The sequence below is a fragment of the Triticum urartu genome, chromosome 5 (assembly GCF_003073215.2).
Source record: "Triticum urartu cultivar G1812 chromosome 5, Tu2.1, whole genome shotgun sequence".
Classification (NCBI taxonomy): Eukaryota; Viridiplantae; Streptophyta; class Magnoliopsida; order Poales; family Poaceae; genus Triticum; species Triticum urartu.
In genome coordinates, this window is record NC_053026.1 from 41,675,262 (window position 1) to 41,747,350 (window position 72,089).

A 72,089-nucleotide genomic window follows, 5' to 3' on the forward strand; every position below is an offset into this window, starting at 1 on the left:
CCGGCAATGGTCGGCAGTGCCTTTTAATTCTACGGCCATCTTCTCTTGGCTCTCGCAATGTGCGGCCTTCTCGGCTTTCAACTCTTCGGCCGCCTTCAAAGCAGCCGCATTACTAATCCTCGCTTGTTCCTTGGCTCGGGCGAGCTCCGCCCGAAGGGTCTCCACGGTGGCAGCTCCGTCTGGAGTCACAACATATTAAAGATACTGGCATCATGCTGCTCTTATTGTGTGACATTCACCAGAAAACATTACTTACCCTGTGATTCGTCAAGCCGCTTGTTAACAAGCTCGATGTCGGCATCTGCCGCATCCAGTTGCCGTTTTAATTCGGCAAACTCACTAGTCCGGCTAGCCACCGGAGCTTCCACCACCTGCACATAAAGGCAGTCTGGTTATTGCCTGGGACTATGATCCTCTGTTCGTCGTTGTTCTCGACGACAACCAGAGTCTCAGGGGCTACTATCTACATAGGGCACACCTAACATGTGCGGTACTATCACATATTATCTCACGTACCTCAAAGCCTGTCAGTAGACTCATAAAGGCTTCATGTAATCCGCTTTCGGCGGACGAAATTATTTCCATCACCGTACCCATCACCGTACGGTGTTCTTCTGAGATGTCCGCTCGCCCCAACAGCTCCCTCAGAACGTCTGACCGCATACCAGACGGTGCCGGACTCTTTTGTTCGCTCTCTTCGAGAGCCGGACGCTGGGGACTTCGGGGGTCTATGGGATTATCTTCTGGCCTCACCGGATCCGGAGAGGCCCTCCGTGACGACACTTCGGGGTCGCCCGCTTCTTGAGCGGAGGAGTCCGGGGGAGGCGTTTCGCTCTCCATCATCTCCGGAAGAATATCCCCCGAAGACGAGCTCAACTGAGAAGGGCTAAGACCCGAACTGCAAGATATATGCGGCGGTTATTTTCTCAGAAGAAAGATAGTATACCTTCACTATTAAAGTATTTTTTGGATCACTTATGACTCGTTGGAGGGCTGATCCCCCCGCGGACTTTGTGCGACAAGAGCACCCCCCGAGGCAGGACCCTCTGTTGGAGACTTCTTCTCCCGTTTGGAGGCCTCGGCTTTCGGATCCTCGGAAGCAGTCCTCTTCCTCCCCCGGTTACCCTCCTTCATGGTGGCGCTCATTCCCTCGGTTGGAACTGGCAGCGATGGGGGCCCGCTTCCACCCATATTATTCCCCCCAGTATCTTCCTTTGAGGGCTCCGGGCAAGGTGCGAGCTCGAGCATCTTTTCCAATACCGGGTTTTCCAAACCCTCGGGGAGGGGGGCCAAACACCGAATCATCTTCGCCTTTGTTAGCCAGTCCTGGTCAAAGAGCGATCTCTCAGAAATAACTTCATGATGAATAAAAGACGGTGTGTTCGGCTAGAGGATTTCTTACTTGTTTGGCGGCGCGGTTACTGCTCAGGCCCACGTCCTCGGCAGTATCCGGACACTCTATTTGAGGTTCGAAGAATGACTTGTACATCTCCTCGTGCGTCAGGCCGAGGAAACTTTGAATGGCACGCGGTCCTTCTGGGTTGAACTCCCACAAGCGAAGGGGCCGGCGTTTTCAAGGCTGGACTCGACGAACCAGCATAACTTGCATTACCACAACCAAATTAAAATCTCCCTCGAAGAGATCTTGAATGCGGCTTTGTAGTATAGGCACGTCCTTGGCTGGACCCCAGCTCAGACCTCTGCTAATCCATGACATCAGTTGTGGTGGGGGGCCCGAGCGAAAAGCGGGGGCAGCCGCCCACTTGGCACTTCTGGGAGCCGTGACGTAAAACCACTCCCGTTGCCATAATTCGGACACCTCTGGAAAGGAACCTTTCGGCCACGGAGCTCCTGCCATCTTGCCTATTGACGCACCTCCGCACGTTGCATGTTGCCCCTCGATCATCTTCGGCTTCACTTCAAAGGCCTTGAGCCACAGGCCGAAGTGAGGGGTAATGCGGAGGAAGGCCTCACACACGACAATAAATGTCAAGATGTGGAGAAAGGAGTCCGGAGCTAGATCGTGGAAATCTAGCCCGTAATAGAACATCAAACCCCTAACGAAGGGATCCAGAGTGAGGCCTAGGCCTCGGAGGAAGTGGGAGACGAACACGACATTCTCGTTGGGTTCGGGAGTAGGGACGACCTGCCCTCGAGCAGGCAGCCGATGCGAAACCTCGGCGGTCAGGTATCTGGCCTCCCTCAACTTCTTGATATCCTCTTCCGTGACGGAGGAGGGCATCCATCGGCCTTGAAGGCTGGATCCGGACATGATTGAAGATCCGGAGCACCTGACCTGGGCTTCGGGTGTTAGAACTCGAGGCGAGGGAGGGGTTCGATTGAGCACGAGAGGGAAAAAGGGAAAACCTTGTCCCTTTATAAAGAGGGTGAATATCAAGCGTCCTCTCCGTAGCCGTTTGGGACTTGCCTATAATCTAGGAGTCCTAGACATGGTTGGGTTACCCACGACCACATTAATGAGAATCCCGTAATTGGGGGAACACGATCTCTGCTTTGACAAGACGTGCCAAGAAACCGCCTCGCGTTATGTCTGGAGCTGGTTGAAGAAAAACGGTTCGAATAATCATCGGGCCATGACATAACGTCATGCTACCAAAACAAGTCAGCAAATTGGATTTGCAAAAATATTATTCTCTCTACGGTGGTATGTGGAACTTATTTTGCAGGGTCGGACACTATCCTCGTATTCAAATTCTTCTGTGATGTATTCGGAGAAGGAACCCGCCTTGCAATGCCGAAGACAATACTGCACACCGGACTCATCGTCATTGAAGCCTGGTTCAGGGGCTACTGAGGGAGTCCTGGATTAGGGGGTCTCCGGACAGCCGGACTATATCCTTTGGCCGAACTGTTAGACTATGAAGATACAAGATTGAAGACTTCGTCTCGTGTCTGGATAGGACTCTACTTGGTGTGGAAGGAAAGCTAGGCAATACGGATATGGATATCTCCTCCTTTGTAACCGACCTTGTGTAACCCTAACCCTCTCCGGTGTCTATATAATCCGGAGGGTTTTAGTCCGTAGGGGACAACAACCACAACATACAATCATACCATAGGCTAGCTTCTAGGGTTTAGCCTCTCCAATCTCGTGGTAGATCTACTCTTGTACTACCCATATCATCAATATTAATCAAGCAGGACGTAGGGTTTTACCTCCATCAAGAGGGCCCGAACCTGGGTAAAACATTGTGTCCCCTGCCTCCTGTTACCATCCGGCCTAGACGCGCAGTTCGGGACCCCCTACCCGAGATCCGCCGGTTTTGACACCGACAGGGGGGAAGAAACATCATAGGATCCAAATATAATAGCAAAGCTCGCGATACATCAAGATCGTATCACCTCAAGAACACAAGAGAGAGAGAGATCAAACACATAGCTACTGGTACATACCCTCAGACCCGAGGGAGAACTACTCCCTCCTCGTCATGGAGAGCATCGGGATGATGAAGATGGCCACCGGGGAAGGATTGCCCCCTCCGGCAGGGTGCCGGAACGGGTCTAGATTGGTTTTTGGTGGCTACGGAGGCTTCTGGCGGCGGAACTCCCGATCTAATCTCTGTTCTAGAAGTTTTAGGTTATGTAGGTATATATGGGTGCTGGAGGTACGTCGGTGGACCGAAGGGGGGGCCACGAGGCAGGGGGCGCGCCCCCTACCCTCGTGAGCTCCTCCTTCATCTTCTGACATAGGGTCCAAGTCTATCCGGTAGGTTTCCTTCCAAAAATAACTTCTCCAGTTGATTTCGTTCTGTTTCGACTCCGTTTGATATTCCTTTTCTTCAAAACACTGAAATAGGCATAAAACAGCAAATCTGGGCTGGGCCTCCGGTTAATAGGTTAGTCCCAAAAATTATATAAAAGTGGATAATAAAGCCCAATATTGCACAAAACAGTAGATAATATAGCATGGAGCAATCAAAAATTATAGATATGTTGGAGACGTATCATAGGGTGATACAGAACTAGCTCCAGTTCATCAATGCAATGTAGGCATGTATTCTGAATATAGTCATGCGTGCTTATGAAAAAGAACTTGCATGATATCTTTTGTCCTACCCTCCTGTGGCAGCGGGGTCCTATTGGAAACTAAGGGATATTAAGGCCTCCTTTTAATAGAGTACCGGACCAAATCATAAACACTTAGTGAATACATGAACTCCTCAAACTACAGTCATCACCGGTAAGTATCCCGATTATTGTCACTTCGGGGTTAACAGATCATAACACATAATAGGTGACTATAGACTTGCAAGATAGGATCAAGAACTCACATATATTCATGAAAACATAATAGGTTTAGATATGAAATCATGGCACTCGGGCCCTAGTGACAAGCATTAAGCATAGCAAAGTCATAGCAACATCAATCTCAGAACATAATGGATACTAGGGATCAAACCCTAACAAAACTAACTCGATTACATGATAAATCTCATCCAACCCATCACCGTCCAGCAAGCATACGATGGAATTACTCACGCACGGCGGTGAGCATCATGAAATTGGTGATGGAGGAAGGTTGATCATGACGATGGCGACGAATTCCCCTCTCCGGAGCCCCGAACAAACTCCAGACCAGCCCTCCCGAGAGAGTTTAGGGCTTGGCGGCGGCTCCGTATCGTAAAACACGATGAATCCTTCTCTCTTATTTTTTTCTCCCCGAAAGTAAATATATGGAGTTGGAGTTGAGGTCGGTGGAGCGTCAGGGGGCCCGCGAGGCAGGGGTGCACCCCGGCCCCACCCTCGTGGACAGGGTGTGGGCCCCCTGACGTGGATTCTTTCGCTAGTATTTTTTATATATTCCAAAAATATTCTCCGTTGATTTTCAGGTCATTCTGAGAACTTCTATTTCTACACAAAAATAACACCATGGCAATTCTGCTGAAAACAGCGTCAGTCCGGGTTAGTTCCATTCGAATCATGCAAGTTAGAGTCCAAAACAAGGGCAAAAGTGTTTGGAAAAATAGATACATTGGAAACATATCAGGAAACAGGCAATCCAAACTTCAAATGATATAAGTGAAGCACATGAAGGATTCTATAAAGCCATATTCAAAAGATATAAGTGAAGTGCAATGACCATTCTATAAATCAACAAAGGACTATCTCATACCCGCATGGTGCATAAAAGAAAAGTGAAAACTAAATGCAAAAGACGCTCCAAGATTTGCACCTATCGCATGAACGAAACGAATCAGAAAACATACCGATATTTGTTGAAGAAAGATGGGATGCCTTCCGGGGCATCCCCAAGCTTAGACGCTTGAGTCTCCTTGAATATTTAGTTGCGGTGCCTTGGGCATCCCCAAGCTTGAGATCTTGCCTCTCCTCCTTCTCCTCACATAGAGACCTCCTCGATCTTTGAACACTTCATCCACACAAAACTCAACAGAAAACTCGGTATGATCCATTAGTATAATAAAGCAAATCACTACTCTAAGTACTGTTGCAAACCAGTTCATATTTTGTTTTTGCATTGTAGCTACTGTAATATAACTTTTCCATGGCTTAATCCACTGATCGATAGTTTCATCAAAACAAGCAAACTACGCATCAAAAACAGAATCTGTCTTAAACAGGACAGTCTGTAGTAATGTGAATATTCACCATACTTATGTTACTCCAAAAATTCTGAAAAAATTAGGAAAAATAAAAAATTTGTATAGAAAGACAGTGCAAAAAGTTTCAGAACCGTTTGACGTTCCAGTAAAACATGTAAAATTGTGCACTACAGCCAAAGTTTATGTCTTGCACCGCACAAACCAACAAGCAATGTAAACATCCTAAAGGCAAACCTTGGCACATTATTTTTATTTTTAAACTTTATAAAAAGCACACAACATAAATGAATGACTCTCTAAAACTTCCGGGTTGTCTCCCTGGCAGCACTTTCTTTAAAGCCATTAAGCTAGGCATAAGGTGCTCAAATAATGGATCCACCCGCATCCCAAGGTATATCAAAGCCAATTTTAATTAGCAATGATTTGGCATTTAGTAATGAGCACAAAGCAACATATATCATGCAAAAACGAAGTCTAACTCTCTTCCTATGCATCGGTATGTCATAAAAGAACAATTCATGCACACATAGTAAAGGCCAATGCATAGTATAAACAGTTTCTTGCAATTTTATCATATTGGAAACATGGAGAGGAGGAGATGTAGTTCCTCTATCATAATAGTTGCAAATAGGAGCATAAAGCACATGCATATTATATCTATCAAAATCATCATGTGTAGTAGTAAAACACAATCCATCAATATAATCCTTAATAAGGGCAAACTTCTCCGATATAGTGTAGTCGGGAGAATTCAAAAAGATAATAGGACTATCATGCGTGGGCGCAATAGCAACAATTTAATGTTTAATATAAGGAACTATAGCAAGTTCATCTTCATAAACATAATTCATATTGGCATCTTGGCCACAAGCATAGCAAGCATCATCAAAAAGGGATATTTCAAAAAAATCAACGGGATCATAACAATCATCATAGCAATCATCCTTCGGTAAGCACGAAGGGAAATTAAACAATGTATGAGTTGAAGAGTTACTCTCATTAGAAGGTGGGCACGGGTAGCTAATCCGCTCTTCCGCCTTTTGTTCTTTGTTCTCCTCGTCATCTTTTTCATCCAATGAGCTCATAGTGTCATTAATTTCTTCTTCCATAGACTCCTGCAAAATATTAGTCTCTTCTTGGACAGCGGAGGAGTCCTCAATATATGGTTTAATATAAGGATTAGAAGCATAATTATCATAGCAATTTTTAAGTATGTCCAATTTTCAGATTTGTAGAGAGTAGTATCACACTCTTCAATAAAAGAAGCAATTTCACAAGTACCCCCAAAAGCAACAAATTCTTCAATTTGTTGAACATCATAGTAATTATAAACACCCTTAGTATACGAAGATACGATTCCATTATCACTAAATTCACATTGGTAAGGAAGGTGTTTCTTAGGGTCTTTAGAACAACAAGTACAATCATATATTTCACATAAATTTCAAGCATAGCACTGCAAACGATGAATTTGATCCAGTAAAATTCCCTTTTTCAGATAAGCGGTGTCGCACATAACAAGCATGCTCATCTAAAGATTTGCCCCCAACTAAGCTAGTTGGGGTTTCAGCACGAGCACATGGGGATCGAAGATGATCCAAGTAAAAAGCTTCAGTAGTGTGATAGATTTTGAGTGGTTCTTCAACCATTGGTGTAGTAGGTACAACTATTTTTTGGTATTTTGCGTTTCCTACCCATAACTAAAGATAGAAAACAAGAGCACAAAATAAAAACTACTTAGTGATAAAGCAAACAAGCACACACGAGAATATTCACCCCACGCTATAACTCCCCAGCAACGGCGCCAGAAAAAAGTCTTGATAACCCACAAGTATAGGGGATCAATTGTAGGCTCTTTTGATAAGTAAGAGTGTCGAACCCAATGAGGAGCTAACGGTAGAACAAATATTCCCTCAAGTTCTATCGACCACCGATACAACTCTACGCACGCTTAACGCTTGCTTTACCTAGAACAAGTATAAAACTAGAAGTACTTTGTAGGTGTTGTTGGAAAGGTTTGCAAGATAATAAAGAGCGTGTAAATAAAAAGTAGGGGTTGTTTAGATGAAGACACAACTAAGTTAGTTTTAGTAGAGAGCTTGTTGTCACACAAGAAAGTTATTTGTCCCTAGGCAATCGATAACTAGACCGGTAAACATTATTACAATTTTATTTGAGGGAGATGCATAAGCTAACACACTTTCTCTTCTTGGATCATATGCACTTATGATTGAAACTCTAGCAAGCATCCGCAACTATTAAAGATCATTAAGGTAAAACCCAACCATAGCATTAAAGTATCAAGTCCTCTTTATTCCCATACGCAAACAACCTACTTACTCGAGTCTGTGCCTCTGTCACTCACGTCATCCACCATAAGCAAATCATGAACATATTGCAAACCTTACAGCGGGGATCCCTCACGCTTGTGCGACACGGAGAGCAGTATAGGACAACACCAATAATAAAACATGCAACTCAAACCAATCACGATCATCAATTAACCCATAGGACAAAACGGATCTACTCAAACATCATAGGACAGCCATACATCATTGAGAAATAATATATAACATTGAGCACCATGTTTAAGTAGAGATTATAGCGGGTAAAAGAGGGGTTACACCGCTGCATATAGGGGGGAAGAGTTGGTGATGACGGCGGTGAAGTTGTTGGTGTAGATCGTTGTCGCGATGATGGCCCCGGCGGCGTTCCAACGCCACCGGGAGAGAAGGGGAGAGAGCCCCCCTTCTTCTTCTTCCTTGACCTTCTCCCTAGATGGGAGAAGGATTTTTCCTCTGGTCCTTAGTCTCCATGGCATGGGAGGGGCGAGAGCCCCTCCGAGATTGGATATGTCTCTCTGTCTCTCTCTGTTTATGCGTTCCAGATTCTGGCCTTTCACCGTTTCTTATATTTCCGGAGATCCGTAACTCCGATTGGATTGAAATTTGAACACGATTTTTATCTGGATATTAGCTTTCTTGCGGCGAAAGAAGGGCACCAACCGCAGTACGGGGTGTCCACGAGGGTCAGGGGCGCGCCTGCCCCCCTGCCTCATGGCCCCCTCGAGCATCGTCTCGCGGTTATTCCACTTCTCAAAATTCACATATATTCCAAAAAAATCTCCATCAGTTTTTATCCCGTTTGGACTCCGTTTGATATGGATTTTCTACGAAACAAAAAACATGCAACAAACAGGAACTGGCACTGGGCACTGAATCAATATGTTAGTCCCAAAAATAGTATAAAAAGTTACCAAAAGTATATGAAAATTGTATAATATTGGCATGAAACAATAAAAAATTATAGATACGACGGAGACATATCAGCTATAAGACCTCCGAGGAGCCCCCTTGAGGAGGGGGTCAGCTCATTCATCACCCACACCCACACACATGCAAGGAGAAGAGGAGAGCTAGCTCCTACTTTCTTCTCCATCCATAGAGCTAAAGGAGCAACATTAACATTGTAGTTCTTGTGATTCCTATAGTCAATTCGGCAGGACTAGGGGTGTTACCTCCCTCGGAGAGGCCCCGAACCTGGGTGCCATGTCACCATTTTTTTGACCTAAAATACGTTCAGGGTTCATTTTAGACTGGGATTAAAGAGTTGAGTGTGCTGATTCTCGGAATTTGGAGTTCGGGGGTCCGATATAGCCATTGGCTCTGTTTGGATACTCTAACTTAGCTAAATGCTAGAGTTAGTTTTTAGCTCATGACTAACCTTGAACTAACTCTATCGGAAGTGGTGTTTGGATGACAGGGTTAGATGGCAATAAGTGCACTAGGAGAACTAGCTCCAATTAGCACCTCTTGGGTGGGATAGTTTTTTGATGGGTTATAGATGCAACTAGCTCAAACTAGCCCTCATGTTTGGATACTTTAGGGCTATTTGAGCCCAAATTAGCTCAAACCAACTCTAACTCATGGATCCAAACAGGGCCATCGTCTATCGGTTTAGAGCAACTCCAACGGGTCGACCCAAACGGACAGCGATTTCGTCCGTATTTTGTCCGTTTGGGTCGGCCGCCCGCCCGGCGTCCGCCCTCTTTTTAAATTTGGGTCGGCAGCGCGCCCAACGCGGCGACCCATATGTGCCGGCGTGGCCGGCTGGCCGCCCAATATTACATTGATTTGCATTCAAATATATTGTCAAATAACATAGGGGATGGCCGGTGAGGGGAGTCGCGGCGCGCAAAGACCCAGCTAGCGTCCGACGAGCGCGCCGGTGAGGATCTGGCCGAGGCGGCGAGGCGGCTTCTTGGCCGCGGGGCGGCGGTGGGAAGTAGCTTGCTCCCCGGCGGCAAGACGACGGTGGCGGGCGACGGGGGAGTGGGCGGCGTTGCTGGGCGGATGTGGAGGCGACGGCGGCTGGCAGAGTCGTCGACAAAAATAGATGGCGGCGTCGGCGACGAAGGAGGCAGGCGAGGGTTGCTGTTGGCTGGGGGTGAGGGGGGCCAATGAGCCACCGACCAGCGGGCCCGGGGAGAGGAGAAGGCGAGTATGCACGCGTCCGTAGCGTGTCCGCGCCGATGCAAATCCGGCTCAAAAATGGATCGGAAATGGGTCGCCCGCGGATCAAAAGCGGACGCGACTCCATTTGGGTCGGCCCGTTGAGCCGCCTTTTATGTCTGCGCCGACCTAAACAGACGACGGCGAACGAAATGAATCGCCCCATTAAAGTTGCTCTTAAGGTTTATTTTAGAAAAAAAAATTCAGAGACAGAAAGGGCGCGAATAATAACTACGCAAACCAGGCCTCCGCATGCAGCTGCACGAGCGGTCATCTCGTCAGCAGCACGTACGCTGCACCGCGCAGCGCGCAGGTAGGCGAAACGTGTAGCAGGACCGACCAGCAGGAGCCGTCCCGTCGGCCGGCCGGGGCCCCGCTCGCCGTCAGGTCTCGTCGTGTCGGCCCCCCTCCCCCGCCCGCCTTTCCACGCAGCGGCACCGCAGCTGAGAAAAGCAGGAGGAAAACGGCGGGGCCTCCGTGTCGGCAGCGCCGGCCGTCGGCCATGCATGCATGCATGGAGCGTCGTGCGCGTGGGTGGTGAGAAGAGAACGCGAGGCCGCCGCGGCCGGTTCGCGTGCACGGCAAAGCGGTACCAGTAGTCCCGCACATACGTGCCCACATTAGCCGTGCCCGTGCCCGTGGAGAGCACATGATTGAGTGCGTCGTTGGTCCGGCCCGGTAAGTACAATTCCCTGAAGCGATATACATGACCTGTTGCCTGTACGTACTGTTCCTACGAGACCAAATAAAACTGTGACACCACGTACATATACAAAATGCAAGAAGAACCCTACTCCATTTTTTTTCTGGAAAAAACATCCGATCTATTTTTTTCAATCATGCCAGTACAATGAACACTAGAAATAATAAAAATTACATTCAGATCCGTAGACTACCTAGCGATGATTACAAGCACTGAAGCGAGCTGAAGGCGCGTCGCCGTCATCGCCCCTCCCTAATTGGTGTCAGGCAAAACTTGTTGTAATAGTCAGTTAGGAAGTCGTCGTGCGAAGGCCCCGTAGGACCAGCACACCAGAATAGCAACCGTCGTCGATGAAGTGTAGCGTAGATCGAAAGGATCCAATCTAAAGACACACAAATATAGACGAACGACAACTGGATCCGAGCAAAATCCATCAAAAACAGATTCGTCAAAGACCCACCTCCGGACATCCATCAACGTTGTTAGACGCACCATCGAAACATGAGTTAGGCGAAAAGAATCTTATTCCATCTTCATAGAGCCGCCGCCGTTTCGCCTTCCGAGCAAGACGTAAACCCTAACAAAAAGCGAAGAAACGTCTAAAAATGAAGCCCACCTACCGGCAAGAGACGACATCCACTGCACCCCATGACCTTAAGGCCACCAAACACTAGGCGGACCGATGACGACGTCCACGATAGGTAGAGGAACCCTATTTTTTTTGTGAGAGGAGGCGGTTGTGTGGTACTCCGTCTGTTCCATAATGTAGTGCATATAGATTTTTCTTAAAGTCAAACTTTATCAAAAAATATGCGAGAAAAACTTTGCAAACTTTGACCAAATTTAAAAAAGAACTTTTTATATCTACAACACAAAAATGTATACAATATGAAAGTACATCTTGTGATGTATGTATCTAATGAAGTGTATTGGGTAGTCTAGTTGTCTATGTTTTTCTCTACAAACTTGACCAGAGTTAGTTAAATTTCACTTCTTAAAAAATTTATACGTGGAACGGAGGGTGTACTACTAACACTTGGGAACTGGCGGCACGTTCTCCGAAAGTTAACATGGGTTATCATGGTGAGGTACTATGGAATGGATCAACATAAAAATCAAACATGCAACCCCATCACCACAGGAGGATCACCAGCACCAGCAGTGCACGTCTACTACACCCGTACACCGCAGCCCAGCCCGGTGCAGTGAGCCCAGTGACCCACCGCCGAGAGAAGCACTGCACGGAGTACGAGCGCGCACCCGTTCCACTCCGCGCCACCCGCTGCCCCCTCGTGCAACCGGTCGCCCCGACCGAGGTACCCTGGCCCGTCCATCGCGCATCGGACGGCGCGGGTACGCCCGGCGTCATCAGTCATGGTCCGCGCGCGGGCCCGCCAGCCCCCGTGAGGAAAGGGACGAATCCTCGTACGACGAGAGGGGGCCCGGGGCCGGGAGGTGGAGACAATGACGGGAGTGCCCCTGCACGTGCTCGCGCCAGCCTCAGTCGCTCCGCGGCGGGGCCCGGCGGGGGCGGGACGGTAATTTTCCCCGGCGCCGGTGATTGGTCTGGTGATTTCCAGCGGTCTCGTGTCACACGTACCGACGTACGCATACGAGGAGGGCTGGGGTGGACTTTTGTGTTGGCACCTCGATTGCTCTCTTATTTGCGTCTTCAGCCCTAGGTTCATGTTCTTTTCTTTTTCCATGGATGCTTTTTTTCTGAAACATGTTTGGCTCGTAGGCATGGAAAATAACACTTCCTTCGTTTCAAAGTAAGTGTTCAAATTTTAGTTTAAATAAATTTAAATTTAAACAGGTGAAAAACATGTTGGGGGTGACTCACACATAGTGTGAATGCTCAATGCATCTTGACTCACCTGTTGACTCGACTTTCGAGGTGGAAAAGAAATTTAAAGTAAAAATAACAACCATCCACTATCAAGGAGACACTGGAACCTAAATTTATTTAGACAATCCTACCTTTTCTCGTAGAAGACTAGCAAGACTTGACCGAGCTAGCAGTTTTTCTTGTGTTTTATGCACACCTTGTTAGGTGTGTTTATTGTACTCCACCATGGATTCTTACTTTGCAACACTTTTGACCCCTAAATAAGATAAGGCCGACTTTTTTTTTTGCGGGCAAGATAAGGCCATCTTAATATGTTTTTTTTGACTATGTGGCAAGTGTAAGACTAGGGTAGCTAAGCTAGTAACAAGTGGCAGTGACTCGTAAGCAATTGACAAAGTTAGTTCAAATTCAATGCATATTGACCCATCACTTCCGTGCTCAAGGTGAAACGGAAAGTTGAAATCACGCCACATCTTGTCTTATGTAGGCGAAACATTGATTATGCCCATGTTTGATAGCCTGGTTCTCAGTAAAAAGCATCTCTACTCATTTATTTGTGTATCATAAAGTATGCTGGATGTGAAAAGCTCAACTCATACGAGTGACTGTAGTACAAAGCCGAAGTTTGAATGTTTTTGTTGAATACAATTAAAGCTCTTGCAAAGGGGCAAACTAGAAACAAAATGGCAAGTAAAAAAACTAAACTTAAATATTCTTTTACGCAGACACACCCAATCGCAAATTGTGTGTGTGTGTGTGGAGAAAAAGGAGCAAAAATTCCCAGAGCAACCAAAAACGTAATTCAAGCTATTGCAAGGGGGCAAAGCAGAAAAAGAAATTCATCCGATCGTTTTTTTACACCCCCTACGAGAAGAGAGAACCTCTTCCCTCCTCCGCTGCACACTAAACCCGAAACGGAAAAAAAGAAAAGAAATTCCCACCACTTCTCGGCCTCCGCTCCCTCGATCCAGCCATGGCCGCCTAGCCCGCCCCGCCCCGCCCCGCCCCGCTAGGGTTCCGCCCGCACCGACGCGCCCTCCGCCTCCGCGGCCGCCCTCCCCTTCTCCGCCGCGCGCCCAGCTCCCGCCCCGTGGCCGCGGCGTCCGATTCGGCCGCCGGGTGGGGTCTGGTCCGGCCGCCGTGGTGTCTGGTCTGGTCTGCCGTGGTCTGGTCCTGAGCGAGCGCGCGCGAGCAATGGCGATTCGAGGGGGCGAGTGGTCGCGGTTCTCGGTCAGCGGCGAGCTGTGCCTCCGCGAGCCGCGCTACTTCTGCTTCCTCCTGAGCTGAATGAGCTCGGGCCGGCTGCCTTCCTCGGTTTCTCCGTGCTCGGTGGAATCGGGTCTGGGGCGGTGAGCCGTGCCGCCGGGTTGGTTGGCGCTTCTCTCCTGTTCACCGGGGAGGATTTGGATCGGTGAGCGGGCTTGGAGGTTCGTTGGAGTGGCTGGGATTTGGGCGCGCCGAGGTGAGTCGGCAATGGCGAGGGTTTGCCTGGGCGGCTCGGGCTTCGGTTAGGGCCTGCTTCAAGCTGAGGCGGCTGCTGCTTCGTGGCGAAGGGGCAATAACAGGTTGGACGAAGCAGCGGCGGAGGATGGAGGAGCTTCTCTGGGCGCAGAGGGAGAGGTCGGGCGTTGCTGCTGGGAGCGCGGCGCAGCTCTGAGCAGCCAGCTGCTTCGTGTCCCCGCCGCATCACGGCGGAGTTGGGTGTTCTTGGCGTCGGTCGCATCCCTGGATGGAGAGAAAGCTCTCCATGTCCGAGATGCCGCAGTCCCTCCCGGAAAACGATGGTACATCTCGTCTCACGGCCCCCTCATTAATTCAGCTGTTCAATTCTCAACTTGTACTCCTGTCTGCATCTCCAGTGGATTACGGATTGTGGAATGTGCTGATCGTGCGTGCACTTGAACCACCGAAGATGCTAAACAAATGTGCAAATTCAGCCTGCTTGTGTTTGCGCATGATTGATCGCATACATGTAGCCTCCATTGCTGGCCTGCACAAACAAATGCTTGCATCGGTTGCTTTTATTATTTATTCATCGTTCTCATGTTATGGCATTATTGTCACTCACTGTGCCTCCTCCCCGTTGTGACTTCTTGTCTGTGTCCCAAGTACGAATAGTAGCTTCACATGAGCTTTGCTTTCTGGTGGTTTCTGTTCGCTCATGTGTGCTTGGCACTTTTCAGGGGAACAAAGGTGTCTGAACTCGGAGCTATGGCATGCATGCGCTGGGCCCCTTGTGTCTCTGCCCGCGGTTGGAAGCCGGGTCATCTATTTCCCACAGGGCCATAGCGAGCAGGTCCGTAGGTTTTTTCAGTTTGTACCACCAATATATACTATGTTTTCCAAAAAGATAAAGATAAAGATAAAGTATAGTTTGTGGCTGTGCCATGAGTGCTCAGGAGGTTCTTATTCTTTGCATAATGCAGCATGTAAACATCATACGGTTTGCGATTCTACTGAGACATAGCTTTAGTGAAATATTGAAGGTGTCATTATATGAAGAATCAATTTTGTTGCATGGATGTTGTCCAATTACAGTTTTCTAAAGTCATTTTTAGTGCAGTTCTCTAAAGTGATTTTACTTTTGTGTAGGTTGCCGCATCAACTAATAAGGAGGTTGATGCTCAAATTCCTAATTATCCAAATCTCCCCCCTCAGTTGATCTGCCAGCTTCATAATGTCACCATGCATGTAAGTTTACACTTCACACATAGAAGGGACCATCATGTAGTTTTTTAAGAGGTGCCCTGAGATCATTTCTTGATGCTAACGCAGGCCGATGCAGAGACTGATGAAGTTTATGCCCAAATGACACTGCAGCCGCTGAGCCCGGTATTAATCACATCTCTCTGTTCTTGTAGCCTGGATTCTGATAATAGGTTATATAGGTTAAATAATTGAAATAATTATGTATTCATCACGAGGTTCCAATGACAGGAAGAGCAAAAGGAGCCTTTTCTTCCAATCGAGTTGGGTGCTGCTAGCAAGCAGCCGACTAATTACTTCTGCAAGACTTTGACTGCAAGTGATACAAGTACACATGGCGGATTTTCTGTTCCTCGCCGGTCTGCTGAGAAAGTCTTCCCTCCATTGGTAACGTCCAGTGAAATTTAGTTTGTTTTTCTCAATGCATTTATAAGAAATGGTCATTATTTTGTACTTTTTAAATTGGGTTAATTAGATAAATGACACGTTCAATTTTCTACAGGATTTTTCTCTGCAGCCTCCATGCCAGGAGCTCATTGCAAAAGATCTGCATGATAATGAATGGAAATTTCGCCACATATTCCGTGGTATGTACTCAAGTTGTCTCAGATTTTGTGCAGCATGTGCATATAGATGATAATGATTAGTATTGATCAAGTAAAGGCTAGTAGTTTATAAGAATCCTAGAAAGACTTAACAAAAAGTACATTTTGCAACTTTTAGATGAGAAGGTTCTAGCACCTTCTTGTTAGTCCCTAGAATTGTTCATTTCCTTCTGCCAGCTGGAATTAGTGGGGTTTTGTTGGTTGGGGAATTTCTCTGGAAAATGTTGTATTCATCTTTTATAGTTCCCATGTTGCAGAGTTTTTGATGTATTTTAATTTTGTTCTAATATTGGACTCTTAGTTGGCCAGTGCTCTTAGCCCTTTGCACTTGTTATGCAGGTCAGCCAAAAAGGCATCTCCTGACTACAGGTTGGAGTGTCTTTGTAAGTGCAAAGCGACTAGTAGCAGGGGATTCTGTTATTTTCATCTGGTACCGACTACTTTATTTCCTAACCAATTTTATGCTGTTACCATAGTTGTTCATGTTACACCTTGATCACACATAACACTTTTCCATGTTTCCAGGAATGATAATAACCAACTTCTCTTGGGGATTCGTCATGCAAATCGTCCTCAGACAATTATGCCGTCTTCTGTGCTGTCAAGCGACAGCATGCATATAGGCCTTCTTGCAGCAGCAGCTCATGCTGCGGCCACAAACAGTCGTTTCACTATTTTCTATAACCCCCGGTATATTCATCAAAATCCCAATTCAACTAATAGATAACTCTATTTCTATACCTAATTAATATCTTTGTCTTTTATCAGGGCTAGCCCTTCTGAGTTCATCATTCCATTGGCTAAGTATGTCAAATCTGTTTACCACACACGTGTGTCTGTTGGAATGCGGTTTAGAATGCTTTTTGAGACAGAGGAGTCAAGTGTCAGACGGTAAGTCAAACATTGAACTGAGTAACAGCATGAAAACTGTGAGCTGACAGTTTGTTCTTCTTTCAGATACATGGGTACAATCACAACCATAAGTGATCTTGACTCTGTGCGTTGGCCAAATTCACATTGGCGTTCTGTGAAGGTAACTAGTCATGATTCCAGAGTTCCTGCTGTTATCTTCTTTAGTTATTCACCTCAACCTATTCCGCATGCTTCACAGTTTGCTTCGTGAGAACATGTTCAACCTTAAATGGTAATGGCTGAAATTTTATTTGTTTTAGGTTGGTTGGGACGAGTCCACCGCTGGTGAGAAACAACCTAGAGTGTCACTCTGGGAGATTGAGCCATTAACAACCTTTCCGATGTATCCAACTGCTTTTCCTTTAAGACTGAAGCGTCCATGGGCTTCAGGGCTGCCCTCTATGCATGGCATGTTCAATGGTAGGCTGATCAATGTGACAAGAATAGCAGTATACGTGGTTCTGCTTTTATACAATTCAACCAAGTGTCCTTTTAATCAAGTTCTGTTCTGTATCATATGCGCAGGTGTCAAGAATGATGATTTTGCTCGTTATTCTTCTCTCATGTGGCTCGGAGATGGGGATAGAGGGGCTCAGTCGTTGAACTTCCAGGGAGTTGGAGCGTCACCTTGGCTTCAGCCAAGAATGGATTCTCCATTGCTGGGTCTTAAGCCAGACACATACCAGCAAATGGCTGCAGCAGCACTGGAGGAAATTAGAACTGGGGATCCTTCGAAACAGTCCTCGGCTCTCTTGCAATTCCAACAGACTCAGAATCCGAACGGTGGGTTGAATTCTGTGTATGCCAATCATGTTCTGCAGCAGATGCAGTATCAGGCTCAGCAGTCGTCTCTGCAAACTGTTCAGCACGGCCATAGTCAGTACAGTGGTAATCCTGGGTTTCTTCAAAGTCAGTTTCAGCAGCTGCATTTGCATAATCCTCCGGCACCACCACAGCAAGGGCATCAGGTTATACAGCAATCTCACCAGGAGATGCAACAGCAGCTTTCATCTGGTTGTCATCGTATTTCCGATGTAGATTCTAGCATGCCTGGTTCTGAGTCTGCTTCGCAGTCACAATCTTCATTCTACCAGCAGAACCTCTTAGAAGGAAACAATGACCCATCGTTGCATCTTCACAATGGTTTTCGTAACTTCTCTAGCCAAGATTCCTCAAACCTTGTTAGTTTGCCTCGAACTGACCAATTAATGGCGCCGGAGGGATGGCCTTCAAAGAGGTTGGCTGTGGAACCCCTTGGTCATATTGAATCTCGGTCTGTGCAACCCAAACATGAGAACGTAAATCACCAGAGTAATATGTCCCACTTTGCTGGAACCTTGGCGCCGCAGTCAGCAAGAGACTCATCCAGTGTCCAGGCTTATGGTGCAAATGTTGACAACCAATTTCTGTCATCGTCATTTGCATTCCAGGACGGAATGGCAGGTGCAAGGGGTGGCAGCAGCAGCGGAACTGTTTCTATGGCCATACCTTTGTTGAGGTATAGTGGCGAAGATTTGCCACCCGCAGACACCTTAGCAACTTCCAGTTGTTTAGGCGAATCGGGAACCTTCAACTCTCTTGATAATATGTGTGGTGTAAACCCATCACAAGATGGAACCTTTGTGAAGGTATGCATTTTCTACTTATGTATTATGTTCTTTAAATTCTTCAATGCACATTCTTCAAAGTGGATCTGATGAATTAAGAGGTAATGTGGATTTGATGACTTTAAGAGGTAAAGAGTTCATATTAGGTGGACTTAAGAGGCAAAGAGTTCATATCAATTACTGTACTTCTTAAAGTTTTGTGTGAAGTCTTACAATATCTTGAGCACAATTGTTGGGTCACTAATGACACCATTTTGATGAGTGCCAACACACAGTTACCAGCTAATCCATCTTATTATGCATATTTCTTCTGCATGAACTGAAGGCTGAATACTTTTGATATTGGTTTTATTAGGTTTACAAATCAGGGTCCCCTGGAAGATCGCTCGACATCACCAGATTCAGCAGCTACTATGAGTTACGTAGTGAGCTGGAGCATCTATTTGGCCTCGAAGGCCAACTGGAGGACCCCGTAAGATCAGGCTGGCAGCTTGTATTCGTCGACCGAGAAAATGATATTCTTCTCGTCGGCGACGACCCATGGCAGTAAGTGACCTAGAAAAACCATCTCCGGTCGTTTGCACATACAATAAATTCGATCTCCTCATCGTGCATAACATCTTCGAATGCCGTTCTTTCCCAGGGAGTTTGTGAATAGCGTAGGGTGCATCAAGATACTCTCGCAGCAGGAGGTGCAGCAGATGGTCCGCGGCGGCGAGGGCCTTCTGTCCTCTGCACCTGGAGCGAGGATGGCGCAGGGCAATGTCTGCGACGGTTATTCTGGGGGCCACGACCTGCAGAATCTCACCGGCAACATGGCCTCCGTACCGCCACTGGACTACTGAAACAGAGAAGACCGGAGTCCAGAACTAAACCCAGCACTCCAAGGACCGCAGCATCACGGTATCGCGACGTGTTCGGTTCACCAACCCTAGCTAGTCCTCTCCTCGCCATGAACTCTAGTCAATAATATAGTTAGACGATCTACCGACATCATTCCGATCATGGATATGTTGTATGATCGCTGCTTCGGCTCTATGATAGCCTAGTCTCGGAATGGCAGACAAGAACCGCTCTTATGAATGGAGGCAGTATGGTACCGTGGAAGTGACCACCTTATATTATGTAGCAATATGTATGACCTGAAACCGAGTATTCCGACTGGAGACCTAAAACTGATCATTCCGGCTGGAGCCTCGACTTTTCGCCGTGAACTAAGTGCGGTTGATCCGCTGTATTGGGAGTCAAAGATTATGTTCTGTTTGTGAGCTTTGACCTGTAAAGTTGCATAGGGTGGTTGTTTGATATGCTGGAGTGCTGGACCGGATCATGATAACATGCGTGCCAAAGTGCAGACCATAGGGATACCGACTTTTTGAGAGGCCATTCGTTTCCCTGTCTGCTTGGCACGTCAAAAGTTATGTTCACGAAGAAGTAACCCTCGAACATATAGTGTTAAAAGTTTGTGGTTGGTAATCTGAGATTCTGAGGTGTTTCTCTTATATTCCCTCTCTCTTAGTTTACAGGGCGTGCGCGTATCCCTAAATTGTCAATTTGACTAACATAATACAAGTCATATATTACAAAAAATATATCAATATAAATTTCAGATGTTCTATTTTCAAAAGGTATAATTTTGTGTTATATAGTTTATATTAGGGTGATAAAATTGATAACCTAGGTATACGCGTAGAACTTGTAAACTGTGACGGAGGGAGTATTAAAAAAATGACAATAAAAATAGGCTTTAATTCTGGATGAGAATTTGTGGCTCTTGGGTGCCACACACGCTTGTATCTCGGGAGCCGTGATATGCCCGGTGGCGGCGGCGTGGATCGAACTCCCTAAGGTGCCACCGCCGCTAAGTTCCTCCTCTCCGATCGGGGATGCGCCGCTGCCACGGCCGCAGCTCTGGCTCCACCACCTACCACTGCCGTGGTCGGCTGGTCGCTGGCATCGGCCGGAGTACATCATATGGGTGCGGGATCTCTATCTCTCTCACTTTGTATACGGTAAGGGGGAGAGAGGAGGATGGGTTGAAGTGGGTGAGGCGTTCGGGCCCAACCCTTACAGCCCGAGCGATTCTACTGGAGTGACATGGCAACAACCCAATGCCAAGATCCAAGCAGTGCGATCGAACGGTAGCTGGAGCGTTCGGGCCGAGATCCGAGCAGTGCGATTAAACGGTAGCTGGAGCGTCAGGCACCTGTCATTTGGAAAAGTTTATTCAGTACGCGAGCAAAATATAAGGTATCTTGACCTGGTAAGGTATATTATTTTTAAGACAATTGAGTCTTATTGGAAGTTGGAACCAGAAGATTATTTCTTTGAGTATGCGGTTGCAATAGAGAATTCAAAGAAACTCAAAAGAAGAATGGTCTTTGTCTCGTACAAGTACTTGTTAAAATGATGCTAGACAAAGGTATGCTTTTGATTGGGTATCATAAATTTGATTGGCGACAGTGAGGCAAAGCAAGCTGGTGAATTGAATGCATTCTAGAATAAGTATGTGGATTTTCTTCTTTAGCATCTGTTTGATCCTTAGCATAAATTTTTGTGCTTACTTCTTGCAGGGTAATAAGCACTTACCTGATTACTTGCTAATAGTCCGAATGTTGTTTGCATACTCAAATTGAGTGTTATACGCACACAGACTTAGTTAGTTTGGTCTCTTTACATATGTCACTATTCACAACCTCACTTTAGAACGCAGTCAGGTCTGCGTTGATCTATGTCTCTTTGCTATGCTAACGGCTCTCAAAAAAATCATCATTGTTACGCCAGTCGCACAGTGAGGTACAAAATGACGTCTGCCACATCACTACGCCGTGGCTCCCTGAGCAATCATCTCTGCGTCATTGCCTCTCTCCAATCGTCCAGGTAAGTCGGCTAATTCCCTGCTCTATTTTCCATTTGTCGAAATCTAACAAACCTTGAATTTCAACCCCCGTTCATTTAATAGAACATACTGCTTTGACTGGCAAAAAAATATGAATCTTTTTGCCTCACTAAACCGGTTAGCTCTGTATTCAATTTGAGCATGAATCAGTGGTTTAGAACAATATAAGGGAGCTGAAGACAAAAAAACAAGGAGTAATGTTTCTGAACAAAAATAAAATGTAACATGATCTTTTAAAACTGAATCCATCTGGGAAAGCACAATAAAGCCCTGGGAAGATGTTTTAACTACACCCAAACTGGATATGTAGTCTTTGCATGCAAAATATGAGTGAACTATGTAGTGCTAACAAGAGAGGTTATTTTTACTTTTCTGTTTATATATGCAACCATGTATGAGTTTCTGCAGTTTTCTGAAAAAAAAACTTTCAACAACACATGTCAAAGCATCTTGAAACTTCACAATATCATTTTGGCACTATTCAAAATATAGGCTCACTAGAGCCCGTCCACCAAAGTGACCTTTTAAGTTTAAGGGTCACTTTTATGGATTTTTTAGTTCTTATTGTATAAAGGTTGCGTCAATTAATTTTGTTCGAAGGGTGTTCTAAAACTGGTATTAACTCTTGTGCAAATGCCTCTGTCAATCATACGGACCCGCAAACCTCTTATAACCGTCCGGACCGCGGGAGCCATCGAATGTGGGCCTGTATCGGTCTGCGGGGTGGTCCGGATGCGATTTCTACCGCAAAACGGAGACAAAAATGGGGGAGCTTTGCGGGAGTCCGGACACGTGAAACATCAGAATTCGACACTCCTGCCCACCCAAAACCCTTCCCGGACCCCGGGACTCCATCCTCCCCGTTTTCTCTCCTTCCTTCTTTCTCTCTTGCCTTCACCGCCGCTCCACCATCCAGGCACCACGGCATACCCCTATCGGAACTCTGCGTCTCCGTCACCTCCGGCGCTCCAGCATGGCTCTACCCCGCTTCTCCTCCATCTCTGTTCAACCCTTGTCTTCCGACCGCCCTGGCAGGTACCATCCATTGTTGTAATTTTCACCATGCCCAACAACTGTTCGATGAATTATCGAAGCTAAAAACGGTTGTCCCTTCTTCTTTTTAGCAATGGATTTCTATTTGGAGTACATATATGAGCAGTATGTTGAGTCGTCCGATGACACATCGGACGAGGAGTACTTCGATGAGACGGTGATGCTGCACACGGTCCTTGAAGACGCGGAGCATGTACCCTTTCCGTGCGGCTATTTGAACTTTTATAAATTTAAACTAGTGTTGTATGCACCTATTTGAACATCTGTACCCTTTGCATGCGGCTATTTGATCCTGCGAACTTGGAAAAAAAATGAGGAAGAGCGGATGTATACGGCTAATGTTGGATGGCGGCCTCCCGCATCTGTATCCGCGGATTGGTCCGTCTGTCCAAGGACGGATGTGAGAGGAAATTTGCGGGTTGACGTTGCAGATGCCCTAACTGTGTGCCCGATCGATAATGCACACCACCACCATGCCGACTACTAGATTCATAATTCAGGCAGGCATTTGTACTCGATCGGTGTAATAAAGCTGTAGGGCACATAGGATGTCAGGAGTATCCCCAAACTGTACGTGCGTGCATCAGCGACAAAATTAATTTTTCCGAAGATGTGTTTCAGGTCCGAATTCAAAGCAAACCACGCGGAATGGGTAAACACGGTGAAGCCTTACCTAGGACCCGACAGACATCCGAGATCACGTCGGAGGATGAATCGGCCATGGAGGACCTTCATGCCGTCAGGACTGAATTCAAGTCATCACTTGCTGCTCTCCTCAAGCTAAATTAACAAATTAATAATTGTTCAAAGAATCTCAATCCAATTGCTAGCTGCTTGCATTTCCTGAACCTGTAGGCGGTAGAGGGGAGGGGTTGATTAGTGTCATCTCCTCCTAAATCCACGAGGCGCTCTGTGAGGAGGCCGCTGCAGCCTGGGGCTCATCAGATTAGCCTAGTTCTGCCGTATCTTGCTGAATGCTCCAGTACAGGAGGTTATACGATTCTGTCTGAAGATATGCAATACTCTCTCTGTAAAGAAATACTGTATAAGAGTGTTTACAGTGATCTAAACGCTCTTATATTTCTTTACGGAGGGAGTATATAGCAAGAGCAGAGCCGACAGAGTATGTGTAGTAAACAGATTCTGACAATGATTCAAACAGATTCAGACTTGCAAGCCATACACAAACCATGATTGTGTCTGAAGGTAAAGCACATTTTTTTTTGACCCGGGCTAATTCCGTTTCCATTAAAATATAACGGAAATACAGCCATTTCTAAATTCAAATAAGGGAAAGGGAAAAAGCGAGGTCAAGCACTTCAGGGAAACCCGCTGTGGGCGCTCGCAATCGAAACGCCCACTACAAGGCGAAAACCGTGAAGCACCATCAACACACAACGAACCAAACTAAGTTCAGACCACATTACAACCCACACAAAGGCAGCACAGTTATGTAGAACATGGGGAGAACAGACTCCACAAAATGCTTCCAAATGCCTTGATATCTCGGCCCGATCACTCCAAAAGGGTTCCAAATGACTTTGGCATCTCGGCCTGATCACTCCACGGCGTCAACCGCGTGTGCAGTCGCGCAGAGTCTCATCATCTCTTTAGCATTCTCCTTCAGAATCATCGCACCACGCTCCAGCTCCATTCGCCTTTCGCCCTTCAGAAGACCCGCCCAATAAGACAGGTGCATACAAGCATTGAAAACAATCTCGAAAGAAGATGATAATTTTTTGAATTCAAAAGTAGCCTGGTTTCTACGATTCCAAATAGCCCAGCATATAGCCGCCAGCCCCGCAGTGAAATATCGTTCCCCTTGAGGAAGAAATGCATAGCATCAAGAGTAAAACTGGCACAAATTGTTGGGACATAAGTCGGTCCTAAGCATCACCCCCACAGTACGCCAGGCTACCCTTGCCACTGCACAGAGAAAGAATAAATGCAGATATGTTTCTCTGCAATCGCAGAAAGAACAACTGGGGTTGCCAACCCAGTTTCGACGCTTCATAACATCTCTAGTTAGGACAGCATCCTGGAAAAGCTGCCAAAGGAAAAACTGGATTTTGGTAGGTAATCCGGCCCTCCAAATCCATTTATAGTCACAGCCAGCAAGATCTCTCTCCAGATAAGAATACATGGATTTAGTGGTGTATTTGCCTTTGGGTCCAACAGCCCACACAATCTTATCTGGACCAGCCGAAGTGTCAATGCTGTCAACAATTTTTTTGACCTCATCGAATTGATAACATAGGTCTGTATTCAGCCTGTCAATGCTGTCAACAATTTTTTTGTCCTCATCGAATTGATAACATAGGTCTGTATTCAGCCTGCGTCTGAACATATCTCCACTAGCACGGTTCATAAACTGAGCAACAGTATTGTCCTGGTGGTTAGCAATACTGAACAAGACCGGATAGGTGATCCCCAGAGGTGGGTGGGTGCCAATGGGGTCATGCCACAACCTGGCAACATTGCCATTATTGACAATCACTTTCCTCCTGGCCATATACATCTCCTTTACTTTAAGCAAGGCTTTCCAGATAGGGGAGTCATGAAATTTTGTTTTCACAGTAGCTAACGAGCTGTTCTTAAGATATTTTGCTCTCACCACATCTTGCCACAACCCCTCCCCTGTATCCAACTTCCACCACCACTTTGCTAAAAGTGATATGTTTTGTTTGTGGAGATCTTTCACCCCCAGCCCTCCTTTATTCTGTCTGGGTCTCTCACCAGCACTTGATCCACATAAAAAGTGAAGTCATAGAAGCGATCACCCAGGACTGACTCAGCCACTGGGATAATTTCATCCACATTGCGACACCCAAGCTTAACTCTAACAGAATCAGGACGATGCAGGGTAGCCATGTCTATCTCAAGAGAGACTCCTGCCAGAGATGAAACAAACGCTACATTCCTCTCATATCTTTTGTCCATCGGGATCCCGCCCACCTTGAACCAAGCTTTTTCAAGAATACCCTTGGCACCATCATCATGATTCCATCTAGTAACCCTCACCACTGTCCCGCATGGTTTCATTGTCATGCGATCACTATAACAAGCTTTTTCCACCTCTCTAGTGTTCGGAAATCGCATTATAAACACACCAGGCTCCACTAACTTAGCAGAGCACCTCCAGGTTTTACCCAAATAAAGGAAGAACGCATCGTTCATCTGCTTCACAATAGGGTTCCATTTCAGCACAGTGATAATAACATTGCATGATCTCTCTCTAGCCTGCTCTGCTGAACAATAGTCATGCACATAAAAAAACCCTGTCTCCTAGCTTGAAATGCACACATAGGAGCGATACACTCCCATGGCAAGAATTCCACACATATAGAAGCTAGATGACCCAACTTACTGGATCTCTCACAGAAAGCTAACAGGCAACGGATCGGAGCACGACCAACAGATTTGCACATGGGACAGAGATCACCAGAATTGGAAGGGGGCACCTGATTTTTGGCCATGGCCGTCGAGGTCGAAGGAGTAGTAGTTGCTGGAGCCGGCTCAGTGGCTTGGTGCGAGCTCCCTCCACCCGAAGCCGCGGAGCCCTTGTTCTTCTCCACCCACACGCCCCCCGGAGCTAGAACTCTGTCGCTCCGTCGCCGCTGCCGCCGCCTCCCAACGCGAGGCCTCGGACGTGTCAGAGATGCCAGTCTTGTCGATGTTGTTGTTGTTGGAGTCCCTCCGCCATGAGAAACGGCCACCACCGCGGTCGAATCTGCCCGCACCACGGTCGAACCGACCACCGTGATCGAAGCGCCCACCGCCGCGGTCAAATCGACCCGCGCCGCGGCCTGCGCGTCCAGCACCGAATCCCTCCCCACGGTCGCCACAGAATCCTTGCCCCGCCTTGTCAGCCATTGCATCTGGCGGGCGCGAAGGAGATGCGACGATCTCGGTGAACGATCTGCAATCACCGCCAATTTTTCCCCGCCACCAGGAGAAGGAGGAAGGGGGATCAGATCTAGGGTTCTGCCACGCCGCCCACAAATGCGAGAGGGCAACGTCTAGGTCAAGAGGTAGGTGAGATTTGGCTTGTGTACTCCCCCTCGGCGCATCGCGTGGTGGTAGGCGTCCAGGATCGCCGTCCACGTGGTCGGCATCCGCCATTGGTGACGCCTCCCCCTCGGCCCCATGCGTGATGGGTCGGGTGCGGTGGCGCGACGCCCTGTGCCGTGTACCGTAGGGTCTGTCACATTGCTCTGGTCTGATCCTCCACCGACCCGCGGTGGATCCACTCCGGCGGTCGTCGGAATCCTGTCCATAATCCTCGCAAAAAAACATGGGAACGAGGCGACGAAACCAATATCCACTGACTCGTGCTCACGAAGTGCCCGCGCGTCGATCACCCTGTCCTCATCATCGAATAGGACGAGGCGCAGGGCATCTCCTCGGAGGAGGAGCTCGCCGTCGTGTAGATGAACGATGCGCGCCGTCGCCAGATCCGCCGCGTATCGCACGTCATTAACAGAGGAAACAGATGAAGACATATAGTTCCAATGCTTAAATAAGACATGATCCGAATTAAGCAACTAGCCAGCCCCGTGCCAGCAGGCTCACAAGACACAGGCATATAATATATCAAGCACATCACCATCTGATAGAGGCTATTTAAGCAAATACAGTAGAAAGCTTTTCTCTGCTCTCAAGTCTGAACTTCTAACGCCTTCTCTTCAACCCTCTCCTAGTTTCAGTGATCGGCTTCGAAACACGAAAACTAGCCCACCCATGTGCTGAGTTCCAGTCCATTTCATAGTCCGTCAGCTCTGGGTGTTGAATGAAATAATCGATTGCCTCTCTTCTTATCCCCTCTTCTATTTGGTGTAAGCTACTCTCGTCCGGGAGGTTGGGCGAGATATGAGGTGCAAAGCCAACAGACAGCTTTAGAGGTGGCCAGGCTCTTATGGTGTTGATATAGGCTTCATTACTTGAGCTCCTCGAGCAGTGATCAGAAGCTGAAAAACAACACTTGAATAAAACGAACATCACTTCTTGTGGGAACCTGCCTGTCAACTCGGATGAGATGGTATTGTTAGCACATGGCTTGTTGATCCCATTTGCTATGCAACACATTGGGTCTGGACTCCATTTTGTAGTCATTCGGACTATCTCATCCCAGCATAGCGAATCGACTGAATCACAGTACATGACATCTTGTGTAGGTAATCGAGTGAGTTCCCCAGCTCCAACTTTGGCCATAGGCTTGAACTGAGCTCCAATTGACTGCAAACACTGCGCGGCAACTCCAACTATGTTTGTGCTCTCGTACAGTCTCAGAGCCAACATTAGCCTAAAACTTTTATGCGGCGCCATGCGGTCTTCATAAAGAAAAGCTAGCCTTGCAACCCTGCCATACTCTTCCACAAAGACCGGCCATATGCCAAGAGAACACGACTGGCTTCTTTGCACCTTGTGGTAGAGGATATTTTTACCTTCAAGAAGCTGCCCGATGAGAGGGTTCAGGAACCTGTAGTGAGAAAGCGACGATCCGGACTCCACGTCCCTGACAAACTTGTCGGCTTCCTCGGCAAGCCACTCAAATCTTCCAACAACAGAGCTGCTCAGCACATCTTGTTTCGGGACAACGAAAGAGGGCAGGACGGCTTGCATAATCTTTGTGGGAAAAGAGGGCACCACCTGCCGGAGATCCCTCGCCTTGTCGAGCAGACCATCGCACTCCTCAAACGCATCCTTGAGCTTCTTCTTTAGGCAAAACAACGGTATGATGGTCATGGGCATCCTCCTGGTCCTCTCGAGCCCCAGAGACAGCCTTGTGTGCGCCATTTCCATCCTCTCCATGAGGCGCTCCGGCGACGCCTTCTCCCCGCGGCCGGTGAACAGGAAGGACACGGCTGCGCTCACGGCCTCAGCCACAAGTGCTGACTGTACCATCTCCATTGTTTTACCCCTGCGGAGGAATCAAACCAGGAAATCTGAGTGGGACTCGCCGATTCATGAACCCACCATAAATTAGAATATATATATATACCACCTTCTGCTTATCAATTTCCCTTCAGTTGTTGTGTAGCAGAATTGAGCTAGCGGACCAAGAGCCAACTGAAGAGAGAGAGAGTGGGTGTAGATGGATCTTCAAATGCAACAACAGGTGAAGGAGGAGTGATGCGAAACCGAGACGTGTCGTGATATTAATAGGAGAGGATGCGCGAAAGTGTGCAGCAATTTCTAGGAAGCAGCGGGAAAGTGTTTAGCTCTAAGACACGAAGAACCCCTGCAAAAAACAAAAACAAAAAAGAAAAGACACGAGGAATCGGCGAGGAACTAGCAACTACAGTACCCAGTTGCAAATTAACAACTACGTACGTACCCAGTTGCTAAAAAAGTTGCCAAATAGGCAACGCGTCTAACCTTGCATGTGGTAACCACCATGCATGCTGCCCGGCGTGCTGTCTGTACTGTTGCAGTGCCGCCTGCCGCGTCGCCTTTTCTCTGCTTGACTAGAAGATCTGCGTTCACATGCTGCTTGCGGGGATCATTGCGTGTGATCTGCGGAGCCCTTCGGCACACCCCTCACAACCCGTATTAAAAAAGCAGTATGATTATTTGATCATATAAGGTATTTTTCTTATTTAAAGATTAAAGAATATTCCCTCTGTAAACTACTCCCTACGTTTCAAAATAGATGACCCAACTTTGTATAGATGACAATACAAAGTTAGGTCATCTATTTTGGAACGGTGGGAGTATTATTAGAGTGTTTAGATTACTAACTCCCAACCTCGTTGTTTACTTCCACCCACTGCAACCAATTATTCATAACTATTCAAAACAAGAGTAAATTACTACAAGATTTAATCCGAATAAACAGAAGATAAATCATGATAGTACTAACAGATATTAAACTAATCATATGAGCTAGCATAGTAGATGAACATATCACATCTAGGGCACATATTAGAAACATGAATTCTACCACGATCTCGAACAATGATAGAATCACATACGATGCAACAGGAGCAGCACCGCCTGCGTTGACGTTGTCGCCCATGTCGTCGAGGATGAGGTTGCCGAGGTCGGAGAAGAAGTCGTCGTTCGCGAAGTCGTCGCTGCCAGCAGTCGCGCGAGTGCGCTCCCAAAAACCTGATCACCCCTCTACCGTACAGGATCACAAGAGGCGGGGTTCCGGAGGCCTGCTGTCCCTTCTTGCGGTGCACGCCGGAAGGAGGGATGGAGAAGACTTGCGTGGCGGCGCAATGATCTGGAACGGTGGTGCGAAACCATACGATACGGTGACGACTAGGGTAAACCCCACGTCCGAGTCGTGATCCAAAAGAATCGGAAACGGTTCCGACTCATTAATTTTTTCCGAGCAGCAAAAATATAGACAACGTGCATAGCTTTGTCCTCGGCTCGGCTCAATCCCGCGGCGCGTCATGTCGCGGCGTGACGAGGCGTGGCGAGGCGAGCGAGGAGGAGGAGGAACGCGCGTGTAGGTCTCCTCTTCTCATGCTCATACAAGTGATAGAAGAGTTCACCTTATAAAGATGTGCAACTCTCACTCAACTTCCGTGGTGGGACTAAACTTTAGTCTCACTCACTTCACTCACATGTGTGCATGAATGAGCCAAGAGAATTTCAAAATTTTAGTTGGGCTTTGGGCCAAAGGCCTACTAGCAAAATTCCAATAATCCCCCACAAAATCTCATTGGCACATCTCATCATTTAGTTCCAAAACATTGTTTATATACCGGTGCTCAGTGAAGACTGTAAAGTTGAACTTTCACTCAGAAATTTATACTACACTAGATCACAACTTGAATAGTGGACTATGCCTTGAACTATAAGTTTTCTGCGAGACTAGGTTCACACAAATTCTTGATCGATACTGGGCTGCCGCAAGGCTTCCCCGCGGGTGGAGCGTATACGTCATACTTCAGGGCCTTTCATGAATTTATTAGAGAACACCCAATTCTCACAGACCGCGACATTTAACAGTCAAATTCATATAGGTGTGTTCCTCAGGAGATGCTCAGCAGGACAACATCTCTGCTTACCCGAATAAGCCACTTGGAACACATTAAGACAAGTATCAACCTGCCATGCAGATCAGGAGAGTATTGCATCTCCAGCAGCGCGCGCGACTCGCCGGTGCATTGCATATGGCATTTTCAACACAAAATGATAAACATTTTCAACACAATAGAAATTTCACACAAACAAGTTGATGAAGTTCATGCCCACAAGTTTAAAATCATGCCCACAAGTTCATCCAACCAAGTTCAAAATGCAAATCAAGTTCAATACACAAATGAAAGACACATCATTCCTCGTCCTCGTCCTCGTCCTCATCTTCGGAAGACGATTCTTCCGCCTCCGAAGATGAATCTTCCTCCCTCTCCTCATCGCGCACCGCATCACGTGAAGCTCCGACGGTGTTGGCAAGATCTTCAACGGCATCTTCATGGGAATGTGTGCGAGGAGGCACATCGAAAGACATTCCGCCCATGGCAGCCGGAGGTGCACCCATGCCTCCCATGAGAGAAGCAAAACTCATGCCTCCCATGGTGGCCATACCGTCGGGGGGTGCTCCAAAGCCAGGCATGCCTCCCATTGCACCTAAACCGCCCACGGTACCTCCGAAGCCACCCATGCCACCCATGGCGCCAAGGCCACCGCCACCCATGGCCCCGAGGCCACCGCCACCCATTGCATGAACCATGGCTCTTTTTTGGATCAAGACTTCTTCTTGGACAAGATTGACATACTCCTTTTGCGCCGCATTGAAGTTAGTTGTGTCCAAAAAGAACAAGTGCTTCTCCCATTCCAACAATCTAGTTCGCTCCTTATTGCTCACCTTCCTCTCCTCCAAAGCCACCTTCCTCTCCTCGGCCACCACCCTCCTCTCCTCGGCCGCCAACCTCCTCTCCTCGGCCGCGGCATCTTGGGTCCTTGCCATTTTCCTCACCTCGTTGGCTTCTTTTCTTGCCTTCACAATAGCTTCCATAGCATTTTTGAGCTCATCATCTCCTTTCCTCTTCTTCTTTTAGGTTTTGTCTTTCTTGCACCCATCCGGTCGCTTTAGCTTCGAGTATGAAACCGAGTTGGGTGTGGGGCTTCTCTTGCCGTCATCACTTGATGCATCCTCCTCCTCATCATCATCATCCAACTTAATTGTTCGCTTCCGTTTGTCGCTCAAATGCAAATCATCCAAATCTTCACGCTTCTTCCATTTCTCATCATCCTTCAACACTTCATAGCAATGAGGCAAAGTAAATACCCTTCCTTTCTTGATCTTCCCCTTCTTGGTTTTCCTCTCCTCTTCTTTGAACAAGTTTTGCGCAATGTTGTACTACATGAAAACAAAGCAAGTTAGCACCAACAACAAGCAAAACAAAGCAAGTTAGCACCAACATTTAAGATGAAATGGCACTTACTCTATCGTCCTCATTTGTGCCACTTGGGTTCAACTTGTCAACCGCCTTTTGACAGGCCGCCCACCTTTGACAATCCGAGTTGATTGTCGACCATCGGGACCTAAGTGATCGGTTGGAGCGGTCAATTCCACTCACGTTGCGAGCATCAAAGTGTTCCTTCATCCAGTTCCAATAAGCTTCTCTACTTTGATCACCTCCAACAGATGGATCCCTCGACACTTGCAACCAAGTATTGCATAGTAAGATGTCATCGGCGTTGGTGTAATTGCCCGCTCTTCCTTTCGGTGCGTCGACAATGCCTTCACCCTCCTCGTCCACCTCGAACTCATGGTCTTCAAAATGCATGTCATTGGTTTGAGACCAATGCGAATTGTTGGAGCCAACACCCATCGTTGACATGTATGCATCATCATTGAGACTACAATTTTTTTGCACAATGCAAATAAGCTATCTATATGTGACGAATGCATTCAAAAAATAACGAAAAAAATGAAAAGTTAGAATTTTTTTTACCTTGGAGGCATTTCGTCGAACATGTTGTGCGCGCCGGCCGCCGGCTCAACGAGTGAGCTTGCCGGCGCTTCGGTAGCCGCCGCGCCCGTCGCACGCCCCGCAAGCTTCTTCCTCCTCGCCTTGGAGGTGCCAGAGCCGTCCGTCGCCTTGTTTTTCTTCGCCGATGTCTTGCCCTTCTTTGGCCGCGCCGCATTGGGGAGCTTTGAGGAGGAGGGGGCGGCGGCTCGGGCCGGCGCCGGCGCGACGCCACCCGCCGCCGAGGTCAACCGCGGTGGCATGAAGAGTCCGCGCGCGAGGCCGCTGGTCGGAGGAGCTCCGGCGGAGGCGAGGCCAACGCCACCCGGGCTAGGGTTTGTGGCGGCGGCGGGGGGGGGGGTCGCGGCTATAGGACGGGGTGAGCGGGGTGCCGGCGCGTGCGTCCATGGGTGCGGGTCGCCGGCGCCGGCGCGCGCGGGGCTTTGGAGGGGGAGAAGAAGAGTGCAGCGCAAGCGTCGAGTGTGCCGCGCGCGGAAGCGGGCGCCGCAAATACACCGCACGAGGTACCGCTTCCTGCCACGCGCCCAACTGGTTATACCGCGCACACGGTTATTGCGCGCCCGCTGGAGCCATCCATCGGGTTGCGCGTGCGCTAAAGTGGGTATATTTACGGCGCGGCGCCTGTTTAGCGCGCCTGTTGGAGATGCTCTCATGGAGTGGGATAATCGAAATAGGGATACTCTCCTCTCAGCTGACCAACAGCTTATCTCCCACCTCTACTTCACGGGATCTCCGATCACATAGAGTGGGTTACCACTATGGACAACTCATGCGATGGGTCTCAAACTCATCTCCATTGATGCATTATCTATCACATTACGTGATAAACCCTTTGTGAAGGGATCTGCCAAGTTTGTCAACATTTGGGTGTAATCCAATGTAATAACTCTGAAGTTCCTCAATTTTCTGACATATTTTAGTCTCCTCTTCACATGCCTTGAGGACTTCATATTGTCCTTAGAACTGTTTATCTTGACAACCACAGTTTGATTATCACATTTTATCAGGATAGGGGTATTGGTTTTTCAACCATAGGTAAGTCCATCAAGAGCTCACAAAGCCACTCTGCTTCAACAGTGGCAGTGTCTAATGCTGTGAGTTCTGCTTTCATAGTTGACCTCGTTAAGATGGTCTGCTTACAAGACTTCCAGGAAACAGCGCCACCACCAAGTGTAAAAACATAACCACTTGTGGCCTTAATCTCATCAGCATCACATATCCAGTTTGAGTCACTGTAACCCTCCAATACCCTTGGATACCCGGTGTAGTGAATCCCATAGCTCGCAGTGCCTTTCAAGTAGCGCATAACTCTCTCAAGCGCATGCCAATGATCATCTCCCGGTTTTGACACAAACCGACTCAGCTTGCTCACAGCAAAAAAGATGTCAGGCCTCGTGGCACTCGCCAAATACATAAGCGAGCCAATAATCCGAGAATACCTCAGTTGATCTCTAGCAATCCGTCGATTCTTTTGAAGCAACACACTAGCATCATATGGAGTTGGAGAAGGCGCGCAGTCGCTATACCCAAAATGACTCAAGATCTTTTCCACATAGTGAGACTGAAGCAGTGTGATCCCACCATTCTCATCTCTCAACAACTTGATGTTTAAGATAACATCAGCTACTCCTAGATCCTTCATCTCAAAGCAACGAGATAAGGAATCCTTAACCTCCTTGATTAAATCAAGTTTGGTTCCAAAGACCATTATGTTGTCGACATACAGACAGAGAATAACTCCTTCACCCCCACCATGGCGATAGTACACACACTTGTCACCATCGTTTACTACAAAGCCGACAACAATTAATGTTCTTTTGAACTTCTCATGCCACTCCTTAGGAGCTTGTTTAAGGTCATATAAAGACTTTAATAACTTGCACACCTTTCCTTCCTGACCAGGTACTACAAAACCATCTGGCTGATCCATGTAAATTTCCTCCTTCAACTCTTCGTTGAGGAAAGCCGTCTTAACATCCATTTGATGAACGAGAAGACCATGTGAGGCAGCCAGTGATAGTAGCACCCGAATTGTGGTCAGTCTAGCCACGAGTGAGTAAGTATCAAAGAAGTCCTCACCTTCTTTCTGGGTATAACCCTTAGCCACAAGCCGTGCCTTGTACTTTTCAATCGTACCATCAGGTCTAAGCTTCTTCTTGAACAGCCACTTACATCCTACAGGTTTGCACCCATAAGGACGGTCAATGATATCCCAGGTTCCGTTAGCTAAGATGGAATCCATCTCGCTACGAACAACTTCCTTCCAGTAGTCAGCATCAGGAGATGCATATGCTTCTGAAATAGTCCTGGGTGTGTCATCCACAAGGTACACAATGAAATCATCACCAAAGGACTTTGCAGTCCTCTGTCTCTCACTCCTCACAGGAGTTTCATTGTCACCTTCAACAAGATTCTCAACGTGTTCCATCACAATGGGGGGGGGGGGGTTCAGGAATTACAACAAATTCCTCACTAGATGGAGTAGGTATCTCCTGATTTGGTGAACTCGACATATCCTTCATAGGAAATATGTCCTCAAAGAAAGTTGCATCATTCGACTCCATAATTGTACCAACATGCATGTCCGATACCTCATATTTTATTATAAAAAATCTATAGCCAATGCTATGAAAAGCAAAGCCCAGAATAACACAATCCACGGTTTTTGGTCCAAGCTTGCGCTTCTTGGGAATTGGTATGTTGACTTTCGCCAAACAACCCCAAGTACGTAGGTAAGAGAGTTTCAACATTTTCCTTTCTCATTTCTCAAATGTAGACATGGTCTTATACTTTGTGGGAACTCAATTTAGGACATGACACGCAGTCATTAGCGCCTCCCCCCACCATTCCTTGGAGAGACCCGGTGTGTCTAACATGGTGTTAACCATATCAGTTAGAGTTCGGATCTTTCTTTCGGCTACCCCATTTGACTGAGGTGATTAGGGAGGTGTCCTCTCATGGATTATACCATGTTCCGCACAAAACAAATCAAATTCATTGGAAAAGTACTCTCCACCATGATCAGACCTAAGCCGTTTAATTTTTCGATCAGGTTGGTTCTCTGCTTCAGCTTTATAGTTTTTGAAGAAAGTTAAAGCCTCATATTTTGATTTCAGAAGATGCACATAACAATATACAGTGGAGTCATCAATCAACGTCATGAAGTATCTCTTTCCACCTTTTGTCAACACGCCATTCATCTCACAAAGATCTGAATGTATAAGCTCTAGTGGCGCCAAGTCTCTTGCGTCTGCAGCCTTATGGGACTTGCGAGGTGATGATCCACAAGTAAGGGGATCTATCGTAGTCCTTTCGAGAATTAAGAGTGTCGAACCCAACGAGGAGCAGAAGAAAATGATAAGCAGTTTTCAGTAAGGTATTCTCTGCAAGCACTGAAATTATCGGTAACAAATAGTTTTATGATAAAGTAATTTGTAACGGGTAACAAGTAATAAAAGTAAATACGGTGTAACAAGATGGCCCAATCCTTTTTGTAGCAAAGGACAAGCCTGGGCAAACTCTTATATAAAGGAAAGCGCTCCCGAGGACACATGGAAATTATCGTCAAGCTACTTTTCACCACGCCCATATGAGTCGCGTTCGGTACTTTGATAATTTGATATGTGGGTGGACCGGTGCTTGGGTACTGCCCTTACTTGGACAAGCATCCCACTTATGATTAACCCCTCTTGCAAGCATCCACAACTACAAAAGAAGTATTAAGGTAAAGCTAACCATAGCATGAAACATATGGATCCAAATCAGCCCCTTACGAAGCAACGCATAAACTAGGGTTTAAGCTTCTGTCACTCTAGCAACCCATCATCTACTTATTACTTCCCAATGCCTTCCCCTAGGCCCAAACAATGGTGAAGTGTCATGTAGTCGACGTTCACATGACATCACTAGAGGAGAGACAACGTACATCTCATCAAAATATCGAACGAATACCAAATCCACATGACTACTTATAGCAAGACTTCTCCCATGTCCTCAGGAACAAACGTAACTACTCACAAATCATATTCATGTTCATAATCAGAGGGGTATTAATATGCATAAAGGATCTGAACATATGATCTTCCACCAAATAAACCAACTAGGATCAACTATAAGGAGTAATCAACACTACTAGCAACCCACAGGTACCAATCTGAGGTTTTGAGACAAAGATTGGATACAAGAGATGAACTAGGGTTTGAGATGAGATGGTGCTGGTGAAGATGTTGATGGAGATTGACCCCCTCCCAATGAGAGGGTCGATGGTGATGATGATGGTGATGATTTCCCCTTCCTGGAGGAAAGTTTTCCCGGCAGAACAGCTCCGCCGGAGCCCTAGATTGGTTCCGCCAAGGTTCCGCCTCGTGGCGGCGGAGTTTCATCCCGAGAGCTTGCTTATGATTTTTTCCAGGGCAAAAGACTTCATATAGCCAAAGATGGGCAGCAGAGGCCTGCCGGGGGGGCCACGAGACAGGGGGCGCGCCCAGGGGGATAGGGCGTGCCCCCCACCCTCGTGGATGGTGGGTGGCTCCCCTGTGGTGCTTCCTTCGCCCAATATATTTTATATATTCTAAAAATGACTCCCATGGAGTTTCAGGACTTTTGGAGTGATAACCCACAAGTATATGGGATCAATTGTAGCTTCTTTTGATAAGTAAGAGTGTCGAACCCAACGAGGAGCTAAAGGTGAACAAATATTCCCTCAAGTTCTATCGACCATCGATACAACTCTACGCACGCTTAACGTTCGCTTTACCTAGAACAAGTATGAAACTAGAAGTACTTTGTAGGTGTTTTTGGATAGGTTTGCAAGATAATAAAGAACACGTAAATAAAAAGTAGGGGCTATTTAGATAAAGAAACAATAAAGTTAGTATAGCGAGTGTGGAAAAGTGGTGGTAGGAGTTGCGAAATTGTCCCTAAGCAATTGACTACTTTACTAGACCGATAGCAAGTTTTATGTGCGAGAGGCCACTGCTAGCATGTCATCCCTGACTTGGAATTCTATGCACTTATGAACTATTAGCAAGCATCCGTAATTACTAACGTTCATTAAGGTAAACCCAACCATAGCATATATTGGTCCCCCTTCAATCCCGTATGCATCAATTTCCATGCTAGGCTCAAGTTTCTGTCACCCTTGCCCTCCAATACATAGTCCTATCAACATACAACTAACCCTATGGTGTGATCCACGCGCGCGCTCGTGTGATGGGCACCAAAGAACAGCAACATAACCACAAGCAAATTAAATCAATCATAGCAATTCATCAACCACCGATAGGACAACGAAAATCTGCTCAGACATCATAGGATGGCAACACATCATTGGATAATAATATGAAGCATAAAGCACCATGTTCAAGTAGAGGGTACAACGGGTTGCGGGAGAGTGGACCGCTGTAGATAGAGGGGGGAAGGTGATGGAGATGTTGGTGAAGATGGCGGAGGTGTTGGTGTAGATTGCGGTGATGACGATGGCCCCCGGCGGCGTTCCGGCGCCATCGGAAGAGAGGGGGAGAGAGCCCCCTCTTTCTTCTTCTTCCCTGACCTTCTCCCTAGATGGGAGAAGGGTTTCCCCTCTAGTCCATGGCCTCCATGGAGGCGGAGGGGCGAGAGCCCCTTCGAGATTGGATCTGTCTCTCTGTCTCTCTCTGTTTTTGCGCTCTCAGATTCTGCCCTTTCACCGTTTCTTATATTTCCGGAGATCCGTAACACTGATTGGGCTGAAATTTTAATAGGATCTCTATCCGGATATTAGCTTTCTTGCGGCAAAAGAAGGGCATCAACCGCCTTACGGGGTGGCCACGAGGGCCCAGGGCGCGCCCTGCCTCGTGCCCCCCTCGGGCATGTCTCGCGTTGATTTTTCTTCCCAAAAATCACATATATTCCAAAAAAAAATCTCCATTAGTTTTTATCCCATTTGGACTCCGTTTGATATGGATTTACTGCGAAACAAAAAACATGCAACAAATAGGAACTGGTACTGGGTACTGAATCAATATGTTAGTCCCAAAAATAGTATAAAAAGTTGCCAAAAGTATATGAAAGTTGTAGAATATTGGCATGGAACAATTAAAAATTATAGATACGACAGAGACGTATCATGGAGTTGTGCAGAACAGGTCTCTAATATTTGCTCCTTTTCCAGCCCAGAATTCCAGCTGCCGGCATTCTCCCTCTTCGTGTAAACCTTGTAAAATAAGAAAGAATATGCATAAGTATTGTGACATAATGTGTAATAACAGCCCATAATGCAATAAATATCAATATTTTATGAATTTATGAACGAATTTTGAAAATGGGGATATATTCTAAATCGGTGAAAATTTTCAAATCCAGAAGCGCTCGTCCGACCCAAGAGACGCCTGATGGGAGCGTTGTCGTTGCCTAGTTGGGCCAAGGCATAAGCGTTCTTTTTTCTATTTTTTTCATTTTTCTTGTCTTTTTCGTTAATTCACTTTTCTCCTTTTTGAACTTTATTATTCTTTTTGAAACATGTCCAGAAATTTGAAATACTTGTTGGAATACCAAAATAACAATTTATTAAATGCTTTTAAGAAACATTTACTGTTTAAATTATGATTTTAAATACATTTTTCCTGCAAACCCGATGAAAAAAGGTGAATAAATGTCCAGGCTTGTTGTAACTTGAATACGGTGTCGGAAATCTTTCAAACCTGACATCGATGCCTCCAATGGTCATGCCCACCAGCTTGCAAAAGTTAGAGTCATTTCAAGGATGTCCAAAAGTAGACCATGTTGAACGGAGGGGGTTCAGGTAGGATAGAAAGTTCCATTTGTATGCACGTTGTTTCTCGACATCCTTGAAATGGCTCAAAAAAATTCCATGACTTTGTATGATTAATTCAAGACATCATGCCAAGTTTTTTGGGTTTTTGACAAATTTTGCATTTTCTGGTGTTTTTCCGGTGAAAAGAGGCTGATGAATGCCAGGACATGTCGTAACTTGCATATAGGCTGTGTCAAAAATTGTGAAACTTGACATGAATGCCTACAATGGGCATGCCCACCAACTTGCAAAAGTTGGAGTCATTTCAAGAATGTCCAAAAATGGACCATATTGAACGGAGGGTGTTCGGATAGGCTAGAATGTCCCGTCTGGGAGCACGTTGTTTCTCGGCATCCTTGAAATGGCTCAAAAAAATTTCTATGGCATTGATAACCAATTCAAGACACCATGTCAAGTTGTTGGGCTTTTGACAATTTTTGTATTTTTTGGAGTTTTCCCGGTGACAAAAAGCCGATAAATGATCGGACGTGTCGCAACTTACATACGGTGTTGGAAATCATTCAAAACTGACATGTATGCATACAATGGGCATGCCCACCTGCTAAAAAAAGTCGGGGTCATTTTAAGGATGTCCAAATAAACCATGATGAACGGAGGGTGTTCGGGTGCGAGAAGGCTCCGTCCGGGAGCACGTTGTTTCTCGACATCCTTGAAATGCCCCCATTTTTTCCCATGGCCTTGTATGATGAATTTAAGGCACCAACCATGTTTTTGGGGTTTTTAATAAGTTTTGCATTCTGGAGTTTTCCCGGTGAAAAAGGCGGATAAATGGCCGGACGTGTCGTAAATTACATATGATGTTGGAAAATCGTTTAAACCTGGCATGGATTCCTACCATGGGCATGCCCAGCTTCCTACAAAAGTTGGTTCATTTCAAGGATGTCCAAAACTAGACCATATTCAACAGAGGGTGTTCGGGTAGACGAGAAGGGTCCGTCTGACAGCATGTTGTTTCTTGACATCTTTGAAATGGCCCAAAATTTTTCCATGGCCTTGGATGACCAATTCAAGGCATCACGCCAAGTTGTTTGAGTTTTCAATAAGTTTTGCATTTTCTGGAGTTTTCTCGATGAAAAAAGGCCGATAAATGGCTGGACATGTCGTAACCTTACCCGATTGGAAATCATTCAAACCTAGCATGAATTTTTACCATGGGCATGTCCATCTTCCTGTAAAAGTTGGGTTCATTTTAATGATGTCCAAAACTAGACCATGTTCAACAGAGTGTTTGGGTAGGCGTGATTCCTACCAATGGCCCTAATTTTTGAGCATCCACGAAATGATCCCAACTTTCGCAGGCAGGTGGGCATGCCCATCGTAGGCATCCATGTCAAGTTTAAACGATTTCTAAATGTATGCAAGTTGCGACACATCCGTCCATCAACCAACCTTTTTTGATTGAGAAAAACTCCAGAAAATGCAAAAATAGACGAAAACCAAAACAACTTGCATGGTGCCTTGAATTGTCCATACAAGCCAATGAATAAAAAGTGGGGCCATTTGACGGATGTCGACAAACAACGTACTCTCAAACGTAGCCTTCAGGCCTCTGACCGAACACCCTCTGTTAAACATGGGTTATTTTTGGACATTTTTGAAATGACCCCAACTTTTGCAAGCAAGTGAGCATACACATGGTAGGCATCCATGTTAGGTTTGAACGAGTTTCAACACCGTATGCAAGTTGCGATATGTCCGACCATTTATCGGTCTTTTTGATCGAGAAAACTCCAAAAACTGGAAAAGTAGTGAAAAACGTAAGCAACTTGGCATGGTGACTTGACTTGGTCATATAAGACCATGGAAAAAATTGAGGCTATTTGATGGATGTTAGAAAAAAAGTGCTCTCAAACAGAGCCTTCTGACCTATTCGGGCACCCTACATTGAACATGGTGTTTTTTTTAAAATTCTTGAAATGACCTTAACTTTTGCCATCAGGTTGGCATGTAGATGATGGGCATCCATGTCAAGTTTGAATGACTTTCGACACCATATGCATGTTGTTACATGATCGGTCCTTTATCGACCTTTTTTCATCGAGAAAAGTCCAGAAATTACCAAACTTGTTGGAACCCAAATAATTTGGCATGGGGTCTTGAATTGGTCATATAAGGCAAAAACAAATTGTTTGCAAATTTTAAAAAAAATGTTTGGGGAGTTCAAATAATGTTCACGCTGTTCAGAATTTAAAAAATGTTCATTTTTTCAAAAAAAATAAATAAATCTACACAAATACCAAAAATGTTGGCGGAAATTAAAGGTTTCACATTTTTGTTCGTATTTTTCTATGGTGGCAAGAATTGCTCTGAAGCTCTTAAAAATACGCACAGATGAAAATGCTTCTGTTGAGCAATATGCTTCCGCCACACTACAAAGTACATGCTTTCATCGGTCAAAAGGAATGTTTTCATGGCACGAAAGCTGTTTTTGCCATGACATAAAATTTGTCTAAAGAAGTGTAGTAGATTTTTTTGAGGGCAAAAGTGTAGTAGATATTATTTGATGTGTATGCGTCTATCTTTGAAAGGTTACTCTCACTAGTTAGCTAGTAGCTTGTTTTCTCAGGTCCTATTTCACGGGATCTCGGATCACATAGGTTGAGTTACCTCCATGGCAACTTAAGTGGGTCTCATACTCACCTCCCTCAGTTTTTCTCAATTTTATTTTTTACAAATCCTGAAAATGTATACCCTAATTCAGATATTTCAGTTTTATGCCTCTATCGTCCACGTGTAGACCGAAGAGGAACCCTTCGTTCTTTCGTAGGCCGGATTACCTCATCCAACGCGTGGTCGAAGATATCCTCCCCGGTCGCCTGTGGGCCGAAGAGCGGTCTTTGCTAGGCAGTGGGCCAAAGAGATGACCTTCAGCTGCATCAAGACCGAAGAAGCGGTCTTTGTTCAACACATGAACAAAGAAATTGGGATATGTCACGACCGTCTTCTTCCTCCCGACGCTTGCTCATTTCTCTATCTCTCTCTTTCCTTCGCGGTTTTTTGCTGGATTCGCCTCCATTTCGCGACTCAAGATTCTTGCTGCGAGCATCAATTGGTCTCACTCAAGTATGATGTTGTAGGTAGTGTTGGAGGATGCCTTTCAGGCTGGTTCCATTTTAGGTTGAATTTGCTGATTTGAGTTAAACCGTGTTGGTCAATCACTTATTAGACTGCTGGCGAGCTCCTTCATGACTACGTTTGCTGTGGTTTCATTCAACAAAATGGGTGGATTTCAGAAAGAAAGAAAGAAAGAAAAGGAGCTACGAGGCTGCCATGTGGACCCAAAATGAGGTGGCAGCCCACAAAACAATCTCACTCGCCAAACTGCTGGTAGTTCTCCTCTCTGTTCCCGACTTCCCTCCCTCCCTTCGCCCCACCTCCCCTCCCAGATCCGATCCGCCCCGCCGGTCGCCGGCCGGAGCACCGCCATGGCGCTCAGCCTCCGCAAGAAGCAGCTCGGTAAGCTCCAAAGCGTCCCGCGGCGCTCCCCCCAGTCCCATCACCGCTGGCAGCTGTCCCCTGATTGACAACTGTGTTGCGTGTCTGATCCAGATTTGATCACGCGGATGCTCCACCTGAACCAGCAGCAGCCGTCGCCGGACGGCGGCGGCGGCGGGGAGGGCGACGAGGAGGCGTACAAGATCCTGGTGATGGACGGGCCCTGCATCTCGCTCCTCTCGCCGGTGCTCCGCGTCGGCGACCTCCGCAAGCACGGCGTCACCCTCCACCTCAACATCGACAAGGCGCGCCAGCAGGTCGCCGACGCGCCCGCGGTCTACCTCGTCCGCCCCACGCCCGCCAACGCCGACCGCATCGCCGCCGACGCCGCCGCGGGGCTCTACGCCTCCTTCCACGTCAACTTCTCCACCTCCGTCCCGCGGCCCGTCCTCGACCGCCTCGCCGCCGCCACCGCCGCGTCCCGCTCCGCGCACCGCGTCGCCCGCGTCGCCGACCAGTACCTCGACTTCGTCTGCCTCGAGGACGGCCTCTTCTCCCTCGCCCAGCCGCGCGCCTACGTCGCCCTCAACGACCCGGCCGCCGCCGATTCCGACATCACCTCACTCGTCGAGGCAGTCGCGCTCGGCCTCTTCTGCGTCGTCGCCACGCTCGGCGCCGTGCCCATCATCAGGTGCGCCCGCGGCGGGCCGGCCGAGATGGTGGCCGCCGCGCTGGACGCCCGCCTTCGAGATCACCTCCTAGCCAAGCCAAACCTGTTCACGGAGGCTGCATCCAGTGCCGCCTCGTCGTTCCAGCGCCCGGTCCTCTGCCTGTTTGACAGGAATTTCGAGCTGTCGGTGGGGATACAGCACGATTGGAGCTACCGCCCGTTGGTCCACGACGTGCTGAGCTTCAAGCTCAACAAGCTGAAGTTGCCGACAGAGAAGTATGATCTCGATGACTCTGACCCATTTTGGGTGGCAAACAGCTGGTCGCCGTTTCCGAAAGTGGCCGAGGAGATAGAAGCGCAGCTTGCCAAGTACAAGCAGGATGTGGACGAGGTGAACCAGCGCACCGGTGGCGGTAGGGATGGGGTTGAGTTTGATGGAACAGATCTCATTGGCAACACCAAGCACCTCATGAATGCGGTGAACTCGCTCCCGGAGCTGACCGAACGGAAGAAGATGATCGATAAACACACGAATATTGCAACTGCGCTGCTTGGGCACATCAAGGAGAGGTCTCTGGATGGATACTATGAGTGTGAGAACGACATGCTCGTGAATGGTACTGTGGATCGGAACATGCTGCTGAGTCTACTCAGAGGGAAGGGCACCAAGGAGGACAAGCTCCGTCTGGCCGTTACCTACCTGCTATCATTTGAGGCACCACTGGCATCTGAACTTGAGCAGGTTGAGGCTGCGCTGCGGGAGTCAGAAGTAGACATGTCTGCGTTCCAGTATGTGAAGAGGATAAAGTCGTTGAACACTCAATTTGCTGCTGCATCAAGCACGGCAAGCAGGAGCAACATTGTTGACTGGGCAGAGAAGCTTTACGGACAGTCCATTAGTGCCGTGACAGCAGGCGTGAAGAATCTCTTGTCGGATGGGAGGCAGCTGGCTCTTACTAGGACTGTCGAAGCCCTCATGGAAGGGAAACCAAACCCAGAGGTGGACAACTACCTACTGTTCGATCCACGGGCCCCTAGATCAGGAACTGGTGGGCAGTTTAGAGGACCCTTCAGAGAAGCCATTGTTTTCATGATTGGTGGTGGAAATTACATCGAGTATAGGAGCTTAGTTGAGCTAGGGCAGCGCTCACAGCCTTCAAAGCATGTCATATATGGAGCAACGGAGATTCTCAATGGGGTGGAATTTATTCAGCAGCTCGCAGAACTGGGACAGAAAGCGGGATTAGGTGGTGGCGGCAGCAGCAACCTACCACCGCAGTAAATACGCTCTTACCAGATGTTTTGATGCTAAGGTGGGATTGTTGAAGCTTCACAGGTTGCAGTAAATAGTCTCTTGCCGACACTTGATGCTACTAAGGAGTGATCCAGGCTGCATAGACTAATGTGTAATGGTATCAAATTTCCCTGTTGTCGGGTTTATGGCGCTGCTTTGAATGAATTATCAATACAAAGATTTCTTGCCAGAGTTCAACTGTTCCAGAAGTCCAATATGTTGAAATGTCCATGTATGCTCGTTTCTTTTTGTTTCTTTTTTTTCTTTTGGCCCCTTTTGAGAAATGTTAGTGGAATCTTGTTTGAACACCCCTACAATCAATTCATGGAATCTTAGAACACCTTTTCTGATTTTTTTGAGAAATTGAGTTTGTTAGTGTTTCTTATGAATATCAGTCAAATGTTCCTTCTGAGACAATATGCATGGTTCACCACTCTGGGGATTTCTGTGTGCCTGTGGCAATAATAATAACATATAGGCCTTCAGTGCTAACCAAGCAGAAGCGCATATTACTGAAAGCATGCAGCAATGAATTAGTTGCACCTGAATAGAAAGGCATTAACAGCTGTATGTTTCAGGTGAGTTGTGATGTGTGCAGCACAATATATCTTGTTCTGTGGAGTCAAGGGATTAGTATGCAATGCCACATTTTGTGAGGATGCATATTTGCTGCATATTTTTAGCTTTGTTTCCAGAACTCTATTACGCTGATTTGACATATATTTCAGGAGAAAATGCTAGAAAGACCATATTATTTTGTGCACAACCTCTGGAATTCAATTCATGGTAGTAAATGAGGGACTATGAGAAATCCTCACTATGGGGATATCTAACTGAAGCACTACATAGTGCCCGTTCGGAGCCCCTCCGCTCCACAACTCTGCCACGGAGCGGAGCGGGCTGCAGTTCAAATTTCCAGAGCGGTGGAATAGGTGCTCCTGCTCCGCCAGATTCGTGGAGCTGGTGGATTACCAAACAGGCCCATAATATACGGGCTGTTTCAGTTGTAATTGTGACTGCAAATTGTATGGAAACACATGAATTAGTTATGTTCTCTGAATGACAATATTACTGAAAGAGCATGATCCTTCCTAGTGCTGTTGGCTGATACACCATGCAAACTTCTTTTGGTTTTGATCGCGGATGGTTCTCATGTGGTTGCTGATACACCATATGCTGAAGTGGTGGAAGTCATGAAAATGTGCATGCCACTGTTACTACCGGCCTCTGGTGTCATTCACTTTGTCATTTCTGAGGGTCAGGCCATGCAGGTTCGTTTCTTCGCTTCCCCCTTGGTTGTATGTTAACAGCGCTAAATGTACATTCTGGCTAGAGCAATTTATGCTTGTATTGTAATATGCGTGCATCTTTCAAATATGAGTTGAAATGGCTGTCTTTGTGCAGGCGAGTGGCCTGATAGCAAGGTGGGATCTTGTTGACCCATCTACAGTAGGTTTCTGTTCTTTCAATAAGCATTTTCTGGTTCTAATCGTAGGGTACTAGTGCACATATTACACATTGATGGTCCATGGTTAGCAGAAAAAAATTTAGGTGCCCGCAGAAGCTGACTCACGCAGGTTATTTAAAAATGAACTTTTATGGCTTAAACGTTTGAAATCCCCACTGTGTGAAATCATACATTTGCGCTGCTGCAAAATGCATTACATTGATTGTGTGTTTTGTGGGAGGGGTTTGGGATAAATATTTTCTATGTTATCTTTCCTCTTTGGTCCTTCTAAAATATATGACCTTTTATGCCTGACCTCAGTCAGAGCTGAGAGAAACGAGCCCTAGATGGAATACTCTGTTATTTAGGCAGCACATTTCTTTTCTTCCTTGGAGAACTATAAATGGTAAATGCGGTGTACAAATATCTGCTGGCAGATTACTTCATATTCTTGGGGCATTGTTAACTGTTGCTTGTGGACTCGTTCTGGATGTACCAATGTCCACAATAATTGTCATCTACTCCCTCTGTAAACTAATATAAGAGTGTTTAGATTACTACTTTAGTATTCTAAACGCTCTTATATTAGTTTACGGAGGTAGTACAAGACTACAAGTGCCCTGTGATGCTTTTCAAATGGTGGAAACGACTGATCAAGGATTTGATTGGGAGAGAAGTACTGAAGTAGTACTTTTTTTAAAGTGTGCCATTTGTAGGTCTTGCTATTCTTCTCTGGCCATTTGCGGTACTAGGGGTCTGTTCTTGCATGCATCCATACTCTACAGCATTCCTTTAGGCACGTATGGTGCAGTTGTTGCTTACCAGGTATGGCAGATTGTACTTCCACCACAAATTATCATCTAGTGACAACTATTAGGCGATATATCTTTTTTCTTGTCGAAGTCACAAAGCTTGCTCGTGTTGATTTATCAGGAATCCTATGTAGTCACCAGACTCTTACTATGATGTCTCATCTGTGTCCATCCTTGATGAGTACACGAATGATGTATGTGCTTGGCATGGCATCGGGATCTTGCTTTGCAAGGTATAACCATAAACAATATCGCATGCCTTTGGATCAGATCCTAGATAACTTAGGGTTTCTGGTTCTGATGTTTGAACTCTCTTAGGTTGAAATGTCGGGAAAAATGAAAGTTGTTCACCTATCTAAGCCGGGCTAATTCGACAAGGAGAAGTAAAAAGGCAAAAAAACCTCTAGCACGTGTTACATCATTTAAGAACGACATGGATGAGTTCAACCAATTCACTGTTATCTTTTCTTCATTGATAACCTAGAATGCTTTCATATTCTTGTGGCAAATTTCACTTTTGTGCAGTCCAGCAGGAACAACAAATACAAATGTTGAGAATAGGCTATTCGGTTTTCGTAATGTCACCGTGCACTGCTATCTGTTCCTTGATAATATTTGATCTGGCGGAATAAATGTTGAGCTTGCTCGCCGCAGTCGGGTCGTCACTGGTCAGATCCCGGCGTGCGTGCCCCGCTGCCAGGCAGGCACTGCCTACACCTGACGCCTGCTCCTGGGTGTAGGCTGGCTGTCCTGTCCAGGTGCTTCTGGTCTTGTTCGTATTTGGAAAATCTATTACTGTATTTGCGTCAAAATTAGCACGTCGCGCGCGGTACTGCCGACACGAATAGATGGGCAGGCAGGCTTCTCCATAACCACCACAAATAAGTTTTAGGCCTCCTTTGGTTTGGTTTAGAGGAATTTTATAGGAATTCTAGAGGATAGGATTCTTATAGGATTTTTTCCTTTAAAGCCCTTTGGTTTATAGGAATGGATTCCTATTCCTACATAGGATTGATTTCTATCCTTCATATTTCATAGAAAAATAAAAATGAGCCCAGACTTAATGGAAAAATTCCTTTGGTGTCAACCAAATGACATCTTGTTTCCTATTCCTACTCATAAGATTTGAGATACATGTCATCTCATTTCCTACAAGATTCCTATTCCTATGATAATCCTATCCTATGAACCAAAAGAGGGCCTTAGCTGCTCTTATAACAAAGGAATCCATATTTACAATGAAAATTTGACCAGATTTTTTTATGTGTGATTTGAATAGACATACATTTTCACAAATAAATTGTTCAAGGTGAATCTGTGTCCGCTCCATTTTGGTCCGGCCCATTTCGGAATTCCTTCTCCGCCGCCGGTCTTGGGAAGGTTCTAGAACACCTTCCCCGAGCCTTTTTTCCCTTTGTTTATTCTTTATTCTTTATTATTTTCTGTTTACATTTTTTCCTTTTTCGTTTTTCCTCTATTGTTCTGTTTTTTCCTTTTCTCTCCCTTTTTTTCTTTTTACTTTTTTTGCGGCCATCTTTCAAACTTTTGAACATATTTTCTCGAATCTTGAACTATTTTTCAAAGTAATGAACATTTTTTGAACTCGTGAGAATTTTTTAAATTCACGAACATTTGTTAAAATCATGAACATTTTTTAATTGACATTTTTTTACAAATGTGCAAACATTTTTGGAAAAAAGTGATCATCTTTTTGAAACCCGTGAAAATTTTAATTTTAATCGATGAACATATTTTTGGTAATTGGGGGAATTTTTTTGTTAAATTCACGAACAATTCTTTTGTTTAGATGAACATTTTTTTGAAATGCATAAACATTTTTCGAATACGTGATTTTGTTTTTATCAGCAAACATTTTTTTGAATCGATGAACTTGTTTTGTAAATTATGAACATTTTCCCCTATTTCTTTACAAAATTCATGATTGTTCTTGAATTTGCGAACATTTGTTCAATTTCATAAATTTTCCAAAATACAAGTTTTTTTTAAAAAAATCATGAACATTTTTTGATTTCCCAAAGTTTTTTTTCAAAATCATGAATATTTTTTGAATATGTGTACACTTTTGTAGGATCGTGAACATTTTATGATTTCTTTATATTTTTTTTCCAAACACACACTTTTTAAAATTTTGTAACCTTTTGTAATCCCAAAATATGTACTAGAATACAAATATACACTGAAAAGAAAAAAGAATGAACAAATTTGACTTTCAAAATGGGGCCCGGAAAATGGGCAGGCCCAAACTGGTGCGCTGGGGGACCGAATGGTGCACGTTGCATTTCCTTCCAGTGCGCAGCGCGTCGAATAGGGGGAGCTCCTTTTTTTTTGGAGGGGTAATAGGGGGAGCTTCTATTCAGCGCTTTAAGTGCTAGCCCAGCAATCTGCTGAAAAACAAACGCGATGGAAAAGTTTCAATTTATTTCGAGTGAAGTGGGACTCGAACAACAGAAGCCAAAGTCCACCGCACCGCGCACTAACCACTAAACCAGGCTCAACTTTCTTGCCTACAGAGAGTAAAGAGATATCGTTAACCCTTCCTTTAGTGCAACAGTAGCATATAGTAGTATTCTATACCCACTATAAATTGAATAAAGAAAAACATAAATTTGGAAAACAATTCACAAAACCAATGAATTGAAAATAATATTTTTTTTGAAAAATGATCATACCAATTGGAAAAAGTTTGAGATAATGGAAAAATTTTGTGAATTCGAAAAAAAGTTCATGATCTAAAAAAAGTTCATGAATTTAAAAAAAATCATGAAATTATATAAAGTTCATCAATTTGAAAACTAGTTCGAAATAGTTGATTGATTTGATAAAACGTTCATCAATTTGGACTTAAAAATAACAAATTTGGAAATAGGTCACGGGGTATTGAAAAAAGTTCATCAATTTTGAATTAAAAAATCATGCATTCGAAAATAGTTCACCGGCTTTTGAAATAAAGTTCACAGATTTTTTTTTAAAAAATCACTAATTTTGATAAAATAGTTCATGGTTTTGAAAATAAGTTCATCAATCTGAAGAAAAGTTCATCAAATTTGAAAAAAGTTCATAGGATTTTAGAAAATTTTCACTGAATTCGAAAAAAGTGCATTGATTTTGAAATAAATTTCACCGATATTGATTTGTTTTCTCAAATTTGAAAAATGTTCATCGAAATTGAAAAAGTTCAGCCATTGCGAAAAAGTTCATCAATTCTGAATTTTTTTACAAATTTGAAAAAGAGGCCATGGATTTTTGAAAAGAAATAGCAAAAATCGCATTTGCAAAATAAACAAAAAATAAACAAAGAAAAGTAAGTAAAAGAAAAAATCCATAGGCATTGCGATGTGTAGAAAGAATGAAAGGCAAAAAAGATGTAAATTGACACATGCGGGTTGTTGTCCGAGTGGTTGCTGCGTTATTCTTTTTGATGCTTCTGGTTCTAACCTGTCACAACACATTCATTTTTTCCCCAGTTTTAACTGGAAAAGAGAAAATCAAAAGGGCCTACCCAAGCGCAGAAGGGGGTGTGCGCTTCAGGCGTCCGCTTGCAAAATGCCGCCTGAAACGTCAAATAGGGATTGCCTCGAATAGGAGCTCGACATGTTTGACGGGCGTCATAATAATGACTAACCATTGGTGGGCCACGGTCCATAAAATATACGCTAGCTAGTGTGGATCTTTATGCCATCGGGCGATGGAGATAAAGGGCTCATCTATGCAGGAGAAGCTAGTTGACATGGTCAGGTCCAATGAGCTGTTGGTCATCAAGACACTGGAGGCAAAAAAAAGAGTTGGCTGAGAAGAAGGCTCAAGAGAAGCAAGAGAAGTGACAACTACTCAAAGAGGAGACTAACCGCAAGGCCGGCATTAAGGAGAGAATTGCCAAGGCCGCGGAGGACAAAGCCATGGCCAAGCTCCTTCCAGAGGAGAACAAGATCATGATGATATGAACCGAAATGAGATGGACGATGTCAGCAAAGAATGGCATGACATGGCAAGATTGGAGATCTTAGAGAGGAGGAGGCTAGCCGAAAGAGGCCATGCGGTGCCAAGGTTCGATGGTTCGGCAAGTTGTGGCAATGGTGGCGGTGAAGATATCATCTTGTGATGATGATGATGATGAAGTGATGCTGGATGCTATGTCTTTTGGGTTGTCTTTTATCACACATCATCGGAGAGGCTATGGTGTTGATGTAGAAGCCCTCCGTGACCGATGCCCCCTCCTGCAAAGCTCCAGAAAAGGCCCCAAGATGGGATCTCACGGGTACAAAAGGTCACGGCGGTGGAATTGGGTTTTTGGCTCCGTATCTGGTAGTTTGGGGGTACGTAGGTATATATAGGAGGAAGAAGTACGTCGGTGGAGCAACATGGGGCCCACGAGGGTGGAGGGCGCGCCAGGGGGGTAGGCGCGCCCCCCTACCTGGTGCCTTCCTGGTAGCTTTCTTGACGTAGGGTCCAAGTCCTCTGGATCATGTTCGTTCCGAAAATCACGTTCTCGAAGGTTTCATTCCGTTTGGACTCCGTTTGATATTATTTTTCTGCGAAACTCTGAAATAGGCAAATAAACAACAATTCTGGGTTGGGCCTCCGGTTAATAGGTTAGTCCCAAAAATAATATAAAAGTGTATAATAAAGCCCATTAACGTCCAAAACAGAATATAATATAGCATGGAATAAAAAATAAATTATAGATACGTTGGAGACGTATCAGAAGCATAAGATGAAAATGCATATTCTTGGACATAACCCTGCCGTTTGGGCTATTGTGTGTATTGGCTTGCAAGGTGAATTCTTCGATGGGAGAGAACCGAACCGTGAAGCTACCGTGGAAGAGTTGAAGATGCTGCAATACAACGCTCAAGCTTGTGATATTCTCTTCAACGGATTGTGCCCCGAAGAGTTTAACAAAATCAGCCGTCTTGAGAATGCAAAGGAAATTTGGGATACTTTGATTGATATGCACGAAGGTACCGACTCCGTCAAGGAATCCAAATTGGATGTGCTTTAAAGTCAACTTGACAAGTTCAAAATGAAGGATGGTGAAGGTGTCGCTGAAATGTACTATAGGCTTGCTCTCATTACAAATGAGATTGCCGACTTAGGAAGTGAAGAGATAACCGATAGATTCATCATCAAGAAGATCCTAAGAGCCTTGGATGGAAAATATGATACCGTGTGCACATTGATCCAAATGATGCCCAACTACAAAGATCCATATGATGCCCAACTACAAAGATGCAGGACTGAGACAGTGGAGAAAGGCTGACCCATATGCTATTAGGAGGAGAACTGCTATGGATTATAGGTTTCACACAAAGGAACAACAAGATTTCTATGAGACTATCCTGCTTGACAAAAAGCCCATAGTGTGTGACATGAGATGGGTGGACTGGACCTACATAAGAGAGAATGAAGATCACTTCCCAGGTGTTTATGACAGCTTCAAGGCATGTGAGGTTGACAAGTTTGTTGGCCAAAAGCTCACCAAGTGGAATAATGAGCTGATCATGCAATTCTATTCTACTGCTCATTTCTACCCAGATGGCAGAATCATATGGATGTCAGAGGGTACAAGGTACCAGTCTACAGTTGATGAGTGGGCTAGATTGATCAATGCTCCAGAAGCTCATGAAGATGATTTGGATGTCTATGCCAAGAAGAAGAAGAATCACAACTCAATGGCCAGCATGTACAAGGAGATTCCTGATGCAGACATGGAGACTCACAAGTTTGGCTCTGTGAAGCACTTACTGTCAGGCCTGCCTACAATCAATATCATTATGAGGCACACTCTGTTGCCAAAGTCAGGTGATCATAGAACGATCAGAGGACACTCCATCAACTTGCTGCATATATTTGATGTTCCCCAAAAGTTCAAAGTGATGAGTCTGATTGTGGAAACAATCAAGAGGACAACTGCAGATCAGAAAAGATCTTGTGGGTATGCTCCACAAATTCAGGCACTCATCAACTCTAAGATGAGCACATTCACATATCTATTGGACAAAGAGCATTTACCCCTCAGGCCAGACTTTGAGGACAACATTGTTGTCATGACTAAGGAAGATCCATCATCAGTGCAAGCACATGAGAAGAGAGAGAAGACAAGGACGGAGAAAGCTGCAAGGATGCCAACTACTGAAGAGGCATCTCAAGTGTTCTTGAAGAGCAAGCAAGATCAGCTTGGATATCCGATCCAATCCACCTTGAGGATTGAGAAGGGCTTGGCCACCCTGACTCAAAACCAGGAGAGCTTGGAGAGGATCATTGAATAGAAATTCTATGATCTTGATGTCAAGGTAACTGAGATTCAGTCAGTGGTTGAGCAACTTCAGGAAGAAGTGGAGGAGAAAAAGGGCAAGTCTACTACATATGCTTTTACTAGAGTACCCAGAACCTAGAGGTCTGCTGCAGTGCCTGTCCCAGACACAAGAGCTACTACATCTGTGTTGGGGAACGTAGTAATTTCAAAAAAAATTCTACGCACACGCAAGATCATGGTGATGCATAGCAACGACAGGGGAGAGTGTGATCTACGTACCCTTGTAGACCGACAGCGGAAGCGTTAGAACAACGCGGTTGATGTAGTCGTACGTCTTCACGGCCCGACCAATCAAGCACCGAAGCTACGACACCTCCGAGTTCTAGCACACGTTCAGCTCGATGACGATCCCCGGACTCCGATCCAGCAAAGTGTCGGGGAAGAGTTCCGTCAGCACGACGGCGTGGTGACGATCTTGATGTACTACCGTCGCAGGGCTTCGCCTAAGCACCGCTACAATATTATCGAGGATTATGGTGGAAGGGGGCACCGCACACGGCTAAGAACATGATCACGTGGATCAACTTGTGTGGCCAGGAGGAGGGCGCGCCAGGAGGAGTCCTACTCCCACCGGGAGTAGGATTCCCCCCTTTCCTAGTTGGAATAGGATTCGGGAAGGGGGAAAGAGGAGAGAGAGAAGGAAGGGGGGCGCCGCCCCCCTCTCCTTGTCCTATTCGGACTAGGGGGGAGGGGCGCGCGACCCAGCCCTGGCCACCTCTCCTCTCTTCCACTAAAGCCCACTAAGGCCCATATACCTCCCGGGGGGTTCCGGTAACCTCCCGGTACTCCGGTAAAATCCCGATTTCACCCGGAACACTTCCGATATCCAAATATAGGCTTCCAATATATCAATCTTTATGTCTCGACCATTTCGAGACTCCTCGTCATGTCCGTGATCACATCCGGGACTCCGAACAAACTTCGGTACATCAAAAAGCATAAACTCTTAATATAACTGTCATCGAAACCTTAAGCGTGCGGACCCTACGGGTTCGAGAACAATGTAGACATGACCGAGACACGTCTCCGGTCAATAACCAATAGCGGAACCTGGATGCTCATATTGGCTCCTACATATTCTACGAAGATCTTTATCGGTCAAACCGCATAACAACATACTTTGTTCCCTTTGTCATCGGTATGTTACTTGCCCGAGATTCGATCGTCGGTATCTCAATACCTAGTTCAATCTCGTTACCGGAAAGTCTCTTTACTTGTTTCGTAATACATCATCTCGCCAACTAACTCATTAGTTGCAATGCTTGCAAGGCTTATGTGATGTGCATTACCGAGAGGGCCCAGAGATACCTCTCCGACAATCGGAGTGACAAATCCTAATCTCGAAATACGCCAACCCAACATGTACCTTTGGAGACACCTGTAGAGCACCTTTATAATCACCCAGTTATGTTGTGACGTTTGGTAGCACACAAAGTGTTTCTCCGGTAAACGGGAGTTGCATAATCTCATAGTCATAGGAACATGTATAAGTCATGAAGAAAGCAATAGCAACATACTAAACGATCAAGTGCTAAGCTAACGAAATGGGTCAAATCACATCACATCATTCTCCTAATGATGTGATCCCGCTAATCAAATGACAACTCATATGGTTAGGAAACATAACCATCTTCGATTAACGAGCTAGTCAAGTAGAGGCATACTAGTGACACTTTGTTTGTCTATGTATTCACACATGTATTATGTTTCCGGTTAATACAATTCTAGCATGAATAATAAACATTTATCATGAAATAAGGAAATAAATAATAACTTTATTATTGCCTCTAGGGCATATTTCCTTCAGTCTCCCACTTGCACTAGAGTCAATAATCTAGTTCACATTGCTATGTGATTTAACACCAATAGTTCACATCATCATGTGATTAACACTCAAAAGGGTTTACTAGAGTCAATAATCTAGTTCACATCGCTATGTGATTAACACCCAAAGAGTACTAAGGTGTGATCATGTTTTGCTTATGAGAGAAGTTTAGTCAACGGGTCTGCCACATTCAGATCCGTATGTATTTTGCAAATTTCTATGTCAACAATGCTCTGCACGGAGCTACTCTGGCTAATCGCTCCCACTTTCAATATGTATCCAGATTAAGACTTAGAGTTATCTGGATCAGTGTCAAAACTTGCATCGACGTAACCCTTTACGACGAACCCTTTTTTTTCATGTCCATAATCGAGAAACATATCCTTATTCCACTAAGGATAATTTTGACCAATGTCTAGTGATCTACTCCTAGATCACTATTGTACTCCCTTGCCAAACTCAGGGCAGGGTATACAATAGGTCTGGTACACAGCATGGCATACTTTATAGAACCTATGGCTGAGGCATAGGGAATGTCTTTCATTCTCTCTCTATCTTCTGCCGTGGTCGGGTTTTGGGTCTTACTCAACTTCACACCTTGCAACACAGGCAAGAACTCCTTCTTTGACTGTTCCAGTTTGAACTACTTCAAAATCTTGTCAAGGTATGTACTCATTGAAAAACTTATCAAGCGTCTTGATCTATCTCTATAGATCTTGATGCTCAATATGTAAGCAGCTTCATCGAGGTCTTTCTTTGAAAAACTCCTATCAAACACTTCTTTATGCTTTACAGAATGATTCTACATTATTTCCGATCAACAATATGTCATTCACATATACTTATCAGAAATGCTGTAGTGCTCCCACTCACTTTCTTGTAAATACAGGCTTCACCGCAAGTCTGTATAAAACTATATGCTTTGATCATACTATCAAAGCGTTTATTCCAACTCCGAGAGGCTTGCACTAGTCCATAAATGGATCGCTGGAGCTTGCACACTTTGTTAGCTCCTTTTGGATCGACAAAACCTTCCGGCTGCATCATATACAGCTCTTCTTCCAGAAATCCATTCAGGAATGCAGTTTTGACATCCATTTGCTGGATTTCATAAAATGCGGCAATTGCTAACATGATTCGGACAGACTTAAGCATAGATACGAGTGAGAAACTCTCATCGTAGTCAACACCTTGAACTTGTCGAAAACCTTTTTGCGACAATTCTAGCTTTGTAGATAGTAACACTACTATCAGCGTCCGTCTTCCTCTTGAAGATCCATTTAATCTAAATGGCTCGCCGATCATTGGGCAAGTCAATCAAAGTCCATACTTTGTTCTCATACATGGATCTCATCTCAGATTTCATGGCCTCAAGCCATTTCGCGGAATCTGGGCTCATCATCGCTTCCTCATAGTTCGTAAGTTCGTCATGTTCTAGTAACATGACTTCCAGAATAGGATTACCGTACCACTTTGGTGCGGATCTCACTCTGGTTTACCTACGAGATTCGGTATTAACTTGATCTGAAGTTACATGATCATCATCATTAGTCTTCCTCACTAATTGGTGTAGTAGTCACAGGAACAGATTTCTTGTGATGAACTACTTTTCAATAAGGGAGAAGGTACAATTACCTTATCAAGTTCTACTTTCCTCCCACTCACTTCTTTCAAGAGACACTCCTTCTCTAGAAAGGATCCATTCTTAGCAACGAATGTCTTGCCTTCGGATCTGTGATAGAAGGTGTACCCAATAGTCTCCTTTGGGTATCCTATGAAGACATATTTCTCCGATTTGGGTTTGAGCTTATCAGGATGAAACTTTTTCATATAAGCATCACAATCCCAAACTTTAAGAAACGACAACTTTGGTTTCTTGCCAAACCACAGTTCAGATTGTGTCGTCTCAACGGACTTAGATGGTGTTGGAAATATGCCCTAGAGGCAATAATAAAAGCATTAATTGTTCATTATAATTGTCTTTATTCATGCTATAATTGTGTTATCCGGAAATCGTAATACATGTGTGAATAATAGACACCAACATGTCCCTAGTAAGCCTCTAGTTGACTAGCTCGTTGATCAACAGATAGTCATGGTTTCCTGACTATGGACATTGGATCTCATTGATAACGGGATCACATCATTAGGAGAATGATGTGATGGACAAGACCCAATCCTAAACATAGCACAAGATCGTATAGTTCGTTTGCTAGAGTTTTCCAATGTCAAGTATCTTTTCCTTAGACCATGAGATCGTGTAACTCCCGGATACCGTATGAGTGCTTTGGGTATACCAAACGTCACAACGTAACTGGGTGACTATAAAGGTATACTACGGGTATCTCCGAAAGTGTCTGTTGGGTTGACATGGATCAAGACTGGGATTTGTCACTCTGTATGACGGAGAGGTATCACTGGGCCCACTCGGTAATGCATCATCATAATGAGCTCAAAGTGACCAAGTGTCTGGTCACGGGATCATGCACTATGGTACGAGTAAAGTGACTTGCCTGTAACGAGATTGAACGAGGTATTGGGATACCGACGATCGAATCTCGGGCAAGTAACATATCGATTGACAAAGGGAATTGTATATGGGGTTGCTTGAATCCTCGACATCGTGGTTCATCTGATGAGATCATCGTGGAGTATGTGGGAGCCAACATGGATATCCAGATCCCGCTGTTGGTTATTGACCGGAGAGTCGTCTCGGTCATGTCTACATATCTCCCGAACCCGTAGGGTCTACACACTTAAGGTTCGGTGACGCTAGGGTTGTAGGGATATGTATATGCAGTAACCCGAATGTTGTTCGGAGTCCCGGATGAGATCCCAGACGTCACGAGGAGTTCCGGAATGGTCCGGAGGTGAAGAATTATATATAGGAAGTGCTGTTTCGGCCATCGGGACAAGTTTTGGGGTCACCGGTATTGTACCGGGACCACCGGAAGGGTCCCGGGGGTCCACCGGGTGGGTCCACCTGCCCCGGGGGGCCACATGGGCTGTAAGGGGGTGCGCCTTGGCCTACATGGGCCAAGGCCACCAGCCCCAAGGGGCCCATGCGCCTAGGGTTTCCAAAGGGGAAGAGTCCCACAAGTGGAAGGCACCCCTAGGTGCCTTGGGGGGGAGGGAAACCTCCCTTGGCCGCCGCCCCCCCTAGGCCCTCCTATATATAGTGGGGGAAGGAGGGCTTTTTGATCCATGCCTTTGGTTGCCTCCTTCTCCCTCTCCAACACCTCCTCCTCCTCCATAGTGCTTGGCGAAGCCCTGCCGGAGTACTGCAGCTCCATCAACACCACGCCGTCGTGCTGCTGCTGGAGCCATCTTCCTCAACCTCTCCTTCCCTCTTGCTGGATCAAGAAGGAGACGTTACGCTCACCGTACGTGTGTTGAACGCGGAGGTGCCGTCCGTTCGGTGCTAGGATCTCCGGTGATTTGGATCACGTCGTGTTCGACTACCTCATCCCCGTTCTTTGAACGCTTCCGCTCCCGATCTACAAAGGTATGTAGATGCATCCGATCACTCGTTGCTAGATGAACTCCTAGATGGATCTTGGTGAAACCGTAGGAAAATTTTTGTTTTCTGCAACGTTCCCCTACAGATGGTGCCCTTTTAAACATGAATGCAGCTGTCTTTAATGCATAATCCCAAAACGATAGTGGTAGATCGGTAAGAGACATCATAGATCGCACCATATCTAATAAAGTACGGTTATGATGTTCGGACACACCATTATGCTGTGGTGTTCCAGGTGGCGTGAGTAGTGAAACTATTTCACATTGTTTTAACTGAAGGCCAGACTCATAACTCAAATATTTTACCTCTGCGATCATATCGTAGAAACTTTTATTTTCTTGTTACAATGATTCTCCACTTCACTCTGAAATTCTTTGAACTTTTCAAATATTTCAGACTTGTGTTTCATTAAGTAGATATACCCATATCTGCTCAAATCATCTGTGAAGGTCAGAAAATAATGATACCCGCCACGAGCCTTAACACTCATCGGATCTCATACATCAGTATGTATTATTTCCAATAAGTCAGTTGCTCGCTCCATAGTTCCGGAGAATGGCGTTTTAGTCATCTTGCCCATGAGGCATGGTTCGCAAGCATCAACTGATTCATAATCAAGTGATTCCAAAAAACCCATTAGCATGGAGTTTCTTCATGCGCTTTACACCAATATGATCTAAACGGCAGTGCCACAAATAAGTTGCACTATCATTATTAACTTTGCATCTTTTGGTTTCAATATTATGATTATGTGTATCACTACGATCGAGATCCAACGAACTATTTTCATTGGGTGTGTAACCATATAAGGTTTTATTCATGTAAACAGAACAACAATTTATTCTCTTACTTAAATGAATAACCGTATTACAATAAACATGATCAAATCATATTCATGCTCAACGCAAACACCAAATAACACTTATTCAGGTTCAACACTAATCCCGAAAGTATAGGGAGTGTGCGATGATGATCATATCAATCTTGGAACCACTTCCAACACACATCGTCACTTCACCCTTAACTAGTCTCTATTCATTCTGCAACTCCCGTTTCGAGTTACTACTCTTAGCAACTGTACTAGTATCAAATACTGAGGGGTTGCTATAAACACTAGTAAAGTACACATCAATAACATGTATATCAAATATACCTATGTTCACTTTGCCATCCTTCTTATCCGCCAAATACTTGGGGTAGTTCTGCTTCCAGTGACTAGTTCCTTTGCAGTAGAAGCACTTAGTCTCAGGCTCAGGACCAGACTTGGGCTTCTTCACTTGAGCAACAACTTGCTTGCCGTTCTTCTTGAAGTTCCCCTTCTTCCCTTTGCCCTTTTATTGAAACTAGTGGTCTTGTCTACCATCAACACTTGATGCTCTTTCTTGATTTCTACCTTCATCGATTTCATCATCATGAAAAGCTCGGGAGTCGTTTTCGTCATCCCTTGCATACTATAGTTCATCACGAAGTTCTACTAACTTGGTGACTAGAGAATTCTGTCAATCACTATCTTATCTGAAAGATTAACTCCCACTTGATTCAAGCGATTGTAGTACCCAGACAATCTGAGCACATGCTCACTAGTTGAGCAATTCTCCTCCATCTTTTGGCTATAGAACTTGTTGGAGACTTCATATCTCTCAACTCGGGTATTTGCTTGAAATATTAACTTCAACTCCTGGAACATCTCATATGGTCCATGAAGTTCAAGACGTCTTTTGAAGTCCCGATTCTAAGCCGTTAAGCATGGTGCACTAAACTATTAAGTAGTCATCATATTGAGCTAGCCAAACGTTCATAACGTCTGCATCTGCTCCTGCAATAGGTCTGTCACCTAGCGGTGCATCAAGGACATAACTCTTCTGTGCAGCAATGAGGATAAACCTCAGATCACGGATCCAATCCGCATCATTGCTACTAACATCTTTCAACACAATTTTCTCTAGGAACATATCAAAATAAACACAGGGAAACAACAACGCGAGCTATTGATCTACAACATAATTTGCAAAATACTACCAGGACTAAGTTCATGATAAATTTAAGTTCAATTAATCATATTACTTAAGAAATCCCACTTAGATAGACATCCCTCTAATCCTCTAAGTGATCACGTGATCCAAATCAACTAAACCATGTCCGATCATCACGTGAGATGGAGCAGTTTCATTGGTGAACATCACTATGTTGATCATATCTACTATATGATTCACACTCGACCTTTCGGTCTCCATGTTCCGAGGCCATATATGTATATGCTTGGCTCGTCAAGTATAACTTGAGTATTCCGCGTGTGCAACTGTTTTGCACCCATTGTATTTGAACGTAGAGCCTATCACACCCGATCATCACGTGGTGTCTCAGCACGAAGAACTTTCGCAATGATGCATACTCAGGGAGAACACTTCTTGATAATTAGTGAGAGATCATCTTATAATGCTACCGCCAATCAAAGCAAGATAAGATGCATAAAAGATAAACATCACATGCAATCAATATAAGTGATATGATATGGCCACCATCATCTTGTGCTTGTGATCTCCATCTTCGAAGCACCGTCATGATCACCATCGTCACCGGCGCGACACCTTGATCTCCATCGTAGCATCGTTGTCGTCTCGCCAATCTTATGCTTCTATCGCTACCGCTTAGTGATAAAGTAAAGCATTACAGCGCGATTGCATTGCATACAATAAAGCGACAACCATATGGCTCCTGCCAGTTGCCGATAACTCGGTTACAAAACATGATCATCTCATACAATAAAATTTAGCATCATGTCTTGACCATATCACATCACAACATGCCCTGCAAAAACAAGTTAGACATCCTCTACTTTGTTGTTGCAAGTTTTACGTGGCTGCTACGGGCTTAAGCAAGAACCAATCTTACCTACGCATCAAAACCACAACGATAGTTTGTCAAGTTGGTGCTTTTTTAACCTTCGCAAGGACCGGGCGTAGCCACACTCGGTTCAACTAAAGTTGGAGAAACTGTCACCCGCTAGCCACCTTTGTGCAAAGCACGTCGGGAGAACCGGTCTCGCGTAAGCGTACGCGTAATGTCGGTCCGGGCCGCTTCGTCCAACAATATCGCCGAACCAAAGTATGACATGCTGGTAAGCAGTATGACTTATATCGCGCACAACTCACTTGTGTTCTACTCGTGCATATAACATCAACACATAAAACCTAGGCTCGGATGCCACTGTTGGGGAACGTAGTAATTTCAAAAAAATTCCTACGCACACGCAAGATCATGGTGATGCATAGCAACGACAGGGGAGAGTGTGATCTACGTACCCTTGTAGACCGACAGCGGAAGCATTAGCACAACGTGGTTGATGTAGTCGTACGTCTTCACGGCCCGACCGATCAAGCACCGAAACTACGACACCTCTGAGTTCTAGCACACGTTCAGCTCGACGACGATCCCCGGACTCCGATCCAGCAAAGTGTCGGGGAAGAGTTCCGTCAGCACGATGGCGTGGTGACGATCTTGATGTACTACCGTCGCAGGGCTTCGCCTAAGCACCGCTACAATATTATCGAGGATTATGGTGGAAGGGGGCACCGCACACGGCTAAGAATATGATCACGTGGATCAACTTGTGTCTATGGGGTGCCCCCTGCCTCTGTATATAAAGGATCAAGGGGGGGGTGCGGCCGGCCAGGAGGAGGGCGCGCCAGGAGGATTCCTACTCCCACCGGGAGTAGGATTCCCCCCCCTTTCCTAGTTGGAATAGGATTCGGGAAGGGGGAAAGAGGAGAGAGAGAAGGAAGGGGGGGCGCCGCCCCCCTCTCCTTGTCCTATTTGGACTAGGGGGGAGGGGCGCGCGGCCCAGCCCTGGCCACCTCTCCTCTCTTCCACTAAAGCCCACTAAGGCCCATATACCTCCCGGGGGGTTCCGGTAACCTCCCGGTACTCCGGTAAAATCCCGATTTCACCCGGAACACTTCCGATATCCAAATATAGGCTTCCAATATATCAATCTTTATGTCTCGACCATTTCGAGACTCCTCGTCATGTCCGTGATCACATCCGGGACTCCGAACAAACTTCGGTACATCAAAAAACATAAACTCTTAATATAACTATCATCGAAACCTTAAGCGTGCGGACCCTACGGGTTTGAGAACAATGTGGACATGACCGAGACACGTCTCCGGTCAATAACCAATAGGGGAACCTGGATGCTTATATTGGCTCCTACATATTCTACGAAGATCTTTATCGGTCAAACTGCATAACAACATACTTTGTTCCCTTTGTCATCGGTATGTTACTTGCCCGAGATTCGATCGTCGGTATCTCAATACCTAGTTCAATCTCGTTACCGGAAAGTCTCTTTACTTGTTTCGTAATACATCATCTCGCAACTAACTCATTAGTTGCAATGCTTGCAAGGCTTATGTGATGTGCATTACCGAGAGGGCCCAGAGATACCTCTCCGACAATCGGAGTGACAAATCCTAATCTCGAAATACGCCAACCCAACATGTACCTTTGGAGACACCTGTAGAGCTCCTTTATAATCACCCAGTTACGTTGTGACGTTTGGTAGCACACAAAGTGTTCCTCCGGCAAACGGGAGTTGCATAATCTCATAGTCATAGGAACATGTATAAGTCATGAAGAAAGCAATAGCAACCTACTAAACGATCGGGTGCTAAGCTAATGGAATGGGTCATGTCAATCACATCATTCTCCTAATGATGTGATCCCGCTAAACAAATGACAACACATGTCTATGGTTAGGAAACATAACCATCTTCGATTAACGAGCTAGTCAAGTAGAGGCATACTAGTGACACTTTGTTTGTCTATGTATTCACACATGTATTATGTTTCCGGTTAATACAATTCTAGCATGAATAATAAACATTTATCATGAAATAAGGAAATAAATAATAACTTTATTATTGCCTCTAGGGCATATTTCCTTCAATCTGCACCAGCAGCCACAGCCTCAGTGCCATCAACTCCAGCAGCCACTCCACCAGCTCCAGCTACATCAACAGAAGCTTTCGTCCTTGGAGTCATCTCTACACCACCTCATGAAGACCAAGCTTGAGAGACGCATATCACTATGCATATTTTTAACTTTTTGGTACTTGTTGCCAAAGGGGGAGAAATATCTATAGATCATAGTCTTCGAGAGAGAGAGAGAGTGTTGTTTTATCTCTCTTTGCATTTTACTTGCTTGAACTTTATTATGTGTTTGCTTGCTACATTATGTCTTTTGTGAGATACTTGGATGATCTTGTGATTGATCATTTGCTACCTTAATGCTTGTTTGGATGATACTATCTTTTATATCTTATATATGATCATTCACTTTGCTTGGTGATGAGTGCATGTCTTTAATTATTATTATTTTGAGTGCTCCACCAAGATGTATGTGACATGGAAGAGTGACCCATGATCCTAACACATCGTGCATTTGTAGTCCAAAGCAAATGTTAAATAATGCATAAATTTAGGGGGAGCTCTTGTTTTTCACATACTTCTCAAAGCGACAATGTATTTCAATCTTATTATCATTTGTCGAAGCTTTGATCTATATGTTGTCATCAATTACCAAAAAGGGGGGGATTGAAAGTGCAACTATCCCTGGGTGGTTTTGGTAATGATTGAAAACATATAGCTTATTGAACTAATGTCATTACAAGATAAATATTTCAGGAAAGTTCAATGATTGGCATGGCATGGACAAGGAAAGTGGACCCCTCAAAATGCTAAGGACAAAAGATTGGCTCAAGCTCAAAGCACAAGACTCTACATTTTACTTTTAGTGATCCAAGATCACATTGAGTCCATTGGAAAAGCCAATACTATCAAGAGGGGGTGAGGTGTTGCTTAATGAATTACTTGCTCAAAATGCTTAGTGATATGCTCCAAAAACCCTCAACTACCTTTTCATATCCACATTTATCCCAAACCAAAAGTCAAACTCGGCCCCGCCGAAACTTTCTATCCAACGCCACCGAGTTCACTTGACATAGCCACTGCCACAAACCCTAGTCACTTTGGTCTCACCGATAGGGATCTCGGTCTCACCGAGATGGGATTGCAACCTCTCTATTTCCCTTCGTAACGTTTCGGTCCAACCGAGATGAGCGATCGGTCCCATAGAGATTGCAATGCAAACTCTTTGTTTCTCTTTCGTAACGTTTCGGTCTAACCGAGATGAGTGAATCGATCCCACCGAGTTTGCCTGACCAACTCTCTAGTTAGCTTATTACCAAAGTCGGTCCAACCGAGTTTGAGTAATTGGTCCAACCAAGATTACATTATGCCCTAACCCTAATGATATCGGTCCCACCGAGTTGACATGTCGGTCCCACCAAAAATCCTAACGTTCACATTTTGAACTAAATCGGTCTGACCGAGTTTTCTGATTCGGCCCCACCGAGTTTGGTGATTTGTGTGTAACGGTTAGATTTTGTGTGGAGGCTATATATACCCCTCCACCCACTGTTCATTCGTGGAGAGGGCCATCAGAACATGCCTAAACTTCCAACATACATTTTCTGAGAGAGAACCACCGACACTTGTGTTGAGACCAAGATATTCCATTCCAACCACATAAATCTTGATCTCTAGCCTTCCCCAAGTTGCTTTCCACTCAAATCATCTTTCTACCAAATCCAATCCTATGAGAGAGAGTTGAGTGTTGGGGAGACTATCATTTGAAGCACAAGAGCAAGGAGTTCATCATCAACACACCATCTATTACCTTTTGGAGAGTGGTGCCTCCTAGATTGACTAGGTGTCACTTGGGAGCCTCCGTCAAGATTGTGGAGTTGAACCAAGGAATTTGTACGGGCAAGGAGATTGCCTACTTCGTGAAGATCTACCCTAGTGAGACAAGTCCTTCGTGGGCGATGGCCATGGTGGGATAGACAAGGTTGCTTCTTCATGGACTCTTCGTGGGTGGAGCCCTCCGTGGACTCACGCAACCGTACCCTTCGTGGGTTGAAGTCTCCATCAACGTGGATGTACGATAGCACCACCTATCGGAACCACGTATAAAAAATCTCAATGTCTACATTGCGTTTGCTCCCTCCAAACTCCTCCCCTTACCTTCATATGCAATTGTTTTACATTCCGCTGCTATACTCTTAGAATTGCATGTGTAGGTTGATTACTTGATTTGTGCTAAGTTGCTAAAATCTTCCAAGACTTAAAATTAGGAAAAGGCTAGATTTTTTATTTGGTCAAGTAGTCTAATCATCCCCTTTCTAGAGATACTTTTGATCCTACAGAGTCATTGAGGTCAGTTTGAGACTGTTACTTGGCATCCCTTTCTATTTTCCATGTTGTTTCCTTAGAAACCATCATTGCAGGCAAATCATGCATAAAGTGAAAATAAACAGGGGGTGCTGCTGGTTGTGTTTTGTCTCCCATCTCGATGGTGAATCTCTTTTGCCTTGTTGTCTATGAAACTGGCCTTTACCATTGTTATTTTTTATTCATGTCTTGTATTCGGTTTTTGTTTTGATTTGGTGCTGCTCCCACTATATGTCCGCTATATTGTTGACATTCTAGAGAACTTCAACTGTATTTGTTCAGCAAATAATTTTAAAGGAGGTGCGTAAGCCGCTACCGACTTCGACCATAGTTGTATTGTTAATGATTTAGAAAAAAAATGTTGGCCAATATATAAATAAACGTCAAAGTAGCATGCAGAAGAAATAAACGGAGTAATTGTAGTTGTTTTACAAACACACCAATACTGGGTAGTTCTTAAACTTGAGATTTCTGAGGCACACTTCTATTGCTGGCTGTCCATCAATTCTTCATTCAAACGATCATAATCACGAACACAAACAATACATAACATTTTCTCACGATGAGCAGATTGATCACACATTTGCAGTGACCTAATTAAATATACGGCAATGAACAAAAGCTATCCAGTGAATGAAAATATATGATGAGTCTTAGCCGGATCTAAAACCAACCAATCACAGAGGCAGGTGGCACCATTATACAAAAAATGCTCCAAAAATCCCAGAGAAACCTCCTAGAGAGCTCTAAAAACACGAGCTAAAAACAGTACATGGGCCGGCCCATTAGACATATATAAGAAAGGGAGTGTGTGTGTGTGGGTGGGTGGCTGCGAGAATGTATACGATGCACCGGTGCACCGGATCTTTCAGCACATTTCAAATTGCTTAAAAAATGTGAAAAAGATTAAGCACATTCACACATCATCAATGTTTGCTGTCACAAAATTTCAAATCAAAATTTGAAATATAGCTTGAGATACAAAAAAGGCAAATTTGACATGAATGTGATAATGGCCAAATCTAAAGCCCAACTTATATTACATACTATTCAGTGTTAAATTTTGCCATTTTTGTATCTCGAGCAATGTTTCAAATTTTGCGACAACAAACATTGATGTTGTGTGGATGTGCTCTTTTTCTCACTTTTTTTGAAACATTTTAAAATGTGCTATGGAGGATCGATGCACCGGATATTTCCAGGGGGGCAGGGGGGGGGGGGGGGGGGGGGGGGGGGGGGGGGTTGCTCCTCGTCCAATAGGATTTGCCTCACGCAATCTGGTTAGAGCATCTCCAGCAGACACGCCTATACCTTGCTTAGCATAGCGTGCACGAGCACTCGCCTAAAGCGCGTGAGAATGAACTGGCCTAGCATGGACCACATACCTTTGACGCTTTTTTCCCTTCCTTTTTTCAACTTATTGCATTCGTTTTTCATTTATTATTTAAATTTTTCTTGTATCCGATGCACCGGTGCACCGGACCTTGCAGCACATTTTAAATTGTTTCAAAAAATGTGAAAAATTAAGCACACTCACACATCATTAATGTCCGTTGTCGCAAATTTCAAATCAAAATTCCATTAATGTTATGATTTGTTGCTGCTCCCACTATATGTCCAGTATATTGTTGACATTCAAGAGAACTTCAACTGTTTTTGTCGAGCAAATAATTTTTAAATGAGGTGCGTAAGCCGCTACCGACTTTGACCGTAGTTGTATTGTTAACTTAGATGTTTCGATTCTATGTACTGTATGTACTCACATACTTAGGTATCGATATGAGATGCATACCTTATTTGCCATGCTTACGAAAAGTGCTAATATTTTAATGAACTAGATGATACTTCACGTGTTGCTTGCTGAAAGAATTGGTTGCAATATATTTTAATGAGGTTTGATTGTATGGACATGAATATTTTTGGATTGAGGATACATATGACTTATTGTATTCGATTATTTCAAATTAAAGTTATTTTCAGAATATAAGTGACATATAATAGACTGATTCTTTTTCATGGATGGTTGCATGTTGAGGTGGACAATATTTTGCATACATGATTGTGTGTTGAGGCGTGATATATTTGGAAAATATTCATAATGTTTTTCCCTTTTCTTTTGCCGTCAGGCTAGAACTGAAAAGCTCCTGATAAGAAGTAATAGCCGCAGTTGATTTTATTCACTCATGATCGTTCCCTAGCCTTCGCACGAAAAATGCCGTATTCCGTTCCTCTTCGGTTAGCCACTGCACACGTTGAGATAAAACATTTTTTTTCATACATGATTATACATTAAGGCGTGATGTTTGTACATTGAGACAACTAAGTTGTCGAAGATCACCTATTTATTTACTACTTTTTGGGGCATGTGTGAAGAAAATTTCATAACATTTTTCTGCTTCTCTTGCAATCATGTTTTTTTTAGAAATACGAAAGAGACAGGAAACGGGGCATTGCATGGATTGCTGCAATATGGATGTGGATGTTTCCTACCGATCATAAACATGGATGAACCAGACGATACTGTGGTGCTGAAGAAATAGGTTGCAATATATGTTTTGAAAAGGTTTGTTTGTATGGACATAAATATCTCTACTATTAATTAATAAAGGTGAATTGGAGATTGTATCTTGGTACGTCCCGGTTTTACTACTGTAAATTCAATTCCGAACTTCATGCTGACCTTAACTAAGCACGTATGCTTTCTGTAAAAAAAAACACTAAGCATGTATACTACTGTGATGCAGCATCTCACAATTTTGTCTTCCAAATCGTTATTGCTTTCAGTTCGGTCTAGCATTACTCGGGAGAGATTTCCCATGTGAATCTATATATTCTGTAATGAAACCAAATGATGGGGAGACTTGAACCTTGAAGATCAACTGAATACTCAAAAAAGGATCAACACAATCAAAATAGCTGAAGAATCACAATAATTGTAATATTCATGACAGATCAATCTATAGGGGAGGCAAGATAATATGAAATTTTATTTGTATCCAACAAATAAATCTCGCTACGAGTGTACAAGTAACAAATTTATAACTGGTAAATCTCTTCAAACTGGATCCGGATGTTGTTTTTTCTTTTGCAAAACAGTCTCACAAACATGTACCGGAAACAAACGAAATGCCTATTATATCTTTTATGTGCCTTGAAAATCCCTCCAAGACAAATTGATCAGCCATACATGACCTTCTAGCATCATCAAATGACCCAATCCGGCGCGGCGCAGACGTGGGAGTAACGTTTGGACCGGTGCTTGATCATGCTCAGCCCTCTGCCGGCCTTGTCTGGCAGCAGCTCCACGCCGGCAAATACCGCAAAGTTGTCGCATTTTCCATAGTCCCCGCCGCCATCTTTGAACTGCTGCCACTCTCTCGTCTCGAAGAACTTGGCGACCAAGAACCTGCAGGAGCCCAGCGGCACGAGGTAGGACGCCACCGGGTTCCACCCCACGCCCTGCGCGACGTCCTCCCACTGGCCCCTCAGCACCGGCGGCCTCGTCTCGGAAGCGGCGGCGAGGTCGAACGCGCACAGCTTGTTGTTCAGTGACGAGAAGCCGAACCAGAGGCCGTGCTCCGGGACGAACTCGGCGCGGCCGCGGAACGGCAGCGGCCAGTACAACGGCCGGGGCGCCCACGCGCCGCTGCCCGTGTCGAAGGTGTAGGTGCCGGCGCGGGCCGTGGATATCCAGATCTTCGAATCGCCGACCACCGTGTGCCCCGCTATGTCGCCCATCTCGCCCTCCACCACCATACTGGACTTGGGGCCGTCGTCGTCTACCATGGCTTGCCTGTCATCGTCCAAGTCAGAGTAGTCGTCGTCGTCGTCGTTCCAGCGGGTGGGGGCCAGGTAGGGTGGCGGCGGGAGGGATCGCCAGTGCCATGCCATCCGACAGCGGAGGCCGGATTCCCGCCCACGGATGAGGGCCACGAAGCAGCGGCGGGGATCTCGCCGAGGCTTCCGGTCCATGACGTACAGGCGGCTGTCACCGACGGGGAAAAATACGGGCTCAACCTTTGGAGCTCGCAGCGTGGGGATGGTGCTCAGGGTCTGCGAGGAGGCCGAGTAGAGGGCGGCGCTACCCTCGCAGTCCACGGCGAGGACGCCCTTCTCGCCGACGGGCATGAAATCCATGTCTTGAGGTTCCGTGTCCGGTCCGAGGAAGGTCATGGCCGGTGGGGGCGGCTGGAACTCCTCCATGCTCGTCGTTCCATCATCGTCCGCGCCGCTTGGTTTCGTTCGGTCATGGAAGAAGGTCGATGGGTCGATGGGGTGCAGCGTGTAGGCTTGGCGGCCGCCGATGGTGGCGCGGGCTATCAGATGCACAAGCCGGCGGTTCATCATCGCCGGCCGGCCGAAACTGGGATTAACTTGCTCGTATTGCCTGTTGCCAAGATGACGCAGTCAAAGATCTAGTACTTGTCCTCGCTGCGCCACCCGATATTGAGGGCGCAACCGCCGGAGAAAATCACGTCGCGCCTGCATGCAGAAGCCGCCAGATCAAAACAGAAAATAAAAACCTTGCAACCACCAGAAAACATAAACGTTGTCTTCATACTTCTTTTCTTTTTCTTACTAGTAAGCTTGCACGTGCAACCAAGGTTTTGGATCCCAAGTGAACATTTTTTCTCGAGGGGAATCGGACGAAATTTGAATTCAAATTTTTTGAAGTAGATATAGATAGGGGTTTAACTTGAAAAGTAAATACCTACCTGCTCCTGGTGTAGTGGCTGTTCAAGATGAACTGCACCTTGCTTAAAAAGGTCGCGAGTTCGACCCCTGGCCACTCCAACAAATTGCTAGCATTTTTTAACTTTTGCATATCAAAAAGAAATTAAAATGTGCGGTTCAAGATTCGAACCCGCAATGCGCTGTTGAGGAAAGCCTGGCGTTGCCACTAGGCCACGACCACTCATGTTAACATAGAAAGATATGGCTTTTATTTAACTACACTCTGAGCGTTTGAATTCAAAATTTTCAAATTTTTTGAGATTTTTTGCCCGGTATGACTGTTTCTCGAGGGGGGGGGGGGCGATAAACGCGGTAACCGGACGAGATCGCGGAATTTCGTTCGGTTACCAAAACAATGCGTGCAACGCACATCTCGAACGTTGACCAAATAAGATTCACACCTATATGCAATAAAAAAATAGCTTGCAAAATCTTGTATTATGGGTCGGAGAGACTATGAGTTAAATGGATACACTATATTGTGATGTCACTCAAGTTGTTTTTTTTCAAAAGTGGGACATCATTGCGGTCCTTCTTCTGCATAGAGACAATAATATATTTAATCTATTGAATATTCTATATGTTGAAAGAGAATAAGAAATCTAGTTATGATTGAAAAAAGCCTTGCATTATGCTTAGTACATGGAGACATAATCCTACATTTGGTCTTGAATATTATGGTGTAAGCAATTCATAACTAAAATTTGAGGAAAAGAACAAGGGATAGTAGATCAACACATACTTTTTAGATGAGGTTGCTAACCAAATGCTTATGTAAAGTTGCAAATGGCATAGGCATTGATAGTGTATTATGAAAATACTGACACTCGATCACATGTTGCAAATACTCAAAACACACCTGAATGAACACTAAAATGGAAAGCAGATATCTCACATAAAAATATCAACGGCATTGAACCAATATTGTGAAGTACAATCCTCTTAACACCAAAAGATCAAAGGGACTTTTTTCACAATCAAAGGAGCTCAGCTCTCTTCCTCATGATTACTGTCAGTTTGCATCAAAAAGCAAGTTGATCCGGAGCAGCATTATGCCACAATCTCCGGTCACTAACCTGCAGGGGCAGTTTTGCACACAGAAATCAGCCTCTAAGAATAGAAGACACCGTAAGGAACAAAAGGCTTGGCTCGGCTCCTCAATTTCACACAGGAGGCCCATAATGTCTGATATGTTCTGTTTTCATTAGTTCCACATCTCCACCAGTACCTGACAATCATATTGAAAGGTAACATCAAGCCATTCTACCTCCTTCACAGGTCGTACGTACCACATCCTGGAGAGAAGTGTTTCAGCAACCAGAGAGTTTGGAATATTTGCATAACTCTGAGACGCTGCTATAATGAACTCACCTCTAGTACGTCTTACAATTAACTCCATGGCCGCACGGGCATTGGCACATGAGAATGCCACGTAAACGTTAACTTTGGTAATCCCAGGATCTGGGCATCTTTACCTCTTATTTAAGCTTGCTTGGACCACATCATTAACCCATTTTCTCAAGTTTTATTG

General features: G+C 45.3%; 3 protein-coding genes and 1 long non-coding RNA gene across 4 annotated transcripts in view; 2 read left to right on the forward strand and 2 right to left on the reverse strand.

The window, feature by feature from the left end:
* The first annotated feature begins 13,547 nt into the window (after positions 1 to 13,547).
* Positions 13,548 to 19,758, forward strand: LOC125507756 (auxin response factor 25-like). The gene is made up of 14 exons (XM_048672247.1): positions 13,548 to 14,429; positions 14,829 to 14,941; positions 15,238 to 15,336; positions 15,421 to 15,477; positions 15,583 to 15,738; positions 15,854 to 15,938; positions 16,296 to 16,386; positions 16,482 to 16,646; positions 16,725 to 16,847; positions 16,914 to 16,989; positions 17,129 to 17,288; positions 17,394 to 18,496; positions 18,831 to 19,021; positions 19,119 to 19,758. The coding sequence occupies exons 1-14, from the start codon at positions 14,375 to 14,377 to the stop codon at positions 19,318 to 19,320; spliced, it is 2,676 nt and encodes an 891-aa protein (XP_048528204.1). The 5' UTR covers positions 13,548 to 14,374; the 3' UTR covers positions 19,321 to 19,758.
* Positions 19,759 to 26,918: 7,160 nt separating this feature from the next.
* On the reverse strand, positions 26,919 to 28,549 carry LOC125555569. The gene is made up of 2 exons (XM_048718478.1): positions 28,432 to 28,549; positions 26,919 to 28,347 (listed from the first exon to the last, which is right to left on the reverse strand). Exon 2 carries the CDS (start codon positions 28,335 to 28,337, stop codon positions 27,099 to 27,101), a length of 1,239 nt encoding a protein of 412 aa, XP_048574435.1. The 5' UTR covers positions 28,338 to 28,347; positions 28,432 to 28,549; the 3' UTR covers positions 26,919 to 27,098.
* A 13,940-nt stretch (positions 28,550 to 42,489) lies between these two features.
* LOC125507757 (SEC1 family transport protein SLY1) lies at positions 42,490 to 44,956 on the forward strand. Its single transcript, XM_048672248.1, has 2 exons — positions 42,490 to 42,650; positions 42,744 to 44,956. The coding sequence occupies exons 1-2, from the start codon at positions 42,620 to 42,622 to the stop codon at positions 44,579 to 44,581; spliced, it is 1,869 nt and encodes a 622-aa protein (XP_048528205.1). The 5' UTR covers positions 42,490 to 42,619; the 3' UTR covers positions 44,582 to 44,956.
* A 26,478-nt stretch (positions 44,957 to 71,434) lies between these two features.
* LOC125555570 overlaps positions 71,435 to 72,089 on the reverse strand; it is a 2,763-nt gene continuing 2,108 nt past the window's right edge. Inside the window, exon 3 of the long non-coding RNA XR_007304760.1 lies at positions 71,435 to 71,786. This is a non-coding gene — a long non-coding RNA (uncharacterized LOC125555570). The remainder of the gene's footprint in view (positions 71,787 to 72,089) is intronic.

Excerpts from the sequence above, each read along its gene's own strand:
- LOC125507757 (XM_048672248.1), top strand. The coding sequence starts at position 42,620 with ATGGCGCTCAGCCTCCGCAAGAAGCAGCTCG. Across the intron at positions 42,651-42,743 it reads CCTCCGCAAGAAGCAGCTCG|ATTTGATCACGCGGATGCTC; the intron begins GTAAGCTCCAAA and ends TGTCTGATCCAG.
- LOC125555569 (XM_048718478.1), bottom strand. The coding sequence starts at position 28,337 with ATGGAGATGGTACAGTCAGCACTTGTGGCTGAGGCCGTGAGCGCAGCC.
- LOC125507756 (XM_048672247.1), top strand. The coding sequence starts at position 14,375 with ATGGAGAGAAAGCTCTCCATGTCCGAGATGCCGCAGTCCCTCCCGGAA. Across the intron at positions 15,939-16,295 it reads ATTTCGCCACATATTCCGTG|GTCAGCCAAAAAGGCATCTC; the intron begins GTATGTACTCAA and ends CTTGTTATGCAG. Across the intron at positions 16,990-17,128 it reads CACATTGGCGTTCTGTGAAG|GTTGGTTGGGACGAGTCCAC; the intron begins GTAACTAGTCAT and ends TATTTGTTTTAG.